Here is a 72,089-nt window from a genome sequence, read left to right on the forward strand (position 1 = left end):
ACTAGAGATTTAATCTGGGCCCTTAGCATGAGCAATGAGTGTACTTAATTGCTGAGCCATCTCTCCATTCACTTGAAAGAATAATTTCATGGAAGAAAATCTTACCTGAGCCCACAGTGATCATTCTATGGCTGGTTGGCTCCCTGCACTTGGGCAGAACACCACAGTGTTAAGAGGGTGTGGTGAGGGTTGCTCTTCACTTCCTGGGGGGCAGGAAATAGAGAAAGGGAGAGAGATGAAGGCCAAGGCATGACAACACTCCACAAAACATGTTCCCAATGACCTGGTTCCTCTATTGGTTTCCCTCCTACCATTTACCACCTTCCCATAATGCTATCATACTATAACCATCAAGGGACTGATCCATGGATTATGGCAGAGCAAATAATCTCTGTAGCTGCCTTCATAGACAGACCTGGGGGTGCTTTGATTTCCTCTGTAATCTGTGATTCTTCTTCTTCTTTTTTTTTTTTTTTTTTTTTTTGGTTTTTCAAGACAGGGTTTCTCTGTGTAGCCCTGGCTGTCCTAGAACTCACTTTGTAGACACCAGACTGGCCTCAAACTCAGAAATCTGCCTGCCTCTGTCTCCCAAGTGCTGGGATTAAAGGCGTGTGCCACCATGCCTGACTTCCTCTGTGATTCTTAACACAGCTGCATTGCCAATGAAGAGTAACCATCACAGAAAACCAATGTCTTTATTAGACTTTCTTTGGGAACTTTCTTTGGGAACTTGTCAGAATGTGATAGAACCAGAGCCAATTATTAATTTAAACTAGTAAAGGTACTTATAAGGCTGAGTTTTTAAAAAAGGGATTTAGCTTTTTTTCTTTGCACAGCACTACCTTAGGTTCAGAACCTTCTGGTCATCATAAGGACACATGACGTCAAACCACAAGAGGCCTAATTAACAGGAAGTTACCATTTCATGAAATGCTCAAAGGGAATGTAGTCATAATGGAAGAATGAGACATCAGAGACAAAACCACTGGCTTCAGGGAGCAGAGGACAAGAGGAGAGCTAGGAAGACAATTTCTTAGGTACATCTGCCCACCAAGTCAGGCAAGATGAATTTGAAATTATTGTGGCCATTCACTAACACCATCATTTTAAATTCTGAATGGGAATGGCATGGGTGACTATTTTAAAAACACAATTTTAAGATTAAAAAGCAGCTATTAGTGTAATGTCATTAGAATTTTGAAGGAAGCAAAGAAAAAGGAGGCGGGGGAGGAGGAGATCTATTTATGTGTTGGCATCCTCTCGGAAGCTAAATTGTTTCAGAGCTAAAATTAATGACTTGGAGGTTAAAATTATTAGTTTCATACATGGAGAGAAGTCGCCATGGAGAAGTGCCTTAAATCTCGTTGATGACTAATTTTCCAGTTATAAAAGCGAAAATAAGGGCCAAGTTGTTGAGAATACATGGGCAAAACTTGGCAGATCTGAATGAAGCAAGTGCCAAACTTCTTTCTACCTCTGCTGGGAGAAAGGCAGGCATCCCTGGCTTAGCTGCCATTAGGAGCATTCACTGTGGAGCAGTAGGAGAGAAGAGGGATTTCAGGAAGAAATTACTGAGCCCTCAAGAGCAATGAATCTGCTTTGTGGAGTTAAAGAGTAACCTTGGTCCCATCCTTGGGTTATCCCTTGAATTTTTACTCCAATAGACTGCTCCAAATAGACACTAAAAAGAGCTTTCTAGAACAATGGGTCTCAATCTGTGGGTCTAAATGACCCTTTCACAGGGACCACCTAAGAACATCGGAAAACACACATATTTACATTATGATTTATAACAGTAGCAAAAAGACATCCATGAAGTGCAGGAGATGAGGAAGTCGTCCTCGTGAAGGAACAAGTGGGAGGGAGAACAAAGCTTTCCAGGCTCCTGCGACTCCTCAGAGTCCTGTTCTGCTGCTGTAAGATCTAAGATGGCTCCCGGAACACTGGGTAAGGCAACAAAAAGGAACCAAGGCCAAGGTGGTAGCTGCTTTCCCATCTTTGGGTGACCATGTGCTCCTGTCTTCTGAGTTACTGCATCAGGCAGGTCTTTCACTGGGACAGTGTGGCAAAATATGATTGGCTGAGGATTTAAAGGCTTAGAATTGGCAGAAACACTGGGCAATAAACTCATATCTGCACCCTGATGCTGGTCTCCAGAGTCTGATTTCCTGGGATTCACCACGTGACTCTGTCGTCTCTCATCCCCCCAGGCCCCCATCCTCAGTTCTGTTCCCACAATGAAATAGAAACAACAACAACAAAAATTTATGGTTGGCCATCACCACAACATGAGGAGCTGCATTAAAGGGTTGTAGTGTTAGAAAAATTGAGAACCACTCACTGGTCAAGAGTGGCAGTGTCGTTTGCTGGCAATGGAGGGATTTGGGATCATGTTTTTTTTTTTTTTTTGTTTTGTTTTGTTTTGTGGTTTGTTTTGTTTTGTTGTTTTGCTTTGTTTTGTTTTGTTTTTGCATGCGTTAAGTGTATGGAATAATGGGTTTCTTTGAACATTCTAACAAATTATATAACGTATTTTGATCTTCCTCATTCCCTCATTGCCATCTGCTGTCTTCTTCTCTCTTTCCTCTCCACAGTCGCTCTTCTTTTTTGGGACATGAAAATTTCGAAACCTGGATGCTACTCTAGCTAATATCTCCAGCCTCTCCTTTGACCTTTGCCAGGAGCAACCGAGCATTCTCTTATCTCTCACTGTGAGAAGCTACATGTTCATAAGTCAGAACTTTCCTTCACAATAATGTATATAAAGTCACTTTCATTTCATCAATGAGACTAACATTCTCAAAACCAAATGTGACCTTTGAGCTTACGCTTAGACTACTGAATGGTACAAAAGCTACCCCATCATGTTTGCACCTTAGGGGAGACAGATATTTTAGAGAAGAAAAAAAAAGATATCACAAAACAAAGGCGTGGGAGATGGGAGATAGAGTGGGAACTGGGTATCAGGGCAACTGTGCTGGCATGAGCAAGAAGCAGGGGTTATTCTGAGAAGTTCTGCCGTGTACACAAAGTAGAAAGTTGTTTTTTTCCCCCCAGAACTTCTCCATTGATGCTGTCTGTTTGCCAGCCCTCTGTTAAGGGACATTTGTGTCACCTCCCATCAGGATCCCTTGCATCTGGTATTTTATTCCTATTCTTTAGCTGTCCTCAGTCCTCACACCCCCTGAGCACATCTGCAGGATGCTGGAATGGACACAGTGTGTCAGAGGCACATTATTATGATTCATATCTTATACACAACAGATGACAACGTGTCCACTGTTGCTTGCCTTGACCATGGGAACCAGATAAAAGCTCAAAGCTGCTTGGCTTTCCTCTAAATCGTCTTTGTGAGCTAATTAGTGATGTCTCCCTGGAAAGTCCAGCTGGGAGACAGCTTTACCATGATAGAGAGTGCTTAAGTTCTTCAAAGACAGGAAACCCAACTCAAACAAAACTGCGAGAAAACAAATTTTCACAGTACAGAAAGAAGGCCAGAGGGAAATGGAAATTAAAGACAATGAAAAGAAATGAAATCCATGGCCATGAAAACGTTAGAATACCCACTGTAGTCTTTGCTTAAGTTCCTTTCTTTAACTAGTATGTTGCAGATGGAATTTATTTTGATTTTTATCTCTTATTTAGGTCATGTATTTTTAATTCTAAGCATATAAACACACCGAGAAAAAAACCTAGAGAATAATTTTACATATTTATTATTTTTAACAGAATTGTCTTTCTATATTGAAACAAGCCCAGAGTTATAATGAGACTTAAAGTAAGAGATTTCAATAATTTCAACTTGATGAGACTCAAACAAAAACCATCAATAATATAAACAATAATATAATATAAACATCATTAATAAAATAATAAAATAAACATCATTCCATAAATTTAATTTTAATCCATGGGCCATGTGAGCAAGAATGCTGTGTATGTCATTGAGGCTGTTGTAGCTAAACAACATAGCCTGAATGGCTTATACTCCACAATTACTTCTGCTGGGAAATCTAAGTCAAGTTGCTGGTGGCCTTATAGCTGAAAGCCATCTACCAATACACCAGCAGCACCTTGTCACAATGCTCTTATTGGGTGTAAGGGTAAGGCAGCTCATCCCCAGCTTTCGTTTGTAGGGGTGTTACCCTCCTAATCCAAGCTCCTTCCGAATTATAATACCTGTGATTGTGTTTCAACTTACAAGCTTGGAGGAGCCTACTCAGTCCACAACACACACTTGGACTGAGAATGCCAACTGTATGGGAGAGAAGGTGAAGCAAGCAAGAGGTCCTGGTGTGAGCTGCAGATGATCCCTAGCAGCTTGTGTTAACCATTGGCAACTAGTGCGTGACGAGTGTGAGCTCCAGGACTGACTGGGTCAGCTCAGGACAGATCCCAGAAGCAGGTGTGCATAGCATGCAAAATTTTACAATGGAGATTCCTGGACAGCATCCCTAGTGATTCTAATGTAATACATATCAGGGGGCTCCAGGCCACCCTCATGAAAAACAAGCTCCCCCACCACTCCACCGGTGCTAATGAGGTGAGGCATGGGATCTGAGGCTACAGTGCAAGGCTCCACACAGTGGGACCGACATTTATAATACATATGTAATATGTATTATAGATGTGACATATATAATAATATAAAACAGATATGGTAATCCACCTTCTACTCTGAAAACATGACACTTGGGGACAAGGGTCAAAGCACCACCTCCAAGGACATCGTTGGTCCTAAAGTACTTAGAGGCTTTGGAGTGTATCCAATAGTTTGATTTTTTTCCCCCAGAAATTATGTTTTATTCCATTTCTTTTTCTACTCTCAAAAGAGGTTCATGGAGTTCTCTCTCTTTAAGCTCTGCTCCTAAACACCTTCTGCCCATAATCTGCTCTTCCCTGGCCTTAGTCATTTTCCTCGTCTTCATGGAAAACATGGCATGGTCTTGCTTTCAAGGCTCTAACTTTGCTGTTTTTATTCATGCCATTTACCCCACATAAGGGTGGGCTCCCAACTCACTACTCTTTCCTGAGATATCCTTTCTGAAAATGCCCTTATATCATCATACTGAACAATATCTTCTTCATAGAAAAGGGATGCTCTGACCTCTTTGGGACACTTGACATTCTCTAAGCTGGATGTCAGTACTCCCTCTTACCTTCTTTTACTGAATGAAAGAGCTGAAGATGAGATGAGATAAGGCAGAGCTTTTGTGAGTGTCTATTATTTAAAGATCGTGTACTTAAGTCCCACCAAGCCGTGGGATGTAGAATGCCTTATGGAATGAAAAAGCATGCAGTCTCTTGACAATCTGACCCAATGACATGGATTCTATATTCATTTCTATTAAAAGACTTGGAGAAACTCACCTCTTCTGTGAAAATAACCAGAAGCAGCAGCTGAGTTTACACTCTCTACTCTGGAGTTGGCAGAGGCTTGGTGACCTGACCCAAGGAGCCCTCAAAGCTTCAAGTCTGAAACTCCTAGATTCTCGAAAGTGGGTACACTGATTGGTTCATAACCCCTCCTCATCACAGAAAACTGTACACCAGTGTGTCGGGAGGGCCCCCAAACTATAAAAAGAAACTGACTGCAAGTCACTGTTAATGTGTTGACATTTCACCATTGAGAAGAGTTCATCTTGGGTCCATAGGGCATAGGTATTTATTCCACCAAATCATTGATAGCTTGTTTCCAAAATAATAGGACACCAAAGCAAATTCAAATGGACCGCAAATCAGAAGGTATGAAGGGAAAGGGGGTAGGAAGAGAATATGCATTAAAAAGAAGGCTGATTTTGAAATAGCACAATTTACTCAGCAATGAAAAGATACAGAAGTTCATCACTGCATTTAAGAACTGTAATGACAGTTACTCTCGGGGTTTTATTTTGACATTATGAAACAGATTTTGTTTTGTTTTGTTTCCTGAGACAGGGTTTTTCTGTGCAGCCATGGCTGCCCTGGAACATGCTCTGTAGACCATATTGGGATTAAAGGCATACACCACCACTGCCAGCTGAACCTAGTTTTTTCTTAAAGACATAATTGTTTTATTACCTGTGTGTGAACATGTGCCTGTATGCATACTCTGCACATGTTTGGTGCCCAACGGAGGAAGAGAGCATCAGATTCCTTGGAGCTGGAGTTAAATATGGTTGTAAGCTGCCAAGTGGCTGCTGGGAACTGAACTTCTCTGCAAAAGCTTCCTGTGTTCTTAGCTAAAGAGACATTGCTCCAGTCCCCCAGGAATCAGGTTTCTTACAAGTCATATGTAGTTGTATTTCACATATAATGGGTGGCTTTTTGGTGATGTTTCCTGAGTTCAAACCCTGGCTTTCCCATAGTGACAGTGCAATCGTGCACAAGCTGCTTTCTGTTTGGTTCACAATCCTCCCCCCTTATATGAGGCTCCACCTTACAGAAGTGTGAGACAGATGGACTCATCTATGTAAAGTGCTCAGTAGGCATTTAGCACTCACCTATGACTACTGTGTGTGACCACTGAGATACAACACAAGAGCAGACATTACAGCCGCTGTCCTCATAGAGATTACCATCTAACTGAGGAAATGTACATCAGACAGTCACTCAATAATTGTGTCTGGCCAATACTCGCTGACCCCTTTAAATCGGTTTATAGAGAAGATGCTGTGAATGTGGTCAGTGAGAGGAGGATTCTGAGGAGATAAGGAAAACACTAGCAGTGAACAGGCTTTAGATCGACCCTAGGGGAAGAAGTTCCAACTAAGGAGATGGTCGAAACTGAAGAGTCATATGTAGATGGCAGGACTGGGGGAGATAAACACAATTGACTGAACAACACAAGAAAGAACCATGACCTCATGGATCGACTCTTCTGAGCCTGAGGGAATCGAATCTGCTTTTCTAGTACAGAGAACAGGGGAAGAAGCTTTGACCTGTAGCCAAGTATTGGGAGTAGGGTGAAATTTTCACAGCAAAAGGAAACTCAAAATAATGCTCAAATGAGAAATAAAGACTGGGAAAGGCTGTAAGGTTTGGGGCCAAAATTAACCTTCAGCGGGTAAATGCTTCTTTTTGATTTGCTTGTTTTGAGGTTTTTGTGTTGATCTGTTTAGTAGATTTCACAGAATCAATCAGCAAAATGCAAGCCAGATGTTCTTCCTCCCAACTCCAGGGAGCTGAGACTGGCCTCTCCCAGGTCCCAGGAACAAAAAAGGCAAGGGACTTGATTCATTGCAGACCTAGAAGACTTCAAAAGTATACTGACAAAGAGAGATGGGATTTGGTAGCTGGAGGGAAAGCAGCATTCTGGAAAATGGGGAAGCAGAAATTTCAGAAAGGGAAAAACAGAGATCCAGATGGAGAGAGAAGACAATTGTTAGGGGGTGTTTCTGGGGCAACATTCTGGAGAACTGATTTGGGGAGCGCTCACTCTTTGGGAGGATAACAAGGTGAAGAGTTTGATGCTCTATTGGTCAGGACTTGGCATTACATCTACCCACAACATCAGCTTCTTTGAATCTATTGTAATACCAAAGGTTCTGAGTGAAGATTTTAACCTTCACAGGATTTAAGGCTATATATAACTCTGGGATGGAGGCATAAAAAGTAGAAAAGGAAATTGTCATTAATGACAACAGATACCTCTGACATGGGCTATATTGTGAGCAAAGGGTCCCCCGTAGACAGTACCAAAGTGGAGCATCCTGACTTTGTATCTGAGATGTTCCCACTACTTAAAGTCTGTTTGTATCCAGTTTCACTCCACCCCCACCTCAGCGGAAGAGAGATTCTCATATATTCTGTCATTGGCAAAGAGGTCTGGCTGCCATGAAATTGGGCAGGTAGGAAAAGGATGGTGGCTTGGACTAGGCTAGTGACAGCAGAGCTATAGAGAAGAGACTAGACTTAGGTATACATTTAGGAATCAAGTAAATAGGACATGCAGCTTGCTGGTGTGTGCAGAGGAAGCTGTGGTGAGAGCTCATAGCAGCATCCAACTTGCGGTGTGGGTTCTCAAAGAGCAACCACAGGGGTTGATTGAGCATGTCATTTACTGCAATGTGAACCACAGTGGGAGGAGCGATTTCTGGGAAGATGACAGGATCCATTTTGAACATGTGGAGAAGGATGTGCTGATGAGGCAGTCCGTGGGATGTGGAGAAGGCGTTTAAATATAAGGGAAGATCTAAGCTGTACTAGGCTCTGAACTTGACATCTAAATGAGAGTGGCAGGCATTCAAGTTGAAGCCCAAGAATAATATAAAGTATGAAAAGAAGGAGACCCACCAGTGATTCCCTGGGGCAGCACAACATCTGAAGGGCGAATAGAGGGGAACAAATCAACAAAGGAGTGACCCTGGAAAGTGAATGGCTACCAACAGTTTAGGGTGACATTTGTGTCAAGATGAGATGTCTCAAGAATGTAATCTCTATGAAGAGAGCAGCTATGATTATTTTGTCAAAGATGACAGAACGGTCAACTTTGATTTGGCTCATTCATGTAATATATACATATGTACATATAAATTACGACTATACGCACATACACACACACACACACATATATATATACACATATATATATTATTGTATATATATATACACATATATACACAAATATATATACATATATATATATATATATATATATATATATATATATATATATTCCATGTGTGTGGCTTGATGGCTATATGCTATATGTACCAGGCACAAGTTATAAAGAGAATAAGAAAGGTCAGCTCAGTGAAAAAAGAATACAGACATCAGAACTGGATTGGAAGAACCAGGGAAGAATCACCTTTGAAATTTGCTGTTCTTTTCATTTGCTTTTGAAGGCCTAGAGGCCTTTGATGATAAAATGAAATCAGTAGAGACTGACCACGGGCATATCAAGAGTGGATAGTAATGGCCCTGAGGAGAACAGTGAATGAGGTCATGGGCTCCACCTTTCCAGTACCCCCCATCACTGACACAGGCAGGGGGAGGAAGATGGCAGTTCAGGCTGATGCTTTGAAGCTCTGCTTATGTCTTAGCTATTCCTCTTTCTCTGTGATGTGTGAGACAAGGCCACCTACAAAGAAAGGTCATTGGTAGAAATCTGCAGCTTAAGAAAAGTCATTGTATGAAGTGGGGATTTTGGAGAGTGAAAGATGATGATACCTAGGAAATTGTGAGAGTTCCTTTGCTGTTGGGAAGCCTATTGGTCGTCATTTCATGGGGGCATGAGCACATTAAATTAATATTCTATAGTTGTTGTCATTGGGTGGTTCTAGTACAGCAAAGAGGTATAGTTGGCCTCGTTAAGATTTAGGGTTTTATTCTCTGGCTGGTACAAGGGGATGCTGTGTAGCAGAGGTTCAATAGTAACCCCTCCTCTCATGACATTTATTGATACGGGTGTTTCTTAGTCTTTGCTACTTAGTCCTTCCAATGGCCATTCCTTTCAGCTTACACTCCTGTTTTAGAAGGTCCACTTCATCCAGACCTTTCTCTGGTGATCTCCCTGGATAGGTTAAAAAAAATGAATATGGTTTTTCTTCTTGTTTGGAGTTTATACTGATTCTGCAGGATGAGCCTTAGAAGGTCCAAATAGCTTCTTTCACCAACACTTTCCCTCTTTCCCTGTTGACTTGTCCCCAATCTCAGGATCTCTTCTTCCTTACTCAGAACCACTACACTAGAGCTTCCTCTTAGCCCAATGTCCTCTTGGGAGAAGAACTACCCTACACATTTGTGCTGAATAAAGAGCATTTTTTTTTTTTTGCTTAAAAGGAATAGGGAACTTTCCAAGAGGGCTGGGAACAAGCAACTGAAAACATCACTGAGCTGTAAGAAAGATTTTTACTTCATCTTTCTAGATTTGTACTTCATGAGGCTGAAAGTAAAAATGGGATACAGATCAAGGCTCGATATTTTGCTTGAAGGCCAGGGGCCAGAGGGAAGAGATTAGGATTTAAAGGAGTTGCCTGGCCAGCATTTTGGAATGTATAGGAGAAGTACCAAGAGATAGGTAAGATACGGTAGATACTTAGATCCTGCAAGGTTCATTGTGCCCAAGATCTGGGGTCCGCAATCCAAACACTGGACTCAACTTCCTCATGAATAACTGGTCTGAGATGCTCCCCTGGGGGAAGTGATGCCAATGACTAAGTCACCTGATCTTTTTATTTATTTATTTATTTTATGTATATGAGTACATGGCCCTGCTTGCTCTGGCCCCACTTGCTCTGGTCAATCCAGCTCAAGTGATTTATTTATATCTAAGTACACTGTAGCTGTCTTCAGACTCAGCAGAGGAGGGCGTCAGATCTGATTATGGATGGTTGTGAGCCACCAAGTGGTTGCTGGGATTTCAACTCAGGACCTTCAGAAGAACAGTCAGTGCTCTTAACCACTGAGCCATCTCTCCAGCCCACATCTGATCTTTTCAAACAATTTGATTGTATTGTATATATTACCTTTCCCATCTTGGAGCCCTGAAGATTTGACTTGTGAAAGTAACTACACAGTCACCCCTCTACCTCCCACTGTTAAGTCATCTGCCCTCCCTTTCATGAGCCATGTTATCTCTGTGAGGCCTTTATGTGTACAGTTTCCTACTAGAATACTTCTTCTTCTCATTTACTATCTAGCTGATCAAGATTCAGCTTTTCCAAGAGCTTAACTAAAATTTCTTTTATTTTAAGCCATCTCACCTAAATCCGCCGACTGAGACAATTCCTCTTTTCATAGATGGTCAAATAGCATTGCTATTCTTATCATGATTATAACTACCCACTGTTCATGGGATTGTTTTCTTCACAAGACTGAATCTCATAAGGGCAGTGACCAAGTATGCGAGGACAATATGCGGCACTTACTCCTGGTCTCAGCAAATACTTGTCTGATCTATGAAAAAAGTGCCACTCCTCCATTTACCTTGTTCTATCTATGGTACATGTTTGCTGATGTCAGTCCTATGTGGCTCAGCTGTTGAGTATGACTGATTCAACCGCCTATGCTCCCCAGGCCTTCCACAGACAGTGGAATACTGTTGGGGATGGGGAGTAGAGTGGGGGTGGGCTCTAAGAACTCTGATGTCCCTTTAATTACTTTTTTTTTAGAATTTGTCTGAAGCTATTTTAGTAGTTGACTTTTGTGGTTTGGCTGTGGTTTAGTAATTTCTCTGAAAGACAGGAGCCCTGGGACTGTTTGCCTGAGAAGCAGCTAGCCCATCCTTTCTGGATAAGAGCACATTGTTTCTTTCTTCAAAACCGGCCTTCACAGCTATGTTTCTTGGTGAAGAGCCCAGGAAAGGCAACAGCTGCAGAGTCTCTGTGGTCCCAGGGGTGCCTAAGGTCAAAAGGTCAAGCGGTAGATTCTTTTTTCTTTTTCTTTTTTACAGAAAGATATCCCTGTACCAATGGCGTCCAGTCCAAAAGCTCCCTCTCTTGGACTCTAAACCTAGTTTCCTGCCATAGGCTTCCAGAACTGCTATTTCCCAAATGGCCTAGCTTAGTAACTAACAAATTTGTGCACAGCATTTGCATGCGTGTGTGTGTGTGTGTGTGTGTGTGTATGTGTGTGTGTGTACACTCCTGTGACTGGGGATTCAACCTAGCATCTCATGCATTACAGGCATGCTCTCTACCACTAAGCTTCATCCCTAATTTTGTTTTTTTTCTTACATGCTCATCAATTTCCTAAACATTGAGTGTCACAGAGAAACAAAATGCAGAGTGGTTTGTGCTTCTAGTAGTAAAGTAGCCTCTATGTTGAATGTGTGCACAAAGACTTGGTATTGTCAAACTCCACATAATGTTAATCAGGATTCCCTCCCTCACCGAGGTGCCTTTGGCTCTTCCAGGCAAATAATTAGATTCAAAAGTGGTATAAACCAATCATGAAGAATGAGGTTACTATCTGATAAAAAAATGTTCATCTGGCTTAGACTTGGCTATCACAGTATCCAGGCCAGAGGCACTACTGATAAATAAACATAGCACAGACTTCAGAGAGGTTCAGCCTCCCAGGAAAAGCTACTTTCTCTATAAGAGCTTGGATCCTGGCAGCGGCAAGCCATTTGGCCTGCAGAAATCCATGACACGGAGTCACAGAGGATGACAAAAATCTAGTTTTCTAGTTGGTTCTCTGGGAGTCATGTGTGAAAAGTCTGCAGCTGAGGTGAGTTAATTATGAAAATGAGGCAGCTGAAGCACAATGCATATGCATCAGCTGCTCCTGCAGGGATGAGACACAAAGTCTTGAAAACAACATAAAGGTTTGCCTGCCCATCCCTTGGCAGACTTGATGGAACAGTGCAGCTCACCCATGGTGACTGGTACTTAGAAAGAAGGGAAATTAGAAGAGACTTAGGAGTAACATTGTAAAAGGACATATCCTCAATGGCCTGCCTCCACCAGTAAGGCCACACCCCTTTCCTTTAGCCACCTCCCAATAGCACCATTATATGGGGCATCGGGGAGACAGCCCATTCATTATATCAGAGGTTTTCACTGTTTAATTTTCTCCAGATCTTTTACTTATCTTTTAGGTAATTCTCAATATAATCAAGTTGAAAATCAAGATTAATTATCATAGCTAAGCAATCTTTATGCAAATCTTCATTTACTCAAAGAGAAACTGTTAATCCATCTTCCATCCATCCATCCATCCATCCATCCATTCATCCACTCACTCTATTCACCAACTACCCACTGACCAGCAAGCAGTGGGGTTAGAAGATAAGTCAGGTAAAACTTTTCCATTTCACATGTGTTTTCCCCAGACATTTCAGATGTGTTTGCATTGCTGATGGGCATGAGTATAACTTAATAACCTTTCTAATTTATTTTGAGCCCATCAACATTAAATAAGAGGGAGTAATGCAGGGGCAATGAAATCCTACTTGGCTTTGTTGGACCCCATTTTTCTCATCTGAAAACATGGGACCAATTACATGTCACATGATTTCTGATCAGTTTTATAAATATAAAGTGAAACCAAATTTTTCTAAAAGGTCTGATTGGTCACTGCTTTTTTTTTTTCCCACTGATATTTGACTCTAAAACACTGTAACTTGAACCACCATTTTATGATGGCTAACAGTCCTACCCATCAGCAATATAATCAAAAGTTACTGGGACCCCTGTATTTCATTGGCATTTAAGCTCCTTCAGTTATATTCCTACAGTAGGTGGAAGCTTCTGCAGGCATTAAGATGGATGCTCATGTCTGGTGCATCAGATGGGATGCCTGCCCAGTCACTGAAGGTGGTCATTGGAGTGTCTGAAGGTAGACATTGCTGTTCCATAGTAATTGGAATTTTGACATGGTTTCTCAGATGTTCTAGGATGTTCCTAGAAGTGTCAGCAAGAGATGTAAGGCTTCTTTTGAACTCTCCTTTGTAGTCTCAGAATGCTACACCTACCACATTCTGTTCAACAAAACATTTCACAAATGCCAGCTCGGACTCAAGGGAAGGTACGGCAGATTCAATCTCTTTGGGGAATTGAATAGACCTCATGGTTGCAGGGTACAGACATCCTGAGAGTTAAAGTTCTCAGTGTAAGAGACCTTGTTCTTTTATCCATTGAATCATGAGGAAAATCGGTAAAAAATGACTCAATACTATGAGTGGTTTTAAGCATGAATGGAGTTTGATATGAAAATAAGGTTCAAAAAGGATAGAGGAGACTAAAGACAGGGTGGTGAGGTGGTGGCTTCTTGTTTCAGAAGACACTGTGAGTAGAAACAAAAGGAAGGCACAGGGGTAGGTACTGTATGACTGACTCAGGAAAGAGGAGGACCCAAGCATCCATAAAATATTCAAGCCACAGTCTGTTTAGTGGACTTCTAGCTTTAGGCTTTGCCCATCACAAATGTGTAAAGCCATTATCTTCCTTTGCCTGTGGCTTGACTGTCTGTCTGTCCTGTTTGTGCACTTCTTTGTCCATGCCAAGGAATGAGTCCAGTGATTCCCTAGATGTACTGGCTATTTTTGTGTCAACTTGACACAGCTGGAGTTATCACAGAGAAAGGAGCTTCAGTTGAGGAAATGCCTCCATGAGATACAACTGTAAGGCATTTTCTCAATTAGTGATCAAGGGGGAAAGGCCCCTTGTGGGTGGGACCATCTCTGGGCTGGCAGTCTTGGGTTCTATAAGAGAGTAGGCTGAGCAAGCCAGGGAAGCAAGCCAGTAAAGAACATCCCTCCATGGCTTCTGCATCAGCTCCTGCTTTCTGACCTGCTTGAGTTCCAGTTCTGACTTCCTTTGGTGATGAACAGCACTATGGAAGTGTAAGCCGAATAAACTCTTTCCTCCCCAACTTGCTTCTTGGTCATGATGTTTGTGCAGGAATAGAAACCCTGACTAAGACACTAGACCACAGCCCCCTCCTCGTTACGGGTTTCTTGGCTGCAGCATAAAGCAGTTCACATTCCCTTTCTTCTAGCCCCAGGAAAAGGATTCCCCCATTCTGCTTGTCACACTGTTCATGCTCTCTGTGTATCACCAGGTGATGGAGAGTATTATAAACCTGCTTTTCCATCCTTAGATTCCAAGAAACTGATGATTGGATTCCGTTATAGCCTCACAAAGCATTAAGAGGTTCTGCATCTCCCTTACTGAATACACATAATCATTTTGATGGGTTTCTTTCAAAGCTGCTCGGAGTAGCAGAAAGAACAACTTGATCTGCCCCTGGTGTTAGCAGAGGGTGTTCCTAGTATCTGTAACAGCTAATGTTCTGAACAGCTCATCATTGCTCTCTGACAGGAATACAGGTGAAAACATCCACTGGGGATTTGGTGCTGGGATCATGCCTTGGTAAACCATGTAGCTCACACTTGTTGGCAAGAGATGGGAACAATGTATACTGCACATTTTCACAAGGAACTAACCTTCACCAATGACCCCCTTCTCCTTCCCTTCCTTCTCTGTATCCAAGCTACTTTAGCTCCATGCTTTCCTTTGGCAAGATCGTCTGTGCACAGTATGCTAATTTTGTTCAGCACAGGGAGGGCAGTTGGTAACGGAGGAAGATTAAAGATTGCCCTGATGACAAGTTTTAATTAGTATGAAAATGGAGGAAATCTTGCTGTGGGATGGGGAAGAGGCTTTCATATTTATATCCTGCTAGGGAATCAATTTCAAAATCATAAAAAAGTAAAGACTTGGATTGTAGTCTCAGAAAAGATTACGGCTCAAGCTTTTCCATAAAATGTAAATATCACTTAAGAGCCTGCTTTTATGTCTTCTGACTATAATCTTTTATTCTCTTTCCCTTATAAAAGAAAAGTTTTCAACAAAAATGCCTTCAGAATATACCTACAAGGACCACAAAATATTCTTATCACACAATAAATATATAACATATATCTGTACAATAAGCAGAATTCTCCCTCCTGCTGTTAAGATAGGTATTTCCTAAGCAGCCCAGGCTGGCCTTGAACTTGTGACCATCTTTCTTATGCCTCCCAAATGCTGGAACTTCATGTTAGGCTTGCTCGAATTTTCCTATGTGGCCTTCCTTCTACTCAATCCCTCAGCCCAAATCCAGACTCCTTAACTCCCTTTCTGTGTGTTGGATGAGTTACCAGATATCTCCTTTTCTTAATTTCCTCTGTGGTAATGAAACATTTGTCCACATAGGAGCCTTGATCATTAAAGTAACTAATATAATTTTCAGCACAATTCCTGGCATATAGAAGCAGCTCAATGTATATAATTTGAAATAACACTTGGCCTACACATTCTCATTCAATCTTCAAAACAAATAGTAGAGAAATGGAGCCACAACAGGAGTTAAGATTTTGCATTCAGAAATCAGAATCCATGGCATTGGATCCTGGCTCTCATTTCTTACTAGCTGCATAGCCTTGGGAAGCTCTGCTTGTTATTATATCTGGGGTTCATGTTACTAATCTGCACAATGGGAACAAAAGTGATAGAAAGCAAATGTGAGGTTTATGTACAGAAGACTAGGTGTTGCATTGTAGATGCCATCATTATGGTTTGAGGCTTCGAGATGTCAATGCCTCGTGCTGTGCAAATGTAAATCCAGGCTCTCTGCAAGTGCATCTTGGCATATGTCAGGGCTGCTTTCCCAGGTCCTGCTGGGCTCACACCCAGAGCTTGGTTTTGGCTTACCACTTCCCTTCTTCATCTTGGAAGTCCTAATACATTTCTGAATGAGTCACTATGCACTTGCAGTTTTCACTGGGCCCTTTGAATTATGTAGCCATTCCTTCCTGGGAGTTTTGGAATCTAGACAAGAGCCCAGTCACACTGACCGTCACAGGAAGTGTGTATTTATTTTAGGGCATTCTTCAAGTCTGAGCTTTTGTCATCCAAATTGTCAGTGTATTTCTGTATGTTGAGTTCTTTCCCTATTGTCAGAGAAAATTGCTTAGGGTTAAACTGGGTTCTGTGCTAGTCTCTGGCCTCCTTGATCCATGAGTATAGAATGGTGCCGTGGTCTGATTGTATCTCTCAGTATTCAGACGTCTGTGACATAAGCCCTGTGCGACAGTGTTGGGAAGTGGAGCCTGATATGTGCGATTATTGATTGATGTTGCTCTCATGGAAATGAGTGATTACTACAGAAGTAGGCTTCTTATGAAAGCAGGTAGGACCTCTCTTGTTCTCTCTCTCCTTTTCTTTCCTTCTGTCACAGGGTGCATGGCATGAAGGCTCTTGTTGGATGTAGGTGCCATGCTCTTGAGCGTCTACCCACCAGACCTGTGAGGCATATATTTATTTTCCTTATCAATCACTGCTATGATATTCTAATCTAACAACACAAAACAGATGTAAACATCTGCTATGCTGTGAGTCTGATATGACCCCTCAGGCTCATGTGTTTGAACACTTGATGCCTGGGTGGTTGGTGCTGTTTGGGGAGATGAAACTGTACTGAGAGAAAAGAGTTACTAGAAGCAGGCTTTAAGGTTTTATAGGCCAGCCCCAATTCCTATCTGCTCTCTGTTTCATTAGTATGGGCAAAACACAACCAGTTGCCTCCCTTGCCAGCCACTATGACTTCTTCACCATAATGGCCTAGATCCTTTGTTAAACTGTAAGTCAAAATAACCCTTTCCTGGTTTAGGCTGTTTGTTGTCAGATAATTAGTCACAGCAATAAGAAAAACAACAAATACAATACCTATGTGTGGAATTATCATAAAAGAGTTGTAGATTCCCACCTCCCTCTCACACAGTAGAATAGATGATGGATTTTAGATGCACATTTAATATTAATAGTAATGCTATGCAGAAGTCATTGTAGTCGTACAAAAAGAAAGTATGAAGTGTTATTGAATGTGAAATAGCTTTTCATTGTGTAACTTCTCAAGGAATTAATATTAAGTATATTAAATTACTCTTGTCTAGGGGATTGAGTATTTATAAGGAATAAAAGTCTGCATGTGTGATACAAGTGGGAGAAGCTATTACACTATAAATTCCTGAGCTGCCAGATCAACTTCAACTGACAAGTATCTGCTTCTTATTTGCCATTCAAAACCTTACATGCAGCAAGGGTACAATTAATTGTGTGGAGTGAAATATACATGCATGCGCACCCATGCACTCATGTATACATTTATGTACACAGAGGGAGAGGGAGAGGGAGAGGGAGAGGGAGAGGGAGAGGGAGAGGGAGAGGGAGAGGGAGAGGGAGAGGGAGAGGGAGAGGGAGAGGGAGAGGGAGAGGGAGAGGGAGAGGGAGAGGGAGAGGGAGAGGGAGAGGGGCCAGATTTTCATATTAACATATTGAAGGTAGGAAATGAACCCATGAGTTAACAAAAAGAACCAGAAAGAGTGAATTCAGAACTGTGCTATCAGAAGTGGGTGAGCTTAGAAGGAATTTAAATTCTTGGAAGTCTCAGAAATGATGAGCCAAAACGAAGACAAAAACTGTTACGTGCTTCATAACCATGGCACATGTCCTCACTGTAGGCTTTGAGTCATGAGCTTCCCTTTTTCAAAGTGTCCAATGACATCTCAATCTACAAATCTCTCAAGAATTTGACTCCCTAATGTAACCATGCTCCATGTTCCCCATCTTCTATCCTAGACAAGTTGTTCTGGTCCTTGAATATATCTTGTATATTCCTGAAGAGCTTTTCCAGTGAAGAACTTTGTTCTTTACTTTTTTTGGATGTTTTCTTCAAAGGACTCATCCTCAGAACACACTATACCGGCTACTGCATATATAGAAGACATAGCATCCAGCCCATGTCTTTCTATAGCTCTAAAAAAAATCATATTATATGTTTATTTACTCAATGGCCTACTTCATTGTTGGTCACACACATACACAACACCAGAAAATAGACTCTCTGATGGTAGACCTAGTTTTCTGTTTCATTCACTGAGGTATCTCTAAGAACTTAAAGTAATACCTGGCACAGTCAGTACTTAAAGCTTGGCCAATACTTGTTAAAAGAATAAATGAACGAGTTTGTGAATTATTTAAAAACACCTAACACAAAGAAGTAAATCAAAAGAAGAAAAGCAAATAATCTTCTCATTCCACCTTAAGAAAGCTCTGAGAGGGGTGGAGACCATAGAAAGAATGACGTCACAGTGAATGGACCACACTTGGACCAAGAATTTTATAGACAAGAATGAGTCAGCAAGCTTATAAACCTTTTGCACAATGGAAGTCTGTTCTGTCTTCTCCTTCTACAATCCTGGTCAGGAACATCCACAGTGACTCACCCATTCCCCATGGTGGTCATTATTGCATAAAAGTATTGCCCAACATTTCCCTAGCTGGGCCCCTCAGCATGGTGCCTTCATGGTTTACCAAGATCACTACAAACTGAGGTTACTCGCTACCTTCAGACTTGATCTTCTCTAGTACTAAGGAAATCTGATTTCACAGAAAGAAATTAGGGTAAGTAAAAGGAAGGAGAGTCAACCAACTGAGGAAAGTGATTAATTCAATTGCTGAGAAAGTGTTATCCTAACAAGGCCCATGGAGTCCTCAGCATCCTTGATAGAAGTTATCACCATTACAAATTCTCCACCATTTCTCAATATCAGATTACACAATGTACTCTGTGGTATGTGGTGTTGTAGCCCACAGGTGGTGTACAAACATCCGTATTAGTAATGTTGAGGTTCTGGCTTGCTTTGACCTATAGAATGTTAGGGCATATAACCTGAAGAGACCATTACATGCACTTATGTGGTATGGCTTGTACTATCTGTCAGGCAAAGAGATTTCTCTAAAAAGAAACTCTGATCCCAGCAGAGCAGATTCATGTAGGTGACTTACTCCTCGTCATTTGTCAGTCTTTGATACTCCACTGGTTGTTTAGAAACATCCAGAGTACACAGTCCACAAGGAAGTGGATATGAGAGCATGATATCTCAACAAAGCAATTACACTTCAGCTCATCTGCCAAATGTGGAAACTGCCTGTCAATAGGTCTTTAAATTCATGACTTCCAACCCATCCAAAGCAGGATGTAGGAGAAGGGTAGAAAACCTCTGTGACAATGTGTGTTCCATCAGGAGTCAGCTCTCATGGCTCTACTTCCATCACTTCAGTAGCAGGCACTGAGTCTGTCTCTGCAAGGATCATCAAGCCACTGGGGCAAGGACCCAGCAAGCAGAAGATGCCAGGGCACAGGGCACAGGGCACAGGGCACAGGGCACAGGACACAGGGCACAGGCTCAGAGCAGCAATTTGTCTGAAGACAAACACCAAAAAACAAAGACTCATCATGTAAGTGAGCTCCAGCTCAGGGGCTTCCGATAGGTCTTCATTTCTCTCTACAGTTAACAGTGGTATTCCTCAAGAAAAGAACCGCTGAAGTCATTTTTTCATAGTACTTGGGAAAGTAGAGGAATTTTTCAGATGACTTTTCATGTCCATTCTTTCTCATAGTAAAGACATGTCTGGAGTTATACAGTCTGATTTCAAAGCAAGAGAGAAGGGCTTCTATGCATCTGATTTCTTGTTCATCTCTGGCTATTTTATTTCTGCACATTTACTCCTTGCATTTAGTCAGCTCACTAGATGTGTTGTCCCACACAAAGGCCAGAGCCCCTCAGTTAACCATATCTACTTATGCACTTTTTCTCCCCGAATCCTATACCAAACCAGCAAGGCTGGATTTTTCTAGACCTTCAGAAACTTCTGCAATATGTCTGCAGTTTGATAAGATCACCAACCAAACACATCCCTTATTACTTCAGTCTGCCTTTATTAATTCTAATTTACAAAAAACCTTAAATTTGAGGCACCATGGTACATCTTTCAGTAGGAATTCTGAACCTGATTTCATCTAGTTAAGAGCTTTTTCTCTATTGCTGATTGATCATCAAGAGATCATTGCCCTGAACACTATGCAGGGTTCATTATGTTGCCGATTTTAAAGATGACAATACCGATTTCCTGGCTCTTCTCTTAAAATGCTGCCAACCTCTCCAAATGGTTGTTTTCAATAAATTGAATTGATTATCCTCCTGCGATGCTTAATGAGCTTAGTGACTTAATCATTAACTATACAGGACCATTTAGATTAATCTGGATTAGTAAAATAAAAGTTTATTTGGAGTTCTTCATAAGCTCACAGGCTGGATCCTATGTTGGATGTCACAGATGTAGACAATTCTCATCATCACACAAAGGTTTTCTGGATAGTGACAACCTCAAGATTCTACAGGCTGGACAACTAATTAATTCCAAACTTTAAGAAAAGTCTTTGGCTGAGTTCACAGGATGAAGAAAAAGTTTAAAAATGGTGATTTTTGTCACTTCCTTTTTATTTCTAAAATTATGTTTAAAGATTTTATTTTCATATTTCATTATGTGTATATGTGGGAAGGATGTGGGCATGTGGCTGCAGAATCCAGGAGAGGGCATCAGCTCTACTGAAGTGCAGTTAGAAACCTTTGAGAGCTATCCAACCTGTGTGCACCAAACCTAACCTGGGCCCTCTGTACTTGCAGTAAACACTGTTAGCCACTGAGCCATTCCACCAGTCCCCATTACTTTTAGCCAGTAGATGCTATTGGATGATGCAGCCAGAAAGTTAAATTACTTAGCCCGGTGTGACTATATGAAAATATGGGGAGGTAAAGAGCTCCCCAGGAGCCATGAAAGTTACCTCAGGTATCCTAGTTCCCATGCAAAGTGGAAGAGATATCATAGTATTGTCCCCTGACAAGCGAGGACAAAACACAGACACATTCCAAGGAGAGTGCTTTTACCAGACACCCTACCTGCTGACATCTTAAGCTTGGGCCCACTTTCCAAGACTGGGGGAAGACAGCTTGTTCTTCCTTAGACTATCCAGACCCTGATGTTGTCCCAGCAGTCCAAGCAGACTAAGACAGAAGGAAATTATCTTCCCACCAGAAAAAAAAAATCTATAAACTCGCCCCCAGCTCACGCTCACCCACCTTTTCTTTTAGTCTAGTGTAGGGAAAGGGCAATCTCACAAGTACTTTCCCATCTTCTAAAAGGCATTGCTCGTTGGATTCAGCACTCTTGGGTCTCGGACATCAGTGACTCCTCTTTGAAGACTTCTCAATACTGGACAAGTATATTTTAATGCCTGCCACTGGAGGGAAGGGAAGGTGTGATCCTTATGAGCTGATCACATCTTGCTCACACCCCTCCTTCACCCTGTCACCACCTGAACACCTGTTTGACCACACACTGTCCACACACTGTCTCTGTTTTCTCACCTCCTTCTTCTACTTCAGTGCACAGGAATTCTTACATTTCCTTGATGTCATAGTCATCCAGTACTGCCCATCTAAGTGTGATATGAACTTTTGATTGTTTGAAACAGCAGTCGCTCTTCCATCAAGCCTCAGCTAGCCAGCCAGGCAGCTTGAGGCTGGAGACCAGAACAATCTGAAGGTTTCATTTCCATGCCTGGCATAAATACTGGGCAGGATCAAAACATAGGGATGCTGGAACAGATATAGCTCCTTGGACAACCCTCAAAAAGAGATCTGTGTGGACTCCCCATAGAAGCTTGCCAATATGGAGTCTTTACAGCAGCCAGAGTTTTTACATGTTGGCTTAGGAAAATGGAAGAGCATGCCTCAAGAGAGAAGCACTCATAACTCTGAGTACAGAACACTTATCCCCAAACCGAGTAGTGTACTGTACTGCACTGTACTGTGTCTTACATGTTCCAATTCAGTGATCACAAAGTCATATCTGGGCAGAAGAAAGCTGGATCACCTCTTCCCTGCTGTCTCCAGTGACTCTTCTGGAAGATTCAGAGGTGAGGTAGAGCTGAGGTTTCATCCTGTTGCAGGGATTAAACATCACACTTGTCCCCACTTCTCCAAAATCCAGTCGAAAACTTCACCTTAATCTTTGGCAGCCTCATTTGAATGTCTGATAGGCTATTCAAACCACAAGGTTTGGAACCACAAGGGCAATCTTAGATTCTCCCCATCCTCCTGAATCCACCATCCGTGTGTCATCTACAAATAAATGTTACTCTTTCCTCTGCACCATTTCAAAAACCACCCAGGATCATGATAAGGTTAAAGCTTCCTGCCTCTGTCCAACACTAACATCTACCATGCAATGACTCTGATGAGAGGAGCCCAAAGAAATAGTTCCCTATTCTATCTGTTCCCAAAGGAGCTGCTATTCTATTAAGTGATGTTAACCTTGCTTAGAAATGAATGCTGCGTGGTGCTTTTATTATTTATTTATTTATTTATTTTTCTGTGTTAGGCTGGCAATGGTCTTCAAGGTGCACAGTTCTTTTTTAGTCAGATGTATTCTCTATAATTTAGTAATTTAATTTAAAATTATTTATTGAATGCCTATCGTTTGCCAGTCATTGTTCTAGTTGCTGGGGAGATAGGTGGGTATAAAACTCAGCTTCTAATAGGAAACGGCAGACCAAAAAAAAAAAAAACCATGTAAAATGTGTCAGGTGGAGATAAGAGCCGTACAGAGAAATGAAACCTTGTGAGGGAGATAGGGAAGGGTGGGACAGCCTGGACCAATGCTATTTTCTCTCTGTCAGTCAGAGGCTGTATCCCTTTAAGGAGATGGTAGGGCAGAGGGCTGACTGGTGTGAGAGTGGATGAGGTTAGGTGTTCTGGGCAGAGGGAAGAGTGAGTTGAAGGACCCTTAGGCTGATGTCTGCTTGGCATATTTAGTAAGTGACAGAGGCTAGTACAGGAGAAAGGTGTGGGTGAGTAGAGAGAAGGCCGGGGGAATGGATCAGGACATTATTGCTGGAAACTGCAATGACATCTCTGTAGATGTCACTGCAATTCTAAGTAGACACCATGGTCTTGTTTGCAAAGAAAGCTCTGGTGTGTGTGTGTGTGTGTGTGTGTGTGAGAGAGAGAGAGAGAGAGAGAGAGCTTTTACTCAGGAGCTCTGGTATCTAATTGATAAATTTGAAGTTTCCCTATCATACATGCACATAGCTGTTACCAATAAGAACAGGTGTTTCTGTTTCCAGTTGAGTTTGGAAGGGGGTCAGTCTGACTTCAACTCACAGACCCAGTACTTCCTGTCTTGTCCAGGTGACATCTAGCAAATCACTTACCTTCTCTGGGTCTCCTCAGAGAAGAGTACTCCTCAGTACCAAAGAGCAGACTGAGAAAATATCCAGCAATGCTTAGCACAGAGCTTGCCACAAGTGAAGGCCGCCATAACTCAGTTCACCAAACTGAAACCCCTCTGCGTCCCCTGCCCCTGCTTTGTATACCCTGTATCACGGTGAGGAACATGTGAGTAGTCACTTGTTTACCTCACTACCATCGGCTCTCCACAGCCCTCTCTCTCCCTCACTGGTTCATCTCCAGTGCCCAGCAGGATGTCTGCAAAACCATAGGCTCCATTTGTTGAATGAATAAATGAAGATGAAAGGGTAGCACCCGGTCAGGAGCCCTGACACAGGGATGTATAGCTCTGACATTAGGCACAGAGACACATTAGGCAACTGAGTGTCCTGGGTTTAAAACCTGCCACATTGGATAGCTCTAACAGCTAGACCAATTTACTTTATCAGAACAAGAAGCTGGTTTTATTTCAATTTCAAACTAGGGAAGTCCTTTGGGGCCTCTCTGTCAACCACTCCGTAGCTAAGAGAGGGTATAGCTACATTCTGGATATTTCTTCCATCAGTAACTGCCAAACAGTCCTTTCTTCAATTGACTTGGCTGTCCATTTAAAAATTGCATATTCTGACTTATAATTTCTCTAAAGGACTCTTCTCTTCCAGACACTTCACTTCCTGGGATTCCAGTGACTGTGTGTGTCAGGTCATTTGCAGCCGTCTCTTATCTACCAGAGATTATGTGTAGAAAGATGGGAGGAAAGGAGATTTCCTGTGCCCATATTTGGCTTAATCAGTATGAACTTCACAAAGAGTCTTGCTCTTTTCCCCCAGAGCTAAGAAAGACTTACAGAGACTGTTGTACAAAACAGAGGTTGTATCAAGTGTATCATTCCTGTGTTGTCTTGGGGGAAGATAGACTACGGTTATTCTTGCACTATTTCAGGTTTAGTTAAAATCTTTACACAAAGCTCTTGCAGGTAGGAATTAAGTGGGGCAAATAGAAAGAGCAGGCTTTAACAATTATAATAAAAACAATTAAAAAAGTAATGATAATAAACCTTTTTTTATTGGAGACTCATGGGTTTTGTTCATTCTGACAATAACATTTGTGGTGTAAAGCTGGCCATCATTTATTGATCTTTCTTCTTTCTTCTTTCCCTAATGTTTGTGGCTCAAGCACTAAGAATCATATGGACATTGCCAGCGTTTGCCAACTGTGATGACAAAATTGTACCTCCCTTCTTTTGCATCTTCCTTTCCTACCTTGTCTGAATTTGGAAACTCGCCTGCCGGGATACCATGCCGGTCTTCATCCTGCTGCCATCAGAGTCTTTGTGCCCATGAATGACCAGAGTGGCAGTTTTTAGGGAATTAGGGCTGGCAGGGCCACAGGAGCCTTCAGGAGGCTTTGCTCCCTCCTCCAGGGAAGCAGGGCTTATGGGATGAGATCTGCTTCCTGAATGGAGATCTAATTTAAATGAGGGTACATTTAAATAATAGCAGGTTCTTTCACTCCCCCCTAGATCAAGAGTGCCAGAAATTGGGAGGGTTAGGGTTTGCATTCATTATAAGACTGGGGGTGGCTGGGGAGGGTGTTTTCCATCAGCAGAACAGGAAATGTGGGCATTTGAGGGGTGGGGAGGAGGAAGAGGTATTTCCTCTAGAAAGCATCAGCCTGGACAGGAATGAATGGAAAGATGTGGTCCACCACTGGAGTCTCCTGCTTCCCAAGGAGAAGTAAACCCTTGCCTTCCTGGGTCCCCAGAGAAATTTACCTATGTCAAGTTGACAGGTGAGAAATAAGAAGAAGAAATTCTATTCTATTAACCATAAAATAAATATGTGTGTGTGTGTGTGTGTGTGAGAGAGAGAGAGAGAGAGAGAGAGAGAGAGAGAGAGACTGATAGAAGGGTGTTGTAGAGAAGGCAGTGGGGCAGTGGAGAAGGCCTTGCTGCCACCAGGGAAGGTGGGACCACTTTTGCTGCTCATGAGGCTCTTCCTGATTAGAAGGGACTCTGTGCAAACTGCAGAAATTGCTTTTGTTCTCATAACAAATGCCTCCCCCAAGCTGGAGCTGGGCTGCTGCCCCGCAGCCGATATTGGATCTTTTATGTTGTTCTAAATTAAATTCAGAGCAATTCAGCCCATGCCACAAGTTCTATTATGTGAGCTTCCTTTGCACTAAATCTGTGTTTATGTGAACATAAACTACATGTTGCCCCCTCTCACTGGATTCCATTATTGATGATGAATTCTAATATGTGCCCATCAACTGCCTTTTTAATCACTGTCAGCCATTCTTTTCTACGGCAGTCAGATTTGAGGCACCAATGACGGCTTGAAAATGAGGCCTTGACTCTGCTCAACTGTATTTAGGGCTAATTAAGAGTAAATAACTCTTCCCAGGGAGACACACAGCATCTGAGCAGATCCTTGATAAATGCAGCCTTTCCTTTGGACGAGCATATCCATGTCTGCTGCCAGGAAATATTTCCATTATAACCATAAGAAAATCTGTACTCCACCTCCGGAGGAAAATGTCACGCTGCTTTGGTATAAGGAGGGGATAACAAGTATCAGTCAAGGCCAGGAAGTAAAACACAAGAAGTATTTAATTAACCGGGAAAGGGGGTGGGGGCTGGGGAAGCATGTAATTCCCTGCTTCTGTTGGTGTCTCCAAGTTCCCTCTGATGGTGTCTGATAGCTATCCTCAGCTGCAGGGAGCAAATGAACACAATCACAAGTTTTCAGCTCCCACACAAGGCTGACACTTCCCCTAAATCTTCCACCTCCTTCCCCTCCCACACCCCTGCGATGCCACACAACGTCATTCATTAGATTCTGAAGGTTACAGTCAATTGTTCCAAGACAAGAATGCAAAATGGATAGGATCAGACTTCCGGAGTTATACAGGTTTGTGTTGATTTCACTTCCATAGGTTCTTGGGCAGTGAATGGCTCACCCAAAAGACTTCAATTTTGCTCTAACTAGACTCCCCAATTTCTTCTTTTATTGACTGCTGAGAGTTACAGTTGCTTTGCAAATTGCAGATTTTAATTTTTTTCTCTATTTTTTTAACTTCCCACTGGAAGCTTACAGTTATTTTTATGTATTTCTTCTAGCTGATAAAATGAAATGGCTCTTTGTAGGGGGGAGAAAAGTGAAATGTACATATGCCCAGGAAAAAAAAAAGAAATAAGCTACCCACATGCAAACATAAGAAATAGCTTTCTTATATTTATTCCAAATTATGGAAATGGAAGAAAACCCTGCTATACAATATAGACTTACAACAAATGAGCTCACACTAAAAATTGCAAACACATTTAAAGAAGAATTTCTCACATCCTTTCAACAAAGAGGAACTGAATAGCAACAATATAATTACTCTCCAGGCCCCTTGCTTATTTCTCTAGCTAGGGTTTCTTTTCAAATTCTTTAAATTTGTTTTTTAATTTATGTATGTGCATATGCCTGCTTCTCTGTGTTTGTGCTGTGTTCATGTGACGCCCATAGAGGGCAGAAGAGGGAACTGGATCCCCTGGGACTTAGAGTTTCAAGAGCTTGTTAGTCACCTGGCTTGGGTATTGAGAACTGAACTTTGATTCTCTACAAGAAAAATAAATGTTCTTAACCCACTGAGAGACATCTCTCTGGCCCCTAACAAGAGTCTCTTAACTTGAGTTTTTCACAAGTCTTTATGGAGGCTAGAAACAATAACAGAGCTCAAAAGTATCTTTATGAACTAACCAGTACCCCGGAGCTCTTGACTCTAGCTGCATATGTATCAAAAAATGGCCTAGTCGGCCATCACTGGAAAGAGAGGCCCATTGGACATGCAAACTTTATATGCCCCAGTACAGGGCCAAAAAGTGGGAATGGGTGGGTAGAAGAGTCGGGGGGAGGGTATGGAGGGACTTCTGGGATAGCATTGGAAATGTAATTGAGGAAAATACGTAAATATATATATATATATATATATATATATATATATATATATAGTATCTTTAACTAATTTATGCCAATATTCTAAATTTCTATGTAGACATTTATCCTATTCATAGATCTTTGTCAGTCTCATGCTCAATGTTAGGTTAAGTGCTGTGGAGTCAGAATGAGAGTTATGGGTATGGTCTCACATTTTAAAGCTCACATTCCAATAGCTGAGATAGCCACAACATACAGAAATAGTGTATGCTAGGACCACGTGTCCTAAGACTAGGGATTTAGTGAGATTGGGTCAGGTAGAGGGGATCACCAGTTGAGAGGCTCTCTCAGAAAGTGACTTTTGAACAGATGTTGCAATGGGCAAGGCACAACGTGAGATATAGTTGGGAGAGGTGAAACACACCAAGGACTTGAAATGTCAGTTTTAGGAGGAACATAAAACTTGACTAGTTAAAGTAGCTTGCTCTGCCTTACATCTTGCAAAGCTACCATTGTGGAGAACTGGCTGGTAGATAGAGCTGCCAAGTTAAACTTCAGATGGCCAGTACATTTATGTTTCAGAAAAACAGCCAATCATTTTAGTATGACACACATGTGTATCGGGTGTACTTAGGTTAAAACAAGCAAATCCCTATTATTCGAGGTAGGAGGTCTGTGTAACCTGAATTACCTTATCTGGTTTCCCTGCTCTGTATCCCACTCACTTCCAAGGTGGTTTCTGGGGACTCTCCATTGTGAGTAGAAGATTTAAGCCCATGGACAGTGATTCATTTCTCTATGGCTATTTTGTTGAACAGGATCTTATTACATAGCAGAAATATATGCTGCTCTCTAAAGTTGTATGTCTGAGGTCGAGGTCTATGGTGGTGTACCAGCAAAGGCTCTCTTTCTGGCATATTGATGGCTTCTCTTTCTTTGCATCTGTACAGGAACAGGAAGCAAAAGCTCTGCTGTGCCTCCTCCTCAGTCACCCACCCTGAAGGTCTCATTTCCCACTATGCCATCACTGCCAAATACCACACTTCCAAATAGCACTACACTGAAAGGTGGGGTTTAGGGGATAGCGATGGTGAGATGGCTCATGGAATAAAGGGTACCCGCTAACCTGAACTCAATCTTCAGAACCCATGGGGTTGAAGGAAAGAACCCTCAAAGTTGTTCTCTGACCACCACATAAATGACCCCCATACATACAGTACATGTGCCTCTTCACAATAAGAAATAAAGTATTTTAAAAATTAAGAGAAAGAGAAAGATTCAATACACTAGGAGAGAGAAATACATGATTGTGCTATACGGTAAAAATGTAGTAAAAACTTTGAGTTTTGCCTTATAATGTACTTGTTTTTAATTTGATAGAAAAGCTACCTTACTGTTGCTGCAATTCCTTAAATGTTCACATTTGACAAAATGCTTTGCTTTTTCTGAAGTCAGACAGACCCTTGTCTGACTCCTGACAAATTTGTCATATACTTTTTGTTATGGATGCTACAGCTTGAGAAGTCTGGCTTCAGCTGTTTAAATGTCCTTAACTAGGAAAAATGGATCAATAGACGGTAAATATAGGCACAGCCCTCTTACACCTGGGAACAGGACTTGCTTTATACATCACATTAGTAAGTGACATCTATGTTCTAAGACCTATGAACTAGATCTCCTATCCCAAGGCCAACTCTCCACAAATATCCATGGCTATTCCAGGAAATCATAGCATTTCTTTGTTAGTTCATACATCAGTTTCCTGTGGCCACAGTTATTCTATATAACAAACAACAGCAGTCCTTCAGTGACATGAATAAAACACAACCATTTTTATTTGCGACTGAGTTGTCTAGGCCATTCTGTGGTTCTTGGCTGAGCTTGGGTAAGCAGACTGTCTCATCTTGGCTGAGGGTCACTCCAATACCCAGGCAGTTGGCTGGCTTCAAGCTAATGTCTGATGGCCTTGGCCATCCCAGTCTGGCCTTGTTACACATGTTCACTCAACGCCCCAGCAAGCTAGCCTAAGCTTGTTCCCAGGGCATTGGGGATAGAAAATAGATGTGAAAGCTGCACATGGGACCCAGGTCAGAGGTGAGACCACATTCTGCTGGCCAAAGTAAATCAAAACAACAGCAAAGATCGATAGAACCGGAAATAGACTTAGTTTTTATGTGGGTGGGGAAGGGGAGGGGACAAGTGACAATGCCACACTGCAAAGGGCAAAGATCAAGGGTAGAATGTAGAATTGTGGCCACTTTCTGAAGCCTTGTATCACAGGTGGATATTTGGGGTCATATTTTTTTTATAAGCAGGAACACTGGGTTTATATCGCCTTTTCCCATACTTCTTAAAGAAGCCAAGGAAGCTTATGAGATTGAAGGTGAAATTCTGATGGGGTGGGAAGGATTCTAAACCCTCTCTCTGCACACATTTCAGCTATTTATACAGACTCCTTAAAGGGAAGGCATGTGGATCTTTGGAAAGAGTGACTTACAGCGGCTGACTTGGGTGGGATGACTGTTAAACTCTGAGCAGAGCGAGGTAGGTTTATGAGAAACTGATTGGAGCAATCTGCTCCAGCAGTCCTTCCAATCATAGAGAGACACAAAAGACTTGCCCAAAATGTGGAGGAAGAAAATTATTTAAATCAGCAATAGATGTGTGGAGAGAGAATAAATCATATGTTTGAAGCTAGTTCATAGGCTCAGCAATGATAAGCCAGACATACACCCCATAAAATGTAGCCTTGGCTTGCCTACAAGCCTCTTCTGTAGACCAGGTTGACCGTGATCTCACAGGGATCCATCTGGCTCTGCCTCTTGAGTGCTGAGATTAGAGACTGTGCCTCTTCAGACATTTGCTTTCCTTTATCCAGTGCTCAAGATGGAAGGTGGAGGAAGAAACGAAGAGTTAGGTGGCACTGGTAAGATGCTCAGTGGGTGAGGGCATCTTGCCTGAGGACCAGAGTCTGATCCCAAACAACCACATGGTAGGAGAGAATCAACTTTCAGGCTCCAGCAAGTTTCTAGGAGAGAGCAAATGGCATGTCCACATTCACATGACCAGTGATGACCATGACCAGAGTCCTAATTTCCTGCCATCATTTTCCAACAGACCAATTCCAATTCAGGTACCCTCAGAATTCAGAAGTGGTAGAACATAGAGCATCATTGTCCAGTCACTGTTGCCAGCATCAGAGATGAGGAAATTCTGAAGAAACATAAAAAACAAAAACCCACAAAGACTCACCCATTCATCTCACACATCTCCTCTACAGTTAAGATAAACAACTTTCAGATGCAATTCCTGTCAGCTAAAAGGGGGGAAAATCCATTGCTGCAGCTGTCAACTGATATTTGAAAATTCCCTTTCTGCATTTCCTCTCAAACTACTGCCTTTTGCAAGAAGCTTCCTGAGTATGAAAGCACCCCAATTATTCTCTCACCAATTTCATCACAGCTCACCTGAAGCTAGAGAGTCTACCCATCCTCACAAGGCAGTTTTAGCTTCAGTCAGGGGTTGTCCAGAATAACAAGAACACTATGAGGTAAATCTCACCAGACAGACAGGTCACACATGGCTCCAGCTGCAGGACCTGGTCCTGACACGTAAGGCCAGGTATTCTGTTCTTGACATTTAGGTGTCAGGACCAGGTCCTACAGCTGGAGCCATGTGTGACCTGTCTGTCTGGTAAGGATTTATCACACAGCTTGGTGACACAGCTAACGTGTTAGAAATGTCCTGGGGTGAACATTTGCAAAGTGGCTAAAAAGATGTGAGAGGAAGCATGAAATAATCATCTGACAGACTAGTTCTGACTGGATTTGAGAGAGAAAACTGCTCAAATCACTTGCAAAAGTTAGACTGTCACTTGGTCATTCCCTAAATAGAGTTCAGAGTTCAATGTCTTCCACCCACCTCTCTTGGCTTTTCTCAATGATTTTCAAGCACTGGAAGCAAGACTACTCCCCACTTCCCACTCACAGACTCCCCAGAGGCAGGGCTGAGGCACAGAAAAGGCTGAATTCAGCTTCTCCTGCAAGATGCTTGCCACTCTGAAGAAAATGAGAGAGAAATTCTGGCATTTTGTGGATAGATCTTTTGAGACAGTGTTAAGTTATATTTTTTTCAGACAGATCTCAGGAGAGGCATTCAATATTGAAGTTGAAAGTTAAAGTCCTAGAATTGTAATGAGAGTGACATTTGCCATATGAGGTGTAGTTGAGAACGGTGCTTCTTCCATCACTAAGAGAGCTTTTCCATCTCATGGAATTCAGTAGCTTCTATCTAAAGAACAGGAAGAAGAGGACAGTGCCTCTGGCTGAGATGGCTGGTTATTGAGAGTGCTGCTTTGTGCAAAGGAAATCCTGACTGGCCCTGAGCACTCAGGCTTGAGAGCCCCGGGGGTTGTCTCTGGAAGTGACACCTACTGCCAATAGCATGGGGTTGGAGAGAACAAGCTGTACTCTCTGGCTATCATTCCCTAACTGGCCTGCTAACGGATGGAGGACATCTCAGCATCTGGTAAATCAAAGAAGCTGCCCTCTCTTGACCAAAGATGCTCAACTACAGATGGTATTGACACCTCATGGCTGCCCAGGGGGCAAGGAAAGGGAAACCAGGCCCCTCCTCTGGCTGTCTAAAGACAGTAATCATGTAACTTACAATCCCAACCTCCCTTTTGAAAGTGAGGTTGCCGCTACAATGGATGCCTTTATATTGGTCATTGAGACTAAAGCGGGTTTTCAGGCTGGCCAACAAGTCCTCTCTTTTCAAGACTAGCATTCTCTCCTCTTTAAACCCCATGTTCTCCCATCTGGCTAACATCTTTCACTCACCTTCCAGGGACAGCACTATTTTTTCTGCCCCTTTATTCCCCTTCTCAAAGAAAAGGCATCAAGATGAACCTGCACCACCCAGCCACGTTTCAACTCTCAATGGCTTTGATTTATTTTTACAGGGAGAAGGAATGAGTGAGAAAACCTTCCTTAGCAATTTGAAAGCAGCTACTTCAAATAGTGAGGAGTTGAGCATCAATTCCCACTCTCCTTCTAAATGTTCATCCCCAAAAATAACCCAGGAAAATGTTCCTTACTCATTAGCAGCCCTGTGTTTACATATCAGGAACTTGTCTGAATCATCTCTCTAATAAGGGCAGATCCAACCAGAATCACTGTGAGGCTATTCTTGAAGAATAGCAGCCCTCAATGTCAAGTTAACTGCTTGTTTTAATTAGCAATAGAGCAGGGAAAGATGAACTCACAAGGCTAACACTAGGAAAATCAAACAGAAATAATAATGGCTCATTGAGAGGGAAGTTCAGGGGGAGAAAAGACAAACAGGATTAGGAAAACTGTTTAGACAGTTCACATTTTTAAAAGTTCCATATTTTTTGTAAAGTTTAGTTTAGCAAAGATTTTTCTGGGACAGTTGTATGTTAGACAATCTGCTAAGTTTGGGACATAAAAAAAGATTAAGCCTTTCTCCTACAAAAACGCTGCAAAGCACATGGTAGACATTAGATAAATGTCAATTCTCTTCTTTTTGTATCAGTGAGAGAATGTCTTTATTGATGAATATTTATCATGATTCCTACAGGTTTTTTTTTTTTCTTTAACAGTGTACTGTGCTAGATAAGGCTAGATAGCTCTCCTTCCAAACAGCCTTATCTTTGCCTGGGCACATAAATAAACTATGTCCCCAGCCATCTTTGCAATAAATGTGACATGTGGTTGAATTCTAGCCATTAGAATGCAATCAGAAGAGCATTGATTCTAGACTGTAGAGTAAAGCTTTTTTTGTTGTTTGGTTTTGTTTTGTTTCTACACTTTCCCTAAATTTACATTTTGCATACCATAGCACATAAAAATGACTGGCCTTTATGTTGATTATAATAAAGTACCAGGAACTCTCTGAAGATTGATCTCAGGGACACATATAATCAGAATTACTGCAAGTAAAAGCCTTGGTAGTTGGTAGGAGATAGATTATAGGACAAGAGAGAGGATCAGAGAGACCATCTAACAGAGTATTACAAAAATGTCGGTGAAAATCAAGAGAATCTAAATTAAACACTTCTGTTGTGAAGATGAAGATGGTGAATGAATACCATGTTTCCAGGGCTGGGTGGGGAAGGCCACTTAGAGGCAGGAGATGTAAGACAAAAGCATCACGCTTTTGTCTTTGCTCAGCAATTCACAGGGCACAGCCAAGCACCAAGGCTCCCACTGCCTCTTTCCCGGTCTGCCTTTCCTCTTCCTTCATATTCCTAGTAAGCATACAGTCTTCAAACACTAGAGCACATGCTTAAACACAAAAAACAATGAAGACAATGGTCAAGAAAAATCTCATGATTTCTTGCCACATCTGAAGCATAGTTAAATAATACCATGAAGTTCTACACGAGGATCCCTTCTCAGAAACCCCATGATTCACCATTGGGAGGAGGGTTCTTGCGAGAGAAAATAAATGCTAAGGACAGGAAGTATGTAAGAGAAACATGGAGAGATTATGATAGAAAAGGCTTTGTCAGATATACTGGCCCACGCCTACAGCCTATGTACCTCCCAGGAGGTCTGCAGAAATCAAAGACAGGTAAGAATCTGGCCCAAATACCCAAGCCAGCTGATACAACCATCGGGCCCAGCTGACTTGAGACCCACCTCCCCGGACCCAAAGCTCCACCCTTCTTCCAGCCTGCTTCCTACCTAGACCAGATCTAAGGCCAGATACCCACCTACATGCTACAGCCTGTTTGCCTCTTTGGTGGTCCACAGTAACCAAATACAGAGAGCCCAGCTGACACCCGACCAACCTGCCCTGCAAAGCTCCACCTTCATTCTGGTCCACTTTTCCACTTGGGTCAGATCAGTAGGCTGATACCCTCCCACACCCCACAGCCTGCCTGCTTCCCAGGAGGTCCGAAGTAACCAAGAACACAGGATGCCTGCTCTAACCAAAGACACAAGAGGCCCACCCTAACCAGAGAGAGCACTGCCTGCCTTCAAAGAGGCCAGCTCTAGTCAGAGACATCCAGGCCAGTTAACACCAGAGATAACCAGATGGCCATAAGGATCATAAGCCACAGAACCCAATGCAATCCAGCATCATAAGAACTTAGCTCTCCCACCTCAGCAAGCCTTGGATATCCCAACATGCCTGCAAAGCAAGATAATGACTTAAAATCCTATCTCATGAAGATGATAGAGGCCTTTAAGGAGGATAAAAAGAATTCCCTTAAAGAAATAAAGGAAGATAGGGCCACAAGCCTCTTCCGGTCAGAAAAGCACCGGGGCAGCTGGGGCGCAGGGTCGGCTGACACTGACCAGCTACCCACAACACCCGCCACAGGATCTTAAGACTTCTGGTGAGTGGAGCACAGCTTCTGCTCCAATCCAATTGCGCGCGGGACCTGAGACTGCATTAGTTAGGGAAGCAGAAACCGGCCTGAGTAGGGCCACAGGCCTCATCCAGCCGGATCAGCGCTGGGGTAGCTGGAGCGCAGAGTTGCCTGACACCCGCCAGCTACCCACGACCCCCGCCGCAGGATTTTGGGACTGCTGGTGAGTGGAACACAGCTTCTGCTCCAGTCCAATCACGCGGGACCTGAGACTGCTCTGGTTGGGGAGAGAGAAATCCGGCCTACATAGGGCCACAACCCTCTTCCGGTCAGAAAAGCACTGGGGCAGCTGGGGCGCAGGGTCGGCTGACACTCGCCAGCTACCCACAACACCCGCCACAGGATCTTAAGACTTCTGGTGAGTGGAACACAGCTTCTGCTCCAATCCAATTGCACGGGGGACCAGAGACTGCATTAGATAGGGAAGCAGAAAACCGGCCTGAGAAGGACCACAGGCCTCTTCCGGCTGGACCAGCACCGGGGTACTGCCAGCTACCCACGACCCCAGCCACAGGATTTTGAGACTGCTGGTGAGTGGAACACAGCTTCTGCTCCAATCTTTAAACAGTGACAACAACAACAACTAACCCCAGAGATTACCAGATGGCGAAAGGTAAACGTAATAATCTTACTAACAGAAACCAAGACCACTCACCATCATCAGAATCCAGCACTCCCACGTCGCCCAGTCCAGGACACCCCAACACACCGGAAAAGCTAGACACTGATCTAAAAGCATATCTCCTGATGATGGTAGAGGACTTCAAGAAGGACTTTAATAACACACTCAAAGAAATACAAAGGAACACTGGTAAACAGGTAGAAGACAATAAAGAGGAAACACAAAAATCCCTTAAAGAATTGCAGGAGAACACTGGTAAAGAGTTACAAATCCTTAAAGAAAAACAGGATAACCTAATCAAACAGGTAGAAGTCCTTAATGAAAAACAGGAAAACACATCCAAACAGATGATGGAATTGAACAAAACCATACTAGACCTAAAAAGGGAAGTAGACACAATAAAGAAAACCCAAAATGAGGCAACACTGGAGATAGAAACCCTAGGAAAGAAATCTGGAACCATAGATACCAGCATCAGCAACAGAATACAAGAGATGGAAGAGAGAATCTCAGGTGCAGAAGATTCCATAGAGAACATCGGCACAACAATCAAGGAAAATGTAAAATGCAAAAAGATCCTAACTCAAAACATCCAAGAAATACAGGACACAATGAGAAGACCAAACCTACGGATAATAGGAGTGGATGAGAATGAAGATTTTCAACTCAAAGGACCAGCAAACATCTTCAACAAAATTATAGAAGAAAACTTCCCAAATCTAAAGAAAGAGATGCCCATGAACATACAAGAAGCCTACAGAACTCCAAATAGACTGGACCAGAAAAGAAATACCTCCCGACACATTATAATCAGAACAACAAATGCTCTAAATAAAGATAGAATACTAAAAGCAGTAAGAGAAAAAGGCCAAGTAACATATAAAGGCAAGCCTATCAGAATTACACCAGATTTTTCACCAGAGACTATGAAAGCCAGAAGATCCTGGACGGATGTTATACAGACACTAAAAGAACACAAATTCCAGCCCAGGCTACTATACCCAGCCAAACTCTCAATTAACATAGATGGAGAAACCAAAGTATTCCACGACAAAACCAAATTCACACATTATCTCTCCACCAATCCAGCCCTTCAAAGGATAATAACAGAAAAAAAACAATACAAGGACAGGAACCACGCCCTAGAAACAACAAGAAGGTAATCCCTCAACAAACCTAAAAGAAGACAGCCACAAGAACAGAATGCCAACTTTAACAACAAAAATAACAGGAAACAACAATTACTTTTCCTTAATATCTCTTAATATCAATGGACTCAACTCCCCGATAAAAAGACATAGACTAACAAACTGGCTACACAAACAAGACCCAACATTTTGCTGCTTACAGGAAACTCATCTCAGAGAAAAAGATAGACACTACCTCAGAATGAAAGGCTGGAAAACAATTTTCCAAGCAAATGGCATGAAGAAACAAGCTGGAGTAGCCATTCTAATATCTGATAAGATTGACTTCCAACCCAAAGTCATTAAAAAAGACAGGGAGGGACACTTCATACTCATCAAAGGTAAAATCCTCCAAGAGGAAATATCAATCCTGAATATCTATGCTCCAAATACAAAGGCAGCCTCATTCATTAAAGAAACTTTAGTAAATCTCAAAGCACACATTGCATCTCATACAATAATAGTGGGAGACTTCAACACACCACTTTCACCATTGGACAGATCATGGAAACAGAAACTAAACAGGGACACAGAGAAACTAAGAGAAATTGTGAATCAAATGGATCTGGCAGATATCTACAGAACATTCTATCCTAAAACAAAAGGATATACCTTCTTCTCAGCACCTCATGGCACCTTCTCCAAAATTGACCACATAATTGGTCACAAAACAGTCCTCAACAGATACAAAAATATTGAAATTGTCCCATGCATCCTATCAGATCACCATGGACTAAAGCTGATCTTCAATAACAAAATAAATAATAGAAAGCCAACCTTCACATGGAAACTGAACAACACTCTTCTCAATGATACCTTGGTCAAGGAAGGAATAAAGAAAGAAATTAAGGACTTTTTAGAGTTCAATGAAAATGAAGCCACAACATACCCAAACTTATGGGACGCAATGAAAGCATTTCTAAGAGGAAAACTCATAGCTCTGAGTGCCTCCAAAAGGAAACTAGAGAGAGCACACATTAGCAGCTTGACAACACACCTAAAAGCACTAGAACAAAAGGAAGCAAACTCACCCAAGAGGAGTAGACAGCAGGAAATAATCAAACTCAGGGGTGAAATCAACCAAGTGGAAACAAGAAAAACTATTCAAAGAATCAACCAATCAAGGAGCTGGTTCTTTGAGAAAATCAACAAGATAGATAAACCCTTAGCCAGACTCACTAGAGGGCACAGGGAAAGCATTCTAATTAACAAAATCAGAAATGAAAAAGGAGACATAACAACAGATCCTGAAGACATCCAAAACACCATCAGATCCTTCTACCAAAGGCTATACTCAACAAAACTGGAGAACCTGGATGAAATGGACAAGTTCCTAGACAGATACCAGGTACCAAAGTTGAATCAAGATCAGGTTAATGATCTAAACAGCCCTATATCCCCCAAAGAAATAGAAGCAGTCATTAATAGTCTCCCAACTAAAAAAAGCCCAGGACCAGATGGGTTTAGTGCAGAGTTCTATCAGACCTTCAAAGAAGATCTAATCCCAGTTCTTCACAAACTATTCCACAAAATAGAAACAGAAGGTACTCTAACCAACTCATTCTATGAAGCCACAATTACTCTGATACCTAAACCACAAAAAGACCCAACAAAGATAGAAAACTTCAGACCAATATCCCTTATGAATATTGATGCAAAAATCCTCAATAAAGTTCTTGCTAACCGAATCCAAGAACACATCAAAACAATCATCCATCCTGACCAAGTAGGTTTCATCCCAGGGATGCAGGGATGGTTCAATATACGGAAATCCATCAACGTAATCCAGTACATAAACAAACTCAAAGACAAAAACCACATGGTCATCTCGTTAGATGCGGAAAAAGCATTTGACAAGATCCAACACCCATTCATGATAAAAGTCTTGGAAAGATCAGGAATTCAAGGCCCATACCTAAACATGATAAAAGCAATCTACAGCAAACCAGTAGCCAACATCAAAGTAAATGGTGAGAAGCTTGAAGCAATCCCTCTAAAATCAGGGACTAGACAAGGCTGTCCACTTTCTCCATACCTATTCAACATTGTATTGAAGTCCTAGCCAGAGCAATTCGACAACAAAAGGAGATCAAAGGGATACAAATTGGAAAAGATGAAGTCAAAATATCACTTTTTGCAGATGATATGATAGTATATATAAGTGACCCTAAAAATTCCACCAGAGAACTCCTAAGCCTGATAAACAGCTTCGGTGAAGTAGCTGGATATAAAATTAACTCAAACAAATCAATGGCCTTTCTCTACACAAAGAATAAACAGGCTGAGAAAGAAATTAGGGAAACAACACCCTTCTCAATAGTCACAAATAATATAAAATATCTTGGCGTGACTCTAACTAAGGAAGTGAAAGATCTGTATAATAAAAACTTCAAGTCTCTGAAGAAAGAAATTATAGAAGATCTCAGAAGATGGAAAGATCTCCCATGCTCATGGATTGGCAGGATCAACATTGTAAAAATGGCTATCTTGCCAAAATCAATCTACAGATTCAATGCAATCCCCATCAAAATTCCAAATCAATTCTTCAACGAATTAGAAAGTGCAATCTGCAAATTCATCTGGAATAACAAAAAACCTAGGATAGCAAAAACTCTTCTCAAGGATAAAAGAACCTCTGGTGGAATCACCATGCCGGACCTAAAGCTCTACTACAGAGCAATTGTGATAAAAACTGCATGGTACTGGTATAGTGACAGACAAATAGACCAATGGAATAGAATTGAAGACCCAGAAATGAACCCACACACCTATGGTCACTTGATCTTCGACAAGGGAGCTAAAAACATCCAGTGGAAGAAAGACAGCATTTTCAACAAATGGTGCTGGCACAACTGGTTGTTATCATGTAGAAGAATGCGAATCTATCCATTCCTATCTCCTTGTACTAAGGTCAAGTCTAAGTGGATCAAGGAACTTCACATAAAACCAGAGACACTGAAACTTATAGAGGAGAAAGTGGGGAAAAGCCTTGAAGATATGGGCACAGGGGAAAAATTCCTGAATAGAACAGTAATGGCTTGTGCTGTAAGATCGAGAATTGACAAGTGGGACCTCATGAAACTACAAAGCTTCTGCAAGGCTAAAGACACCATCAATAAGACAAAAAAACCACCAACAGATTGGGAAAGGATCTTCACCTATCCTAAATCAGATAAGGGACTAATATCCAATATATATAAAGAACTCAAGAAGGTGGACTCCAGAAAGTCAAATAACCCCATTAAAAATGGGGCTCAGAACTGAACAAAGAATTCTCACCCGAGGAATACCGAATGGCAGAGAAACACCTGAAAAAATGTTCAACATCCTTAATCATCAGGGAAATGCAAATCAAAACAACCCTGAGATTCCACCTCACACCAGTCAGAATGGCTAAGATCAAAAATTCAGGTGACAGCAGATGCTGGCGAGGATGTGGAGAAAGAGGAACACTCCTCCATTGTTGGTGGGATTGCAAGCTTGTACAACCACTCTGGAAATCAGTCTGGCGGTTCCTCAGAAAATTGGACATAGTACTACCGGAGGATCCAGCAATACCTCTCCTGGGCATATATCCAGAAGATGTCCCAACCGGTAAAAAGGACACATGCTCCACTATGTTCATAGCAGCCCTATTTATAAAAGCCAGAAGCTGGAAAGAACCCAGATGTCCCTCAACAGAGGAATGGGTACAGAAATTATGGTACATTTACACAATGGAGTACTACTCAGCTATTAAAAAGAATGAATTTATGAAATTCCTAGCCAAATGGATGGACCTGGAGGACATCATCTTGAGTGAAGTAACACAATCACAAAGGAACTCACACAATATGTATTCACTGATAAGTGGATATTAGCCCAAAACTTAGGATACCCAAGATATAAGATACAATTTGCTAAATGCATGAAACTCAAGAAGAATGAAGACCAAAGTGTGGACACTGTGCCCCTTCTTAGAATTGGGAACAAAACACCCAGGGAAGGAGTTACAGAGACAAAGTTCGTAGCTGTGATGAAAGGATGGACCATTTAGAGACTGCCGTATCCAGGGATCCATCCCATAATCAGCTTCTAAACGCTGACACCATTGCATACACTAGCAAGATTTTGCTGAAAGGACCCAAATATAGCTGTCTCTTGTGAGACGATGCCGGGGCCTAGCAAACACAGGAGTGGATGTTCACTGTCAGCTATTGGATGTATCATAGGGCTCCCAATGGAGAAGCTAGAGAAAGTACCCAAGGAGCTAAAGGGATCTGCAACCCTATTGTTGGAACAACATGATGTACTAACCAGAACCCTGGAGCTCTTGTCTCTAGCTGCATATGTATCGAAAGATGGCCTAGTCGGCCATCAATGGAAAGAGAGGCCCATTGGACTTGCAAACTTTACATGCCCCAATATAGGGGAATGCCAGGGCCAAAAGAATGGGAATGGGTGGGTAGGGAAGTGGGGGGCGCTATGGGGGACTTTTGGGATAGCATTGGAAATGTAATTGAGGAAAATATGTAATAAAAATATTAAAAATCAAAAAAAATCACATAAATCCACATAAAGAATTTATTTACTGATTAAAAAAAAAAGAAATAAAGGAAAACATAGGCAAACAGGTAGAAGCCCTTAAAGATGAAACAAATAGTTTCTTTAAAGAAATACAGGAAAATATAATCAAGCAGATGAAGGAATTGACCAAAACAGTCCAAGAACTAAAAATGGAAATAGAAATAATATAGAAAAAACAAAGGGAGGCAACCCTAGCGATGGAAAAAATTAGGAGCTACAGATGTAGGCATCACCAATAGAATACAAGAGATAGAAGAGAGAATCTCAGATGTAGATGACACCATACAAAATTTTGACAGATCAATAAAAAAAAAAAAAAACACAAAGTGTAAAAAGCTTCTAACCCAAAATATCCAGGAAGTTCAAGACACATGAAAAGATCAAACCTAAGAATAATAGAAATAGAAGAGGGTGAAGAATTCCAGCTCAAAGGGCCAGAAAACATCAACAAAATCATAGAAGAAAACTTCCTTAACCTAATGAAAGAGATGGCCATAATTGTACAAGAAGACTGCAGAATATCAAGTAGATTAGACCAGAAAAGAAAGTCCTACCATCACATATCAGAGACTCTGGAGGGGAGAGACTCTAAGGGCTCAATGGGGGTGACCTTAGTTGAAATGCCCAACATTGGGGAGAGGAAACTCAAAGAGCCCCTCTCTGCTAGACAGGGCCTCAAGCTGAGGGACAGAGTTACTAACAGTCTTAGTCAGGGTTTGTATTCTTGCACAAAACTTCATGACCAAGAAGCAAGGGGAGGAAAGAGTTTATTCACGTCTACATTGCTGTTCATCACCAAAGGAGGTCAGGACAGGAACTCACACAGGACAGGAACTTGGAGGCAGGAGCTGATGCAGAGGCTATGGAAGGTACTGCTTACTGGATTGCTTCCCCCTTGTTTGCTCAGCTTGCTTTCTTATAGAACCCAGGACTACCAGCCCAGGGATGGCACTGTTAAAACCCCCGATTACTGATATTAGAGAGACTTCAGTATTGTACAGACAGTTTGTCTCTGCATTCCCCACCAGAGACTCCCATCCTTCTCCCCCACCTCCCAACCCCTGCAAGCACAGATGTGCATACCACCACTGGTTTCTGTGCTGCATCCTCTGAGCAGCCCAGGCTCCCTCCTCCTCTCCAAGCGTTAGAATGGCAGGACCCATAATGAGGAGACCTTTTCTCTGCCTCTGTGTCTCCAAAAACCAACACTCCTGCTGATAAGAACCCCAGGTGCCTGTCCTTGAGTCCTTAGAGAAATAACAAGCTCAAGGGAAACCATGGAAAAAGTAAAAGGTAAACAGAGGTCAGGTCACAGATAGTTAGGACTGGCCATAAAATTAGTCCTTGAACAGACACCCATTACCTCCTCCCCTTCAGTACTATTCCACCCTCTACTCCCCTTTTCTGTAAATATTCACACCATTCCTATATTGTATATAAACCCAGTGCTTTCTGACCTCAGGGTCACTTGCCAGCATTCACCCAGTGAACGCTAGGTGGGTGAACGGAGTTCGAACTGAGTTCGAACTTGAAAATAAAAGACTCTTTTGAACTTGAAAATAAAAGACTCTTTTGCAAGTTGCGGCGGACTTTGCAATTCTTGGGCTTGTCTGGGTTTCCCGTGGACCAAAGACATAACAGCACCACTCACAATGGGCTAGGCCCTCCCATGCTTGATTACTAATTGATAAAATGCCTTATACTAACCCACACTCAAAATTTCTGACCCAGAACTGTTCCTGTTCTCAAAGAATTGCAGGGATGAAAACGGAGAAGGGACTGAAGAAAAGGTTGTCCTGTATGGTTGAATTAGGGGAAGGATTGAAGAAGCTGAAGGGGAGAGCAACTCCATAGGCAGACCATCAGTCTCAACTGACCCAGACCTCAGGGAGCTCCCAGAGACTGAGCCACCAACCAGGAGCATACATGGATTGGTTCAAGGCCTCTGGCACATATATAGCAGAGGGCTGCCTGGTCTGGCCTCCGTGGGAGAAGATGAATTTAAATCCTTGAGAGATGTGAAGCCCCAAGGAAGGTGGAGGCCTGGGGTGTGGGGGAGGGGAGCACCCTCATAGAGGCAAGGGAGGATGAGGATCTGTGGGTTGATGGGGGGCAACAATGGGAATGTAAATAAATAAAATAATAAAAATTGAAAACAAAAAAGGATTTGACAGACTAGAAAGAAGAAAAGACAAACGAAGTTTTAGTGATTTGAATGACAACGGCTCCCAGAGACTGACTTGTTGCTGGAGGACATGTATTAGTAGGGACTGCTTGGCTTAAGGTTCCAGAAGCCCATGCCAAGCCACCCTACTCGATCCTCGCTCCTTGCTCCCCGCCTGGTGATTATATAGCTCTCAGTTACTGCTCCAGGGCTATGCCTGCTGCCGCCCACCATGATGACCATGGACCTCAGAAACTATAAGCAAGCACACAGTTAAACGCTTTCTTTTATAAGAGTTGCCTTGGTCATGATGTCTCTTCACAGGAATATGAGAATAACTAAGACAGAGAATGAAAATTTAGCGCTGAATTTATTTCAATAATGTAATTATAGTAAACGGTGTCAGCTGCAATAAAATAAATAAATAAACTGCAAAAGATTTTGGCACTGGTTTAGGTACCATAAAACCACAGGACACTTGGTGACTTAAGTCACTTTTAGAACATTGTAGAGCTGGATTACAACCCGAGTCTTTACCATGGCAACCAAGACCTTTCTACTAGTGTACTACAGCAAAGTGTTCTGACGTCAGTGGTCTAAACCGCAGATGTTGGAATGACCTTTCGCCTTCATCTTTATCATTGTCTTTTTAAATAGGGTGGTGGTGCTGGCATGTCTTCACAGAACTTGGGAAATAACTTGATTTCTACTTAGCTATGTCCCTTCATCTTTTCCTATGTGGTGTGGTAGGAGTGTGAAATGTTCGCCAACAATGTCATCACATGATTGAAGATGTAATTCCCACTTGCTGATGCTGCTTTGGAAAGTTTTGAAATCTTTAAGGAGGCGGAGCCCTGTGGGAGGAAATGGACCTCTGGGGATAAGCCCTGAGGTAGCATTCCATAGCCTTACTTCCTGTTCACTCCAGTTTGTGGAGATGCTACATCCTCTTAAACTGTAAGGCAGGATAAGACCTTCTTTCTTTAAAGTGAGTGTGTCCAGCATTTTGTCAGCACAGTAAGAACAAAACAAATACATAAACCATTTACTAATTTATGAATATCCCTAGAACTTAATCTTTGAGTGTTTGATGCTGAGTTTATGAGTCCTACATAAACTACCCAGAAGTTTAGGAAAATCCTATGAATCACTTGACAAAACTGATGCAGAAAAAAGGCAAAAATATCCCCATGGTTTGAGATATTTTAGCTTTGACGTTGAAGGGAGGAAAATTTTTTTGTTTATTTTTGTTATTTTGCTTGTTTGTTTTTATTATTTTTCTTTTACTTACTCACTTTACATCCCACTCACTGCCCCTACTCCCCACCACCCCTCCCACAATCCTTTCCTCACATCCTCCTCCCCTTCTCCTCTGAGCTGGTGGGGACCCTCTGGGTATCCCCCAACCCTGGCACATCAAGCCTCTGTGAGGCTAAGCCCTTTCTCTCCCATTGAGGCCAGAAAAAGTAGCCCAGCTAGAACATATTCCCACATACAGGCAGTAGCCTTTGGGATAGCCCTTGCTTCAGTTGTTCGGAACCCTCTCTCCACTCCCCAAAATGCACATATGCTACATATATGAGGGGAGGCCTGGGTCCAGCTTGTGTATGTTCTTTGGTTGGTGTGGGTCAGTCTCTGAGAGCCCCAAGTGTCCGTGTTAGTTGACTCTGTTGGTCTTCCTGTGGGATTCCTATCTCCTTCAGGGTGTAATCCTTCCTCCGATTCTGCCACAAGAGTCTCCAAGCTCCACCCACTGTTTGGTTGGGGTCTCTGCATCTGTCTGATTCAGCTGCTGGGTGGAGCCTCTCCAAGGACAGCCATGCTAGACTCCTGTCTGCAAGCATAACAGAGTATCATTAATAGTGATTAATGTATCATTAATCAGGGATTGGTGTTTGTCCATGGGATGAGTCTCAAGTTGGGCCTGTTATTGGTTGGCCATTTCCTCAGTCTCTGTTCCATCCCTCTCCCGAATCCCTGCATTTCTTATAGACAGGTTAAATTTGAGATTGAAAGTTTCTTGGGTGGGTTGGAGTCGCTATCTATCCACTGGGGTTCTTGCCTGACTATAGGAGGTGGCATCTTCAGGTTCCATGACCCCAATACCATGAGCCACAGCTAAGCTCATCCCCATTGATTCTTGGGTCCCTCTCTTATCCCAGGTCTCTGTCTCATCCTGGAGTTACGCACACCCTCCCCCCACACATATCCCCTCCACTGTCAGTTGCAAATTTCCATTCATCCTCATGGCCATCTGGTCATGAGGAGAGGGAATTTTTAAAAATATTTTAATGTGTCATAATGTTCTTGGTAGTCAGGAAAATGGTCCATTCTTTGGAGATAAAATATAGTGTCAGATTAAAAGGGGAAACATCTGCCAATAGAAACAACAGTGGAAACTGACTGGGAAAAATAAGATCTAGCCAAACTGTCGTTCTCTGATGGGTAAAGCTTGAACAGAAGAGCTGGCAAAATATTTCTTATTCTGCTATCTTACGGAGTCTACAGAAACCACTGGAAAGTGGAGATTGTTTATTGTCTCACCAGAGAGAATGTGCATTCCTCTTCACCCTCAGCATTCTGCAGATCTGTAGGAAGTGCTTGGGGAACAATAGAAAGCCATGAAGGAATGCCCACTGTGTGGGGGAGATGGCAGCTCGTCATGACTCAGGGTTCCCTATACCAAGCTTCTAGCCCCTGCTGGTGCTCTTCTTAAAATGAGATGGATAGATTCCACTGATTCAAAATAGAAATGACTTCTAAAGGGAAAGAAGAAATGAACTGACATTCACTCTATAGTAGACACATTCAGTGTAAACAAGTGACTGTCACTCATGTTCAACACACACACAAAAATACACCTGCAGAAAGTGAGAATTATCACAAAAGGGAGCCTCCATGTGGAGGTGCCCTGCACTAAGATATGACGAGGATACATTCTCAGTCCCTCATGTTCAAGTCTATCCTGACTCAGGTTCCACACTGTAGCTTGTTTCCAAGCTATCATTTAGTAACCTCTCTCAATCCACATTAAACTGAAAGAGGTCAGTGGTCACTAAATAATTCAGTGTCAGCTATCAACACCAACCATCAAACCACCACAACGATGTCTTACCCGAGTGATGCTTAAGGAATCACACCTCTTGCCAACAACATTGGTCCAGAAATGAAGACTGAATTTCAGGAAACAGCTTGAACAGCTAATATTGCTGTGACTCTATGTCCTGTCAGAAGAACGGTCTTTTTCAACTACAAGTTACCAAAAGAATCAGTTGAAGGGAAACTGGTATTTTTCTGTATATATACATCAGAGCATATAAATGTTATGCTACTCTGAATAAGAAGCAGTCACAGTCCAGGTTTGGGACTGAAAGATGCCTGATAGTGGGAGGGGGAGAAATAGTGTTCACCTCAAAGTGTATTTAAAAAACAAAACAAAACCCAAAGAACTATACTTTCCAAAGGTCATGGAAAAGGCTAAAGCCACAACCTCCTTTCTATGCTCGGAAACTGTAGTGTGGTTTGGACAAAGCCTTTGGGCCTGGTAGATGTTTTGATAGCTGATTTTTAAACTTTCCTTTATTAGCATGAGTGAGGTATGCTCATGCTAATAAAGGCCAACAAAATCACCCCAAATCACATAACCTCCAAATAACCATCACTAACATTTTAGGGGGGAATTTTCTCTGATTTTTTTCTCATTTCTCAATGTTCATTTCATTGATTTCCCAATTTGATCAATATATTCCCCCATGAACACGTCTTTAAGTGGAGACTGTCTATTTTATGACTGTTCGGAATTAAAAAAATAACCTATCTACTAATAATATTTAGTATTTGGATCAACCACACACGGGATTGTGGATCTTTCCACATCTTTCCCCTTTAACTTCAGATCTGTATTGAAATGGTGCTTCTGGTGGACTCCAGATACTCAGGTCTGACTTTTTAAATCCAGTCTGTTCCTCGGGCTCTTAAAGTAGTGTGCTGAGCCTCTGTGTGCACTGTTATCATGAAGGGACTCTAGCCTGCCTAAACTGGCAAATGTGGCTCTGGCAGGACTCTCCCTTCCCCCATTCCCTGTGTCTTGCTAAAAACCATTAGATTAGATTGCTAAATCTAGCTATGAAGTTGTAGTTCCTTATTTGGCCATTTCTTCCTCCTGAGGCTGACAACCAAGGTCTACCTATCAAAATATTGAAGTCCAGCAATCAAAAGCCCCCTTTGGCTCACCAATTAACATGCCAAATCAAAATGAAATGTGTCATCCTAACATGGGGTTTCCCTTTTTTACCTTTATAAACCGCTATTTGCCTATGGGCCACTTCTGTCTCCTCTCTATCCAGAGGCAGTCCTTTGACCCATTTGAGAAACAAATGCCTCTTCCTTTTCCCCCTTGTTCCCTTCTCCTTCTTCCTCATCCTCTACGTCCTGTCTTTGTCCCTTATTCGCTGCCTTTTATACCACCAGACAAAAATCTCTTTAGTACTTAGATCTTAGTCTTGGGTGGCTTGAGCCTATACTACTGCCTACAGTCAGGTCAGTCATCTTCCTTGTCTTCTCTGTGTCTTTGCTTTGTTTGATCCCCTTTTCTCCATCCTTCTGCCTTTGCTGGAAGTTAGTTATGATTCTGTTTGAGCCTGATGCTGTAACTCTTTGTTGTGTTACTTAGTACCTTTTCTGTGGTGCCTGTTATATGGGTTATAAATGATGTATTTTATTCACCACAGGTTCTACCATATTTTTACATGCTATAAGAAACCTTAGGATACTACCTTTATCCTGACCTTTGTCTACTTTGTTTTAATACATTTGGTTCTATGTGTGCCTCAAACTCTTTTTAAAGCAGTTAATTAAAAAAAAAAAAAGACATAAGCACTGTACTAGTTCTCCAGGCTCCATCTCTTGGGTTCTGGGTTTAGACTCCCCTGTTAAGGCCTTTTCTATCCAACATCGTTTTCCTTTGATCAAAAGGGTTTGCTCTATTATTTCCTGCAGTGTTGGTCTGATGAATTTTTTTTGTTTAATTTGGTGATTACCCACCCTCACCCCTGCCCCCAGTTTTATTCATTTCTTTGTTTTGCAATCCTCTGCCAGAATCCAGGACACTGTGGCGTGCATGCTAGGGAAATAGTCTACCACCAAGTCACACCTCCAGTCTGTACTTTGCTTTTTGAAAGACACTTTTACTAGGACTAGAATTCTAGTTTGATGGAGTTGGTTCTGTTTGTTGTTGTTGCTGCTGATCATTCTGTTCCTCCTTCCTCCTCTTCCTTCCTCCCCTTTCCTCCTCCCTCTTCCTCTTCCTCCTCCCTCTTCCTCCTTCCTCCTCTTCCTTCCCCCTTCTTCCTTCTCTTTCCTCCTCTTCCTTTTTGTACTTGGTACAAGGGTGAACCCATGACCTCACACAGGCTAGACGTGCTCTATTTCTCCATTTAGTGTGCTAACCAGTGTTCTGGTTTGAGTTATTTCTGGTGAGAGACCTGCCATCATTTACCTTGTTCCTCTCTGTATTTTGAACCTTCCTTCTGGCTGCTTTCAAGACAGATCTTATCATCTGTGTGTAGCAATCTGGTTATGATTTACTTTGTGTTTTTCTTCATGTTCTTGGCACTGAAGGTGTTCAATTACTCTGATACATAAGTTTATAGTTTTATCAAATTTGGACATTTTTCAAACATGGATTTCCAAGTTCTTTGTGCTCCCTTGTCCTGCAAAAATCCAAAATTTGGGGGTGAGGCAGGATGGAGGACAAGCATATCCCACAGTCTGAGGGTGCTCTCTTTTGTGTTTGAAAACAATCCCTTTCTCTCTGGATCTCATTTCTAACATTTTCTTTGCTGTTCCTCAAGTTTAGTAATTTCTTCCTCATGCAAGTTGCCAAAACAATGCCAAAGACCGAAGACCAAGTGAAATCCAATCTCTGGTCTGTAATTCAGAAAGTAGAGAGCTGGAGGCATTGAGATTCTTAATATATGAAGTAATTTTGATATAAATAAAGAGAATACTTCTGGTCAAGATAGAGCAACAGCAATAGAATCTTCCCTCCAGCATGGAACAAACTGAACAACAGAGAAAACAAAGAACAAAGAATTTTAAGACATTGAACATTAAGAAACAAAGGATGGTGATATTTGAAAATGGGAAAAACGTGAGGTGAGAGTGGTGATGACTGGCAGCCAGTTGCAGCCCAACAACAAACTCAGCAATGGACACATGAAAGGGAAATAGGAGTTCAGGGTTCTGTCTGAGCTGAAGGATTGAAGGGAGGGTCTCAGGGAGGCCAGGTTGGTATCAAAAAGGAAAGAGCAGCCCAGAGAACTCTGAAGATCTCTAGAAAGCACTCTCCCATAGACCTAAGTCGTCAGTGAGAATCAAGCAGGGAATGCATGGAACATATTTCTTAAAATGAAGAGGAAATCCATCCAGTTTGAGTAGGGATAGGCAGCATTCACAACCAGGACTGGCTCGTGTTGCACAAAGCTGGAGTAGAAATCCCCCGAACCAGGGAGCCTTAGGTGAAGAACTAGGGGAAGTTTGGTCTCCATAAGAGGATACTATAAAAATAGCACTACTGAGAGCCAACTTCCCTACTCAGGAGAACTTAGATCTAGACTAAACATTGATAGGACTGCTTCACAGTGTGTGAAAGTAAGATCTGTAAAGGGTGTTCAAGTAACTTAATTGTGCTTCAACCCAAGGCTTAGGGATATTTGTAGGCATACAAACATATTCTGTGCCTAAGAAATTCAAAATCATATCACCTGCTGATCAACAGAGCTTCTTAAGAAGCAACAAAATAGGACGTCTAATAATGAACAACTCAATTGTGACAGCGTAGAAATGATGTTGATGGTAGAGCAAAGAAGAGAGTATTAAAAGTCATTGTGACTATATTTCATAGATAAGTAACTAAGCATGAAAAAAAAATAAGTACTTTTTTTAAATTTTGAATTTCTAGAACTGAAACATCCAATGTCTACAGAGACTTTTTCTCACTTGGTCTTCTGTCATCTGCCACCAAGTTGACATATCCTGTTGAGCTGATTTAGCCTGTTGATGCTGGTGGTGATTTCTTTGATGCTATTAGAACCAGTGCTTCTAGGCTTCCACCACTGACTGGGAGCCAGTGGCTCTCCAGGAACTCTCCTTGTTTGGGGCACTAGATTGGGACTTCTGAGTTAGTCTTGTGGACCAAGAGACTGTAGCACTGTGGACTCTTCAGTGTGCGTCAGCAGTTGTGAGTTTCCTCAGACTGGAGGCTACAGTCTCAAGGACTGAGCACCCACAACATTCTCAACCTCACAGGGATGAGATAACTGTTGTTATTTTGATAAAAGTTTACTTAATACTTTTTTTTTGTCCACTCTGTTGGTTGCTCTCCTATTGGGAACCCTTACTGATATAAACTAAATAAGATTAACAGCAGATTAGATGGCCCAAGAAAAGATTAATATTGTAGACTGTCTTAGAGTTTTGCTTCTGTGAACAGACACTATGACCAAGGAAACTCTTATAAGGACAACATTTAATTGGGGCTGGCTTACAGGTTCAGAGGTGCAGTCCATTATCATCGAGGCAGAAGCATGGTGGCATCCAGGTAGGTAGGAGAAGGAAGAGCTGAGAGTTTTACATCTTCATCTGAAGGCTGCTAGGAGAAGATGGGCTCCCAAGTCGTTAGGAGGAGGGTCTTATTGCCCACCCCACACAGAGACATACTTCCTCCAACAAGACCACACCCTTAATAGTGCCACTCCCTGAGCCAAACATATTCAAACCACCACATAGACTGAATCATTATTTCCAAAACTCAGTCATTGAATCCCTAGCTCACATTGTGGTCGTCTTTGGGGGATAATTAGGGTTGGAAGAGATCACGAGGGGAGGGGTCCTTATAGAAGAGACAGTGAAAATGGTCCCTCACTCCTCAGGTAAGAACATAGAAAGAAGGGGGGGGGAGCCCTTCTGGAGTCACTGAGTTCTTCTAGCCTTTAACACTGTAACAAATGCACCTCTGCTACTAAATGCTCAGTTTTGAAGCTCAAGTCAAAGAGAAGAACTTTTAAAAACATACAACTTTGAGCTTTCCTAACTCTGAAATAGACCCAGGCCAAGCTAGTTCTGTAACTTACAAGTTCCATTTATAATAGTACTCCATGAACTCAAGTAGATTGTTCATCAACTGTACTGTGGTAAACACACTCCTGGGAATGAACATTTCTGAAAATAGGCTAAGTCTCGGTCTCCAAATGCTCTATAAAAAGCAGCTTAATATGAAATCATCACATTTAATCAGCAGGTTCATTTCTTCATCTCATCAATAAGCACTTAATGTGTGCCAAATTATAGATACAAGAAATGTCGTTCAATATTTAACATGAGCCGTAAAATAGCATTAATTAATATATGTCCCAAAGTAGACAAACCACTGACATTCTCCCAGCTTTCTCTACAACATTAGACAGTTGTAAGTAGCAAGAGATATTTAATCTGTGCCTCAAGGCTCAGATTTCACCTCAGGTACTATTTGCCCTGAGAAGTTAGAAGAAAGGGATTTTTCTTCAAATGGGAGCAAATGGGAGTTTATTGTGAATGTGTCAGTCAAATATCAAGTGGGATCGACTTAATAAAAGGTCAGTATATAACTAATTGGCTTCCAGTAGTCACATGCCATGTCAGACACTTGAATTTAAGACAGTCAGTGCTTCAAAGATAGCACATGCTGTCATTTAAGTCTCTGTAGTTATTGTCCATGATGAAAGCGATGATGTTGCTAAAGTTACAGGTGCTGTAAAAGAAAAGGTAAACTGGCCCCCAAACTGAAGACTTGGCTCAGTCATTAGAATCGGATTAAAATTCAGTGTAAAAACCTAAGGAAAAGATTCCCAAAGTTTCCCAAATGAATTCCATTGCCAACCCAACACAATAAATGTACCCACTTATAATTCATTAGTTGATGCACTGCAATCAATGCTATGAATTACCTGCTAATCAGCCCTTGCTTTTGGAATAGTGGGAAGTTTACAGACAAAGTCAGAAAAGCAACTCAGAATGTTCCTAGGTCCAAATCCCACACCCTCACCCAACATTAACATCCTACACGAATAATAACTGAATGTTTGTCAGAACGAAGACACCATCAGTGGTATGCTCTTTGCTTATATAGAGTAACTCAAACACTGCTTGAGTGGTGAGTTTAAATATTTTAGGTTTTAAGATAATTAAGTTTGAGAGAAGAAGCTCTATAATGGGTTCTCCTCAGAAGAATTTAAAAAAGGCACATTGGAACAAATTTATACTGAAGTCATTGTGGGTGACATCCCTGGTCTCATGTTGGACTAAACTTCCATTTCTATCAGGCCCTGCAGTGTCAGTCTCAGAGACCAGAGATTCCCCCAAAAGTTGTTATTTTTAAGGAAACTTTAAAATTTTTCCTCAGAATTTTTTTCTCAGTTAATTTACTGAACAACAACGAGGACTCATTACTTGGCAAAGCATTTTTCCTGTTTGTGTTAATGCATACGTCCAAGCAGTCGGATCACGATTGTGCTGATGTTTTTATGAAAGGCCCTAAGAGAAGATTTTATGAAATAAGACACTGTACTGGAAAATCCAAGATGTAGAGCTTCTGTTCCCATAGCAACCAACTAAATGGTTGCACCTGGTCCTCTAGGGTAATTAATTTCTTGTGTGCTAGGATGGCCGGCTGCTTCTCAAGGCCAGTGAAAAGGGGGAGGGAGGAAGGAGAGAGAGAGAGAAAGAGACAGAGAGAGACAGAGACAGAGAGGGAGAGGGAGAAGGAGAGAGAGAGAGAGAGAGAACACTTTCTTCAAAATCTTATACAAAGGAATGAACGCTGAGAGAGAGGGGGAGAGGGAGAGGGAGAAAGAAAAGGGAGGGAGGGGGAGGGAGGGAAGGAGGAAGAGAGAGAGAGAGAGAGAGAGAGAGTCACTTTGGGTATTCTCTAGTGTCACTCTTCTTGGTTTTACATATTAACAATAAAGTGAGAAGTCAGATTTCGAGTTCTGTTGGCCCTTTGGAGAGATGGTTATAACATGGGTCATATATGTAGAACCTTAGAGGTCCCCCTCCCCCAGGCTTGAATTATATGGGCTAGATCAAAAAACCATCTTTGTGGGTGCACAGCTGACACTGTGGAGAATAGAGCAAGGGCCAGACTAGGTACCACCAAGGACACAGGGGGTCCCTGACAGTAGTAACACTCTGGGTCCCATGTCCCTTCCTTTGAAGTTTTGACTGTATTAGTCTAGGGTGAGTTCTGGGAAGCACTATTTTCCATAGCTGGTTAAATATGCAGCTTATGGGTAGAAATCAAAATTCCACAGTATACTAGCATAACAAACCAAATGAAGTGAACATTTTTTCAGACAATAAGACATTTGTAAAAGTGAGTCTTTTTGTTTCTAAGCTGTGCCACAAATTAATGGCAGCTTTAGCCAATGCTGATGGACGCAGGGTTTGCAGATATTTTCTTTAGCTTTTCCTCCTTGTCATCTCAGTGGGATGTAAGTTGAGCTTTGAGGATGTACCTTCTGTCTGAGGGAGTTGATGCCTGAGTGTCAGGTTCATTTTTGAGAGATCTTCCTATTCCACCAGCCAGTTGTTAAATTTTGGAAATTTTGCAAACTTGATATTAAACTGTTAGCAGCTTGACGCTGGCTGACAGGACTGTGTTCAAATTTACACCATGGCAATCAATAAATGACTCGGATCAGGGTTTTATTTCCGGGAGCTGGGTTGACAAATATCTATCGACAAACAGCCGGTTTCCAGCTATGAGCAAAAATCAAGAGGATAAAATCTGACTGAGCTTCAATTTTATAAGCAGCACCTTATCTTTTGCAGTTATGGGAGCCAAGGCTGGGTTTGGATGACATGTCAACAAAATTGCTGGTGACAATGAGAATAGTAGTTGATTCACCAGTGTGTGTCACATCTGTTCTGACGGTGATCTACAAACCTCCAGCTCAATAGGAGATCAATATTTTAGAAATAAGTCTCTGTCCACACTGTGCCGCTTTAAGGCTATGATGCAAGGGGATTTAAAATGACACAACTCTGTAATATGTCCAGGCAAGGGAGTACTACAAAGCCATTAGAACTCTCTCACAGATACGTCTGTGTGTTGCTATGAAAAGCTCCTCATTGTGTATTTGGTAAGAAAAATAAACGAAGTGTAAAGCGATGTTTGGAATAGGCCAGATTTGTATGGAGTGAGAAAAAATATTACTGTAAATATGGGAAGGGTAAACAGAAGCCTATCAGAGAAGGCTAATTGCTAAGGGAGGAAGGAGGGGTAAAATGGTAAAAACAAAGTATCGCTGCATTAACAATGAAATGAAGGCTCTGTCTAACGGTACTGGAAGTAAGCTATCACATCCCTATAGTCAGCTGCATAGATTTCAATATCAGATGAGATCACATCATGGCTGTCATGGACCCAATCCAAAGAAACCACTCTGTAATAACATCTGAATATTGACAAGAAATGAAGAAGGAAAGAAAAAAAGGGCATCAGGCAGCCACAAAAGTACCAGTCCTCTGTCTTTCTCACTCACATCTGTATGCCCTGTCCTTCCACCATGATAGCTCAGACTTCACTTTCTCCCTCTTCTTTCCTATACAAACATTAAAATTCACAATCACTGAATGGCTCTCAAAGCCTTACAGCAATTGTTCTGTCCAAAGATCAGTTTTCTTTCTTTCCTTTATAAAAAATTGTTTGTTTGTTTATTTGTGATGGAGGGAGCTTGTCTACTCTCTCCTCTCAGTGATAGGACCCCATCTAGCTTGAACCTGTGGAGGCCCTGTGCAAGCTGCCAGTCTCTCTGAGTTCATATGTGCCCTGTTGTGTTCAGAAGGCACCATTTCCTTCATATCATCCATCCCTTCTGCATTTCTAGTCTTTCCACCTCCTCTTCCAAGTAGTTCCCTGAGCCCTGAGGGGAGGGATTTGATGAAGACATCCCTTTGAGAACTGAAACATCTGAAAATAATATTCTGCGAGTATGGCTATCCAAGAACAAGTTATGAAGTCAAATGAACCATGCTGTGTAATATAAGAGGCTGAATGATTGTTCTCCATAAACAACGAAAAATAATTGACTACAGAATCAATCCAACATATGTCAAGAAAACTGTTATAATGGAAGGACAGGGGATAGTACATGAGCATGTATGGAAGTTTGCTTGGGGCTTCAACTTTTCTTACATAGAAGTGGGATTCTTTTTAACCCAGCTTCATTTCTGTAAGGAGATTTTGTTTTTGTTTTTTGTTTTGTTTGTTTGTTTTATAATACCCAGTCTTTGAACATCATCTGCCTACCAGGCCCTGGGTGTGACTAAAACTTAGTTGAACTTGCCAATCAATGTGTTTCCTGTAGTGTGAGCCTGGTTCTATCTCCTCCCGGGTTCTGTTTCAATGTCTCCTTCCCAAGACCAGCTTTTTGTGCCTACAAGATCACTTGTGTATTTCCTGTCCCAATTCATAACTAGTGGCTCTTGGACAGCAGGGACTCCGTGTGTCTTATTCATGGTGTGTGGCTAGGTCCCTGCAGAGTAACAGAATACAAGTAGACATTTGAACAGGGTTGAGTAATCTCCCCCAAATCCAGGCCCATCTGGAACCCCAGAGTGTGACCTTCTTAGCAAATGGAATCTTTGCAGACACAATTAGTTATGATGAATACTGAGCATGGTTGAGCACACCTACAATCCCAGAAATCTAGAGGCTAAAGCAGGAGGATTGCCTCAAATTTGAGGCTAGTATGGGATACTTAGTGAGTTTCAAGCTGGCCTGGGTTATGGTATGAGAACCTATCTCAAAACAAAACAAAACAAAACAATGAACTCATACTAGATCAACCTTGCAAAAGGGAAAACACAAAGGGGGAAGCATGTGTTATAAAAGATAGAGGTCATAGTAATGACAACAGTAAGCCAAGGAAGTCCAAAGCTACCCAGAAACTAGGGGGAGGGAAGGGAAGAAGAAAGGAGCAAATCTTCAACAGCCTCTTTGGATTTTCAAGAATCTTTTTTTTTATTTTATGCTATATTTTATTTATTCACTATACATTCCACTCACTGCCCACCTCCCAGTCACCCCCTCCCAGAATCCTTTCCCCCTCCCTCTCCTTTTCTCCTCTGAGTGATTGAGGGCCTGCTGGGGTATCCCTCCATCCTAGCACTTCAAGTCTCTGTGAGGCTAGGCATTTCCTCTCCCACTGAGGCCAGACATGGCAACCCAGCTAGAAGAACATATTCCGTATACAGGCAACAGCTTTTGGGATAGCCCCCACTCCAGTTGCTTGAGACCCACATGAAGACCAAGCTGTGCATCTGCTACATGTATGAGTGAAGGCCTAGGTCCAGCCTATGTATGCTTCTTGGTTGGTAGTTCAGACTCTGAGAGCCCCATGGGTCCAAGTTAGATGACTCTGTTGGTTTTCCTGTGGAGTCCTTATTCCCTTTGGGGCCGACAGTCCTTCCTCCTATTCTTCCATAAGAATTCCCAGGCTTCATCCACTATTTGGCTGTGGGTGGTTGTATCTGTCTGAGTCAGCTGCTAGGTGGAGTCTCTTAGAGGATAACATGCTCCTGTCTGCAAGCATAACAGAGCATCATTAATAGTGTTAGGGATTGGTGACTGCCCATGGAATGGGTTCCAAGTTGGGCTGGTTATTGGCTCACTATGCCCTCAGTCTCTGCTCCATCCCTCATCCCTGCATTTCTTGTAGACAGGATCAGTTTTAAGGATGGGTTGGTGTCTCTATCTCTCCATTGGAGTTATCAAGGAACCTTTTAAAAACATAAGACCCCCACCATTTTGAAAGTCTTGCAAAGTGTATGTCACCTTTGAAGGACAACATTCCAGATAGATTCTGTGTTGAACTTAGTCTGACTGCTTCATACACATTAAGTTTCTGGCTAGTAGGTACAATACACTCCCGGTATCTGTAGATAAAGGAAGTAATGGTGGTTCTCCTTGATTGTGAAGAGGTCCTAATGAAGCATTCCAAGAAAATCACAAACCTAGTCTGCTCAGTAAGGTGGCTGTGAGCCACACATCGCTGCTGAGCACTGGAAACTGAGATGGGCTCTAAGTGAAATATTTTTACATTGTGAAATTTGGAGATGTTCAACCAGTAATATCTATATGGACATTCCAAAATTTAAAAAAAAAATCCAAATCTGAAATACTTCTAATCCTAAACTTTTTGGATAAAAGACTGATGCTCAGTGGTTAAGACTGTGTGCTGCTCTTGCAGAGAGCCTGAGTTCAGTTTCTAGCATCCATGTCTGGTAGCTCACAACACTTATAACTCTAGCTCTTGGGGCTCTGACACCCTCTACTGGCTTCTTCAGATATGTGCACTCATGTGCAAACACCTGCATACAGACTCATCCAAATATACATAATTAAAGATAAAATGAATATCCTGGAAAAGGCAGATGGGGCAGTGAATCAAGTCTACTATCTTCTGTCCCTTCTGGCTAGTGGTCTCAAGTAACCTGAATTTTCTTCTTTGGGGTTATCATTTTGTAAACACCTGCTATGTGCTAGGTCCTCCTAAATATTTATCCTTCAGAATCTTGTAATAGCACAGTTCTCTAGCTTGTAAATAACATAGTCTATCCCACCCCACATGAGGTTTTTAGAGTAGACGTCAAGTTATGGTGAACTCATGTGTGTGATGATTGTCTTTCTGGATTGGAAAATGGCCATCACAGTCAAAGAGTATGTGCCACAGATCCAGTGAGAACCAGTGGCCTTGGGATATCCATGGCACCAGGACTTAGATTCAAACACTATCTGATCTGTCTTGACAAGAAAAAAACCACGAGAATCCCTTTTGGAGAGAGATAGCAGAGAATGAGAAAATCCCCTTAAGCCTGGCCTTGCTAGGAAGCACCACTAATCCCATTAAACCCTTAAGCTTCAGTCATCCACATATGAAATACAAAGCTACCTAAAAAGCATTTCTTCTCTTGACTGAGACGCTGAGAACACTTCCCCACCCAGTCTTTTGACACTGTAATTGAATTAATCCCCAAAGGAATTGCCATCTCCTGGAAGAGTTCATCTAAATGTTGGCATTTATGCAAAGGTAAGAAAAAGAGAGAACAAACTAGTCTTCTCCCTTGAGGTCATGTTAATATGCTGTACCCTCTGTAAAAACAAGAAGGAACATGAGGTTTTCTTGTCATTGGACTTAAGCCAAAAGAAAGAAAACCATCGTGAACTGTCGGAGAACTGATGTTAGAACTTCATCTGTAAAAGAATGTAAAAGCCACTTCATCTGTAAAAGCCACCAAAATGGTGTCTTCTTCCTGTTTAGAGGGCACAGAGAGAACTTTCTGGGTTAAGGAGATGAGAATAGTGGAGGGATACTTGTTAGAGTATTTGATCAGAAACAAAAGAGTGCAGGTAAGCAGAGGTTTTGTAATAGAAATTCTGGAAAGCTCTGGACTACACCAATAAGAATATTTCCAATCTAGTACATTATCAAACTACTATGACCACACCTGTAGATGTATGTATTATTTCTCTGCAACTGTGAAGGGAAGACCCCCTTGTCTAGGCTTGCCCTATTCTCATGCCTTCACCCTGTACTAGGCTTTCTTTCTTTATCCTTCCCTTCCTTGTTCAGTTGACTATGGCTGCCATTTTCATTGCTTCTGCCTCTTGTGTCTCACACTTGAATCTCAATTCCAGGGAGCCCTCTATGAAGCTCTCAGTGAGGGCCAGACCAGTAGGCCCAAAGCCTCTTGTCACATCATATTATATAAATTGCCAATAATATTCCACATGACACATGTTTTACATTATCCACCAGAGAAGACTGCTTGGACATGGGTTTAAGTCAATAGAAATTCTTTATTACCAGTCAGCAACTACACTGTATGTTTGGGATCCCAGAACAGCAGCCTTTCTCAGGATGAGCTTTTAAGCACAAAAACCCATGTTCTGACTTGACATACTTCAGTTAACAAGATCAATTATCCAGAAGAGGAACTACAGAAGCCAAAAGGCAAGGTTAGTATATTTTGAGAGTTTCCCACAACTATGGACTTTGATGGATTAGGCCTTTGTTTTAGTTTCAGTAGGTGGTGCTGTCTTTGTGTTGAGTTTCAGAGCCTGAATGGTACTTCCACCCTGGAATCAGTTGTGCTAAGGTCTCAGAGCCTACTAAGTATGGGGCCCTGCTACAGCCCACTCCCAGCACTCCACTGTGATGACACCGTATTCTTTTGACTTTGAGCAATTTTCATGGGTACATAGCATTGCTCAACTTCCTTTCTTCATTTGTAGGATCCAGGATCCCAGCAAGGGAATGGTGCCACCCATAGTGGACAAGTCTTCCTGCCTCAATTTATGTAGTCAAGAAAATCTCCTACAGGCATGTCCAGAGAATTGTTTGACCTAAACCATTCTCCATAGGAGTGCTTGGAGACTTGTCTCCAAGTGACTCTTGACAACTCCAACTACTATACATATTTTCCGGTTTGTTATCCACTGACCTCACCCCTGTATCCCATTATCATATTTGGGGGCAGTATAATCTCCATTGACAGGTCATGACCCACAGTGATTCAGTGAATTAATAAACATCTTTAAAATGACCATCTATAGTATAAAGATGAAGATCTTCTATCTTCTCCCTGACAGAGATCTGGAAAAGCTAACTGTCCTGTAATACAAAGCAAATCATTTCTAGTAAGGAGAGCCCTCTGGGCTCTATGATTAAATCAATGCTGCCTTCCGGGATAGAATACTGTTTAATCTAGAACCAATTGTTCTATTTGAGGCCCATAAATTATTGCAAACTTTTGACAGCTTGGAATATTATTTGATAAAATAAATCTTGGAATTTAATAATAAGAATCATGTCATAAAGACAAGAATATTAAAGTAAAAAGTAGGAAGAGTTTTGTTCATCTTAGTGTTAGAAAGTATTACACCACAGGACCACTAGCAAACAGAACATTTTCTCAGAAAAATACAACTTTTTCTACGAGACTTATTGCTCACCAATGATTAGGGCACTGACATCTAGGTAAAGCACCTGTGGTCATCGTGTGATTTTCTCCTGGCAAGAGATGCAGTTGCTGTATATCCACTCCCAAGTTGTTTGCCCTTGACTTTTCTTCCTATTTAATCATTCCTTTCGAAGAGAGTTTGCATGTTTATGAGCCTGACTTTTCATTGACCAAGACTTAGGGCTCTCAGGGACTTTGAGCTGGAAACCATGGTGATAGTGCTGGTAAATATCACATTAGCATAATAAGCAGGAGATTCCGATTTTGCTGTGGGAATACACATTTTATCCAGCACTAAAAATAGATTATTGAGATTATCTTGAAATCAACTTCAGTGCTTGCAGCACATAAAATGGCTCCTATGGAAGCATCTTGTTTTGCAAGGGTGTTTTCCCTTCTAAGAACTAAGCATATATGCTGTTAGGCACATCATTGGCTTTGCATTCTGACTTCTTCAGAAAAAAAAATTACCCTTTAATGAGCAATAAGAGTAACAATTTTTGTTTTTACCTCATCTCACATGATTATTCGGGACCATCTAATCAGAAAGACAAAATGGACAACAGTAAAATAATGGTTGACTTTATAGACATCCCTTTTTCCTGTACTAAAGCCTATTTTCTCAAGGTGTTCCATCTTAGATGTGAGCACCAATGATCCAACAGCATAAGCTCCCTAATCCATAATTCTGCTTCTATGGTTTCAACTAATCGTCATCAACCACCATATGGACACATTAGCTGGAAAATTCCATAAGTAAGCAATATGTACATTTTACATTGTGAACCATGCTGAGTCTTATGGTGAAATCTGCCACCATCCTTATCAATCCCACTCAACCCACTAGTCATCCTTGTTTTCAGAGTATCTAAACTACATACACTATCCTCCCAACAGTCATTTATGCAGTACCCACCTCTGCTACCAAATAAACTAGGATTACGTTTCAATGCTTGCATTCAAATAACTCTTCCATCCCAAAGCCATTCAGTTATTCATGTTAATGGAACACATAAGTATTTCTGTCACTACATCATCACAGAGAGGTGAGTGTGGCATAAGACATTTTGAGAGACCATAATTATATGTAGCTTTTGCTACAGTAAATTCTTAAAGTTGTTCTATTTCATTATTGGTTTTTTTGTTTATTTCTGTGCCTAAATTTATAAATGGAATTTTATCATGAATATGTACAGATTAGAAAGTGGTAGGAAGTTTAATATCATCCCTGGCTTCAGGTACCCACATGGAATCTTACAGTATATTTCCTGTGGGTATGCAAGGGAGGCTATGCTGCCTGTCATCTTAGAGATATTTGCAATTATTGTCAATAACAATAGCACCAGCACTTTATTCATCTTGCTGGATGTTTTATATCATTTGGGGCATCTGGGATTAATCACAACTATGCTACCTCTGAGGAAACTATCAACCAACTCTGCACAGATATCTTTTGTGAGTCCCAGAGTGTATCAAGAGCCAGGTGAACCCCTGGCAAAGAGGGTTTTACTTCCATCCACACTAAATCCCTTAGAGAAATCCTTTGTAGTTGAGCCTTCTAAGCCACTGATGAAGCAGAGAGTGTAGGACAGATTTTACTGGTACAAGGCTGAAGATAAAAGCTGCAGAGAAAATGACCAAAAACTTTGTCAGTGTTGAGAAGCAAAGGACAGACACATAAAGACTGGCCACTGCTGTTAAGACTTGGTTTCTATCTTCCTGATACTATGGAGTACTTTAAAATAGCTAAAGGGCTATACAAGGAAAGCTGTCTCAAACTCCCACCCCTCAAATAGCTAAAGGGTCTTCAATATAAAAAGAAAATCGTGAAAAATATGTCTTCAGCTGGAGAGATGGCTTAGTCAGGAAAGTCTTTGCATGCAAGCATGACAACCCTTGTTCAGATTTGTAACACCCATGTAAAATGTGAACATATTCATTTGTAACCCCATGGTGGGTAGGGTGCAAATAAGCATATTGGCAATTAGACAGTCAACCTAGAAGAACTGGTTAGCTACAGGTCTGATGAGAGTGTGTGTTTCAGAAAATGAGGTGAATGAAGACCCTAACATCAGACTCTAGTCTCTACAGGTATGCACACTTGTACACCCTTACACAAACACATACATAGCACACACACACATACACACACACACATACACACACACACACACAGAGAGAGAGAGAGAGAGAGAGAGCTTCAACTGTGTCATTATGTTATTTCTAAGAAGTTAGCTTCATGGCCATCCATCTGGTTTGCTGAAATTACCAATTCCTTAGCATCTACCAATTTTTCGACAGCAAAATAGCATCTTCAGTTGCTCTGTACACCCAATATATTTATCTAGTTCTTTATGGTTCTTTACTTAGCTACACACAGGCTCACTAGAATTAGCTTCCAATCATCTAAACAAATTCTTGAATATAGTGTATAAATAAAGATTGTTTTCTGAATAAAAAATAATATATTTCTTTTCTTCCTTCGCTCCCTCCCCTCTTATCTCTCCTATTATTTGTTTATTTATTTTGGTGGACTCTTGCTGGGTATCTCAGATTGGCCTTATGCTTATGGCCTTTTCACCTTAGCCTCCCTCCTGAGCTTGCAGATTATAAAACACACCACCACGCCTGGCCACAGTTTTGTCTAAGTGCGACAAATCATTTCTACTGAACAGGAAACATAGAGCTGTCTCATTTCAGTTGCATTAGCAAACTGCCTCTCTTTGTAATCACAGTTCTTTCATTAAAAATGTAAAAATTTCCCCCAGGCATAGTGGCTAAAGCACATAATCCCAGCATGTGGGAGGCGAAGGCAGAAAGACAGCTGAAACTGATGCTGTCCTGAGCAACACAGCAAGACCCTGTCTCAAACAACGATAAAACAAAAAGTAAGCCTAATGGCCTTCCCTGAATGCTTCTCAGTATTAACAGGAATTTTACCTTACATGATTTTTTAAATAAACTATTTGCACAGGATTTTGTTATTCAAGAAAAGCAGACTTCCAAATGTTTACAAGATGGAATGCTGAGCTGTCTTCACAGTAATAAATTTTAAGCAGAATAATAAAGGTCACATGCAAGGAAACAGACTTTTGTTTGGTTTCTAAATATGTGGCATAGTAATATATTTGGGTGTACAATATTTCCTATGGTGTCTTACTCTGAGGGGATTCACATAAAGCTACCTGCTTTTAAGTTTTAAGTTTCATCCATTAGAGAATGGCAAAGATTCTTTAGGGTGTTCTTTGGCCAAAGGGCCAAAGGATACCTGTATTCTCTTCTAGTCTAGATACGATGATCCCAGTACAATATGAGATTCTTTGGTAAACAGTTCAATATGGAAAAATACATCTAGACCTTTCAAATGTTATGACCCTTTAATATAGCTCTTTAAATTGTGGTGACCCCAATCATAAAATTATTATGTTACTTCATAACTGTACTTTTGCTACTTTTATGAATCATAATGCAGGATAACTGATAAGTGATTCCCCCAAAAGGAATAGAGACCCAATGTTGATAACCACTGAAATAGACAAAGGACTTTCTTTGCTGGGTCCTTGTACCCATCCCTGGCCTTAGTGAGGGAGGTTTTAGATAAGAGTTGCTATTGACTAGAAGCCACATCAGCAAGGTGAACAAACCAGAGAGGATCATTATTCTTTGTCTTCATGCCAAGACATCACTTGCAATTGAACTGTAGACACAGTAGAAGTTCAAGGCAGAATGCCCTGGTCTCTTCAAGGATAATGAGCTCTGGGCATAGAGAAAGATTAAAAGTCCCACCCCAGTGCAACTCAAACCCACTTTGCTCCAATTGGCCAAATTCTGAAGAGTTGAGAGTCCAAATAAAGAATGAAGAAGGGCACCAAAGAAAAGGTAAGATTGTCTCTCTTGTATCCTATGAGGAAATACCCAAGGAAACCATGGATGGAGGAAATGGACCTTCTCCCTGTACCATGGATGGAAGAAATGGACTTTCTCCCTGTACCATGGATGGAAGAAATGGGCTTTCCCCTGTACCGTGGATGGAAGAAATGGGCTTTCTCCCTGTACCATGGATGAAGGAAATGGACTTTCTCCCTATACCATGGATGGAAGAAATGGACTTTCCCCCTGTACCATGGATGGAAGAAATGGACTTTCCCCCTGTACCATGGATGGAAGAAATGGGCTTTCTCCCTGTACCATGGATGAAGGAAATGGGCTTTCCCCCTGTACCCAGAGAGTAGCAGGACCACAGCAGGTGCTAGTCTCAGGAAAGAGGCTTTCACCATGAATAGAATTCTGTAGAATGGAGCCAGTTAATATTCTCCATTTTGACTAAACAATAACGTCATTTCTCAAGGACTTTGATAAGGAGAAAACATGGGCCAAGTGTATACACTGTCATCACAGTTTTCCAACACTGTATTTTTACATATAATGTCTTTACTACCTTTGTGTACAGTATATCTGTCAACATTTACATACCCGTAAATAATCCCCCTGGCCACAATTTTAACTAAGAAACAACTTTTTGATTCATATTTAATAGTGTCTCCTTACAGTAAGTAACCCTAAAGATCAGGAGACATATATTTCTCTATGAGCCTAGGAAACATAAACAAAGGATCATGAAGTGATCAGAATGAAGTTGGTGAACAGTGATGGTCTTGCTGCTACCCAGCAAGCGGTAGCTGATCTATAATTCAAAACAAACGGTCGACTTGGATTCCTGTATTCCCTACTTCACTATGTTCCTTGCTTCTGTGTTGCCAAGAATGTTCTTAAATTATTCAAAAAAAAATCACACCAAGTACCTTCCTTAGAAAAGAGTGTTAAATAAAATAATCCAGTAATGCCAGCAAGCTAAAAGGAGTCCTCTAGCGTATTTGTTCTTAAACAGGATCTAGAACAAGAAGTATTTCCTGGCAGCTGCTCCTCAAGGGAGTCCCAGAAATCTGAGATTCTGTTCTACAGATATTATTGGAATGTTTGATTTCCCAAGTTTCCATCCAAGAGCCTTTTCTCTTAAGGTTTTTTTTTTCTTTCTATCGCTTTACGGATGGCCAATTTGCTCGATTTGCACTTAGCCTCAAGGCTGGAAATAACTTGTAGTCATGGCTCCTAGCAGCAAACAGAATTGAAGGCAGATCCTCTTGCCTTGAGAGAATCTAGAGAAACACTTTAAAAAAAATTATGGATAGAATCCAAATTCAGTGTGAACTTCCTATCTCTTCAACAGGTTTGCAGAAAATAGAATCACCAGAGAAGGATGCCCATGCCCAAGAGCCTTTTAAAACTAAAACTGGGTATCTGTGTGAGACCAGACCTCTTCTCTTTAAAGGAATTGTCAAGCCCAAGCTCCTTAGCTGGAGACATGGCTCCTTACCTGCAGTGTATCCCACTGTCTCCCTTCTGAGCATGCCTTTGAATAATGCCTTCCAAATACCTGCTAGCATGGAACCCATTTTAACATTTTGACGATCTGAGCTCTTTCACACACCAAAGCTTTGGGAGCTTTGCCAGTACACAAACCCATCCATGTCTCCGCAGCCATATCCTGGTAGCACACGCCACCAGATAGCAAGAAAAGCGTCATAAGCATCTGCCTCCCAGAACATCCAAATTCTGGCAGTTATGCAGAAGAGGATCTTACACTTCGTGCATTCCCAAACACAGTGGGAAATTTTCAAAATTATGGATTACTGGGCCCTGGCCCTGGCCCTGGCCCAGGCATTTCAGTTTAGTCCATCAAAAAAAAAAAAAAAAAGACTCTTGACATTGACCTTGTTTTATTTTATTAGTGTTTCAGACCTCTGTAGTCTATTCTTGAGTGCACAAGGTTTGAGAACTGTTCTATCCAGACCTTGGCATGGAATGAGGGATGTTCCCAGCATCCTTAACACTTGATATAGTGTTGAACTGTACTAAAGGACATCTTCCTTTATTCTTCTTTTGGAAATAATGAATTATCTCCTTATCAAGTGGATGTCATTGTGTATAGTTGGCTCCTAGATTTATTGACTGTTTCTTCCTGTCCTTTTGAAAGATCTCCCTTGATGGTCTTCATAATACTTAGCAAAGCTTCACATTTAATGCATATCATTGGGATTTTGTGTACATATTTCTTAGCACTAAAAGAAGTTCTTTTTTAAAAAAAAATTCCTGGGCGGGCTAGAGAGATGGCTCAGTGGTTAAGAGCACTGACTGCTCTTCCAGGGGTCCTGAGTTCAATTCCTAGGAACCACATGGTGGCTCACAACCATCTGTAATGGGATCCAATGCCCTCTTCTGGTGTGTCTGAAGATAACTACAGTGTACTCATATACATAAAATAAATAAATAAATCTTAAAAAACAAACAAACAAAACTTCCTGGTTCTAGTAGGAATTAGACAAGAACTTCACCAACCGTTTATAACTAGAAGGGAGGTGAGCCCTGTCACACTTGTGAAGCATTGCATCTGTGCATTGCACCTTTAACATATCTGTGAAAGGGTGAACCTTTGGAGATGCCACACATCACACATCACAATGCTAAACTGAGATATCTGTGTTTTTCTTTTTTCTGCAAACATCAAAAGAGTAATAACTAGAGTGTTTTGGAGTGCAAACTAAATTCATTTCCAAAAGTTATCTTAAGTGCCTAAAGTACTTGCTTTTATCCAAGTGAAAAGCAGATAATATTCTTTGATGAGTTGCTTAGAAATCAACACATAGAAACCACCAACTTGCCTGAACTGGTCTCAGAGTGTGCTAAAACAAGTTGCTATCCTGCGCTCATGGCAGAGTACATAAAAGCACTTGTCTTAGCAGGGACTTTCTGGCCTTCAGGGAGGTATTTGGCTTTAGGGAAGGATTTACAGAAAAAACAAAGCTTTAACTGAATATGTCATTATGTGGCTAGAACAGTGGTAGCAACCCCCTGAAGATGTCACAATGCAAAGACAATCTTGTAGAAAGCTCTGAGAGAAGAAAAGACAGAGCAGCACACATAATAAGAAACACTTGTGGCCTGCTCTGGGAGTCCTGAAGAGAAAGTGGTTAGGAAAAAAGGTAGCATCGTGAGAGAAGCCTTCTTGCAGTAGGTAGAAATGGAGGCGGCCTGTAAGGTCTAGGTCAATAGAGCTAAGCATATATATATATAGGGAGTAGGGCTGAAGTAGGGCTCAGCAGTTAAGAGCACTGACTGCTCTTGCAGAGGACCCAGGTTTCGTTCCCAGCACCCACATCAGAACTGCTTGTATTTGCAGTTCCAGAGGATCTCATGTCCTCTGACTCCTTCAGCCAGCACACATGCAGTAAGCATACATGCACTTAGGTACACACATACACATAAAATACAAACAAAGCTTATAAAGCTAGATCAGTGGTTAAATGCACTGACTGCCCTTGCAGATCACTGGCTTTGGCTCCCAACCTCCCAACCACCTGTTACTCCAGTTCCAAGTGATCTAATGCTCTCTTCTGACCTCTGTGGGCACTGCATGAATGTTGCATTCTTACATACATGCAAGCCAAACACTCATATACATAAAATAAAAATGTGGAAGAGCAGCGCTATGGCAGAAGTAGTGTCAGGGTTGGACAGGATCCAAGAGGACCACATAACCGGCCTGGTGTCTCTCTCAATTGCTCTGAGTGTGTTTTGCTCATGGAGACAATGAGAATAAATAAATGGTCAGAATCATTCCTTAGGTAGTTGTGAGGAGTTGAGTGCAATCAGACTTAGAACAGGGTCTAGGACAAAAAGCACTCAATACAAAACAGCGTTAATGTTGTGTCTGCTATCACGAATGACATAGTGACGTCATTATTTCCCAGAGACAACTGCATATTGACAAAACAACACCAAGAGCAAGAGCTATTGGCTGGAAAGTGGAGCTAGATTATGGACACTAAATGTTGAGGAGACAGAATAATGGGGAATAAGAAGAAAACAGAATAATACATCTTTGTTTAAGTGAAAGGCTTAGCGGATCAGCCAAGATGAAGTTGGGTTGTGTGTATGGCAGAGGATATTCTAGCACTCTGTACTGCCGATTTTATTCACTTAAAGACATCCTTTCAGGAAGAATGACCAACTAAAATGCCATCACACCGAGAAAAGAATCTGGGCAAAAATCCACAAGACTTCATACCTCACTAGTCAAAGGCCATAAATGTCCCTTCTCAGTTATTCTTAGAAAGAAAAATATGTTTGGGAAACAACATACTAATTAGAGACTGGCATGTCTGCTCTGACCACCCCTTTTAGCTGTGGTATTATAGCACTTGGGACATGCTGACACATCTATTTCTGGAGTTTTGGGGGTGATGTTTGGTTTGGTTTGGTTTTTAGAGGAGGAAAATAAAAGGAGTAACTTGAAGATAAACTAGTCTGACATGGCAAATAGGCCACATGGGTGTAATTTGAGAGCAGGTAAGAGTCTGCTAACTGAGCAGTAAATCAGGGTGCTGTGGTCCTGGCTGCCTCCCATAGCCCAGGCTCAGCTCAGCATCCCAACATTCACAAGTTCTCACATTATCAGCAGAAAGAACTGCAGATGATGGCTTGGCTTTCTGATCACACCCCACCCTATTTCCACCAGCAAGCACAGAAAATAGAGCTACACCCTGGGGACAGGCTGGGGAAGGCTTTGTGTTACTTTGCAGCTTAATAATTCTCTTGATGCCTGTCATTTTGATTCACCCAACAGAAAAGTGCTCAGATCAACATCTCTTATTGCCAAGGGAAAAGACTCTCAGAAATTACAAATTACTCCTAACCAATTTCCTGTACTTTCGTATAGAAAAAGAAATTATACTGGATGGAAGAATGCAGGTTGAGTTTCTGTCCAGTTATATCTAATGCAATATTTGAACTAAAGCAAGACACATACCACATATATATACCACACCACATACATATACACACATACCACACACACACCACATATACACGTACATACAGCACATATAACACATACACACATACACACACCATGCACACACAAACACACACAACACATATAAACATACACACATGCACACACCACATCCACACACACCACATCCACACACACCACATCAACATACACCACATTCACACACACAAATACACACGCACACACGTACACACACATGAACACACACCACATCCACACACCACACATGCACACACAGTGCACACACACATTTACCAGTTTCCTCTCATTTGAATTCTTACATTTTAATACTTTTGTTGATTATCATTGACAGCAGATAAATTTTTCCACTAGAGAAATGGTTTCAGAGGCGTGACAGAATTCAACATTTCAAAATTGCTACTTATTAAAATCAACAAAAGTCTGTATAAATGAAGGTCAAATTGTTGGCAGAGTTCCAGTATGATCCACCTATACTTTTAGGTCCCATAACCTTGAATTCAACCATTTTCAGACAGAACACACTTGAAAATGAAAAGTTGAACGTGCGTAAAGGCTCCTTTCCTGCCACTCTTCTCTGAACAATATGGTGCAGCTGTTTACAAAGCATGGACACCACTGTGGTTTCTAAAAGTAATGTCGAAATAATTGAAAGGCTATAGAAGCAAGGTCATAGGTTATGCACACATACTAGGCTGCTTCATGTAAGGAGACCGAGCAGGCAATGATCCTGGAACCCATCCTCCACAGATGGCTGTACTTTTATGATTCCACTTGTGCTTGGGGATCCCTAGTTTTGCCTTCACAGAGCAGTTCTGCATCCAATGAACAGCTAAAGAGTTGCGAGAGATACAGAAGGTCATGAGATGAAGTGAAAAGAAATGAAATAAAATGAATTGTAATCCTCCTTTATGAACTTGTCTTCTCACATGCAATTAAGACTTCCCTACTGTGGGATTTAAAAGAGGGGAATAGGCACACAAGAGTGGATGCTGCAAATGATAGGATCTTAAATACCAATTAGCAGGAAAATCAGCCCCAAGAACCCAGCTCCTGGCTCCCACTCAGGAGATTTGGGGGTGGGGCCAAGCACATTGTTAACACACGTTCCAGGTCATCTTGATGCATGAGGTCTTTGGTCTAGATTTTGAGATGTTCTGATGGAGCTGGACATCATATCTGTGTGGATGGCCCAATGGATAAAGTACTTGCTGAGTGAGCATAAAAACCTGAGTTCATATTCCCAGTATGGGTGGAATGACTCTTGGGTGCAGTGAGAGACTCGGTCTCAAAAAACTAAGGTGGAGAGTAATAGAGGAAAACATCTGGCATTGACCTTTGGCCTCCTCATGAATATGTATATAGGTATGTATATATAACATATATGCATAGTATATATAATATATATACATAATGTATATATATATATATATCCATAACACATAAGAGATAGAGAGAGAGAGAGAGAGAGAGAGAGAGAGAGAGAGAGAGAGAGAGAGAGAAGACAGAGATAGACAGACAGGCACACACACATACATAGGGACTTTAGATGCTGGTATCTAAAACCAGAGCTACCTCAACCACACTGCCAATCTAAGCGCATTTCAGGAGACTTTTTAGTTTGACATAGCTGGACCCCCATTGTTCTAAGGCATGCATTAGCAGCATCTTACTGTGTGAAGCAAAAAGCCTCAAAATCCATAATTTTCTGGGAATCACACGATGGTGCATCAGATGTCAGGGTCTTACCATGTTCTCTGCTTCTAGTAAGTTCTCTGAAAGGAGACTGCTCATTTTCTTACCACAGCAATATACTTTAGTCCCTCAGCCAACAAGGAAAAGCCCCCCATAACTGGTTTTATCTCAAACCAGATTTTTGTTTTTAAGAGAATTCCAAGCTGTAACAATTTTATATCTGTGGTTCCCAACCCACACATTTCCAAACATGTTGTGACATTTGAGGCATGGAGCAAAAGGTATAATAAAATCACTTATAAATAACAATAATCTCAGGAATTTAAAAAAAATAGGCATCAGGAGGAAAAGTATTCCCAGTCATACCTCCTCCAACTGTTTCCTAACTCCAAGCAAGTCTCAAGATGTTATGGGAGATGGGTCACTAAAAATCACCAAGCCAGCAAGTCCCAAGAGAAAGAACCCCCAGTTTAAACAGTATGCTTTGGATTTTCAGAAGCCCATGAGTCATTTTTACAGGTACAAAATGGGTCCTGCATCACATTAGTGATCAAGGCAGGTATGTTGTTCTGTCTTAGAATCAGTGTCCATACTTTCAAATGTGGGTCTAACAGTGTGACAAGTGAGGGTCTGAGAAGAAATGTGGGTGAAAAAATCTACACTGTCTAACTCCTAGCTGATGCACAAAAAGGCTGGCAGCTTCCTTGTGGGAGAGAAAACATTTCCTCAAAGGTAAGAAAATTGTTTAATGAATTTGCAGTGAGGTCTCTTGATTGGCAATGAAAATGAGTTGTGGGTGGTGCCAGTGATTTAGATATGGCTGGTTTGTGTCAGAGAAACATGGATTTAAATCCTGACATAGGTCCTGCGATATCTTGTGATTTCAGGCAAGCAATTTCAAGTCTTTAAGCCTGGACTCCTTGTCTGAAATGGAACCAAGATAGAGCTGGTATGAGATCTTCCATGGGTCAATGTGAGGATGACTTATTAGAAAACCTGGTGTAAGATAAGCCCTCAATCTGATGGAGTTGTTA

Source organism: Mus caroli, unplaced genomic scaffold, assembly GCF_978045245.1.
Source record: "Mus caroli unplaced genomic scaffold, Mus_caroli_1 scaffold_1, whole genome shotgun sequence".
Classification (NCBI taxonomy): domain Eukaryota; kingdom Metazoa; phylum Chordata; class Mammalia; order Rodentia; family Muridae; genus Mus; species Mus caroli.